At 37.3% G+C, this 68,877-nt stretch overlaps 2 protein-coding genes across 2 annotated transcripts; both read right to left on the bottom strand.

The window, feature by feature from the left end:
- Positions 1-8,388: 8,388 nt before the first annotated feature.
- On the bottom strand, positions 8,389-10,223 carry LOC149667344 (uncharacterized). Its single transcript, XM_089841415.1, has 6 exons — positions 10,085-10,223; positions 9,519-9,723; positions 9,264-9,452; positions 8,979-9,198; positions 8,815-8,886; positions 8,389-8,728 (listed from the first exon to the last, which is right to left on the bottom strand). The coding sequence occupies exons 2-6, from the start codon at positions 9,714-9,716 to the stop codon at positions 8,493-8,495; spliced, it is 915 nt and encodes a 304-aa protein (XP_089697541.1). The 5' UTR covers positions 9,717-9,723; positions 10,085-10,223; the 3' UTR covers positions 8,389-8,492.
- A 6,533-nt stretch (positions 10,224-16,756) lies between these two features.
- Positions 16,757-18,284, bottom strand: LOC149667343 (uncharacterized). The gene is made up of 2 exons (XM_089841414.1): positions 17,428-18,284; positions 16,757-17,311 (listed from the first exon to the last, which is right to left on the bottom strand). The coding sequence occupies exons 1-2, from the start codon at positions 18,212-18,214 to the stop codon at positions 17,124-17,126; spliced, it is 975 nt and encodes a 324-aa protein (XP_089697540.1). The 5' UTR covers positions 18,215-18,284; the 3' UTR covers positions 16,757-17,123.
- Positions 18,285-68,877: the final 50,593 nt, after the last annotated feature.

Genomic DNA, 68,877 nt, shown 5'->3' with positions numbered 1-68,877 from the left:
GTTCAAAGCTTAACGCAAAAGTGTGCTCCCAGTGTGTTGAGGCTTTCCGCAATTATTTGTTCAGGTTGGAACAAATATTTCTTAGGGTGTAGGTTTTTGCATTTTCCATTATTTATGTGATATTAAACGGCAAAAAAGTCTACAAACTAAAATAAATTTGTTAAAATATATTTAGTTCAAAACTAAAATTCTTTGTAATTTTGACAAAAATGTCATCGTTCGATTCGGAGATTTCTTTCCCGCAAATTTAAATCCAATATATGTCGCTACCCGCTTAGTATTATTTATTAAACTACCGAATGAAGAAACAAAGCGGTTTCCTATTCAACAGAGTAGTATCACAACCAACCATAAGCCAAAGGCAGGGAGACAAAATTACTCTATTATTGTGCCACCTAAAATGTTATTATTTTAAACAATTCAATTTTGTCTTGATTATTCCAATCTGAACAAATAATTGTTCAGATTGGAACAAATAATTGTTCAGATTGGAACAAATATTTCTTAGAGTGTGTTTTGCTGCGCCTTCAACGCTCGCTTTCTTCCGACTTATTTTCCTCCTAGATTCCCATTTATATTCAGTTTTTCCGCTAAGCGCTTCAGCATCTTTATGGAACTGATCAAATTCATCCCATTGTAAACTAACAAATTCTTCTAGTGACTTATAAACATGTACTACTGTTGAGAGTTCTACTTTTTCGCTTTGTAAAAACTTACTGCTAGCGTTAAATCGTTTTAAAATTGGATTCCACAACACAAGCATGAAGGATATTTCCAAGGAAGATAATTTTTCGTAGAGGCACTTAGCTTCATGGCAAACGGCGGCTTTTTGTGAAGCATCGTTAGAGATTTCATCCAAAGCATTTTAAATTTCATTGTATCCTTCTAAAAGAGCTGCGCATGAATCGTCTCTAGCTGACCAACTGGTTTCCGAAAGGGATTTTACGGTTTGAGAGTGGAGATTTGTTTTTAAATGAGTGGCAAGTATTTCCCATCGATTCGGTGATGCCGAAAAAAAAACTTATATGCCTTGGAGAAAAATGAAAAAATCGGTTGACACTGATGCGCAGTCAGCGGCACAATTTTTAATTAGGTTAAGAGAATGTGCTGAACATGCCACGTAATCAGCATAATGAGCCTCTCCTCGAATACGTCCCTGCAATCCTTTACATAACCCTGACATATTGGCAGCGTTGTCATAAGATTGGCCCCTACAGTTTTTAATATCTATGTCGTTTTCTTTAAATTCTGAGAGAATTCCTTGGAACATTTCAAGGCCTTAATGCCCGATTGATGACAGGAATTTAAAATACCGCTCAACTGGAGTACCATCTTGGAGAACATACCGAAAAATAAGTGTAAGCTGATCAACTTTGTTAATGTCTGGAGTAGAATCCACACTGATTGCGAAGTATTTTGCAATTTTCATCTCACGTAGAATCTCTTGACGAACACGAGTACCCATGATTTCTATAAACTCGTTACATGTCGTAGAAGACAAGTACGATACGTGTCCCTTTCCCTTATTTGCATGTTCAGCCAAATGCTTAGCCAAGAAAGGATCAAATTCGGCGATTAATTCGAGAGATCCAAGAAAATTACCGTTATGTTTAGACCCAATATTCTCGTTTTCTCCCCTTAAGGCCAGGCCTCTAGAAGCTAAAAACTTTATGATGTTGGTTGCAACCACTCTTTGCAAAACATTCCTCCAATATTGTACTTCCGATTCAAGTTGGAGACTTAAATAATTATGTACGGAAGATTTCTGGTTAGATCGTAATACTATCTGACTTTGAGAAGTCTTGTGAACAGTACTTTTTTCATGCGACAAAATCTTTTCGTTTGTTTTCTTCCAATTTGTAAATCCATCAGTCGCGAAAGCTGAATTAGAAGCCCTTTTATCAGAAAACAATAAACACGGAACACAGTACAACGCGTTTCTAGACTTCGAATATAAAAGCCAATCTCTGGACTTTTTTTCCCCGTTAACTAAGGTTCGTGTGAAAGCATCTTTAGATAAATGCCTGTAAATGTTACCAATTTTGCGCTCCGTCTTTAAAAAGTCTATATCTTCAATATTTTGAATAACAGGATTAGCTGAAACTTGGTTTCGTGTATTATCATTTAAATTCCAAAGAGCTAGATCGTTTCCCAAATTATCTAAACTATCTTTCTTTAAAGGGATAGAATCAATCTTTTGACTACTAATGAAAAGCTTTCATTTTTTAAATCAGATAGAACCTAAAATTACGTTTTCAAAAATATATAGATATTGATAGTTTTAATAACTTAACTATTTTTAATTAATTTTTAAAAGTATTAGTAAATGCATGATAAAATGTTTAAGGAAAATGGAATTGTTGTTGAAAAATCTGAGATAAGAAATTTTTTATTTCAATTAATTTATAGGAAACTAATCCATTAGCAGTAAAATCAGGAGATTGAATTAAATTCTAAAGAGTAGTAAAATACGGATTGTCTTTAAAATTCAATAGAAAAAAAATAATATCCCCGCTTCAGTCAACTGGAAAAACTTATCGTTTTGTTTTTAAGGCTTGGGCAAACCAAGTCTTTTTTATATAATATCTGTTCCTTCAGCCTTAATTTGTATTAATCTATTATAAAAATAATAATATGCTTGTCAAACGTCATTAATTCGATGTTCCAGTAAGATGTTTGTGAGCATATTGGCTCACTCCAAGTGCCGCTCATTATTTTATGGGAAAGATTAAAATTTTAAATCATTTGGCAGGGGAGTGGTGAATTAATTCACAATTGGTAGGCGGGTGGTAAATTAATTCACCATAGATAGGCGAGTGGTAACTTATTTCATGTAAAAAGGCGGTTGGTGACTCAATTAAGTTTAGTTGACCTTTTTGTATAGATTTAAAAAAAAGGTTATTTCTAAACCACGCGCCAGCACGCGCACATTTCATTGAAAGTTTGTTATTTAAGAATTTTCCCTTATATATACTAAGATTCTTCATCAAAAATAGGCAACGAGCTATCAAAGACTCGAACCTGCAATGTTTTGGCTCGAATGCAAACGCGTTATCCATTACGCCACAAGCCCGTACTTCGTAACAAAAAGATATCCAAACATTGTATTTATAGGATTATTTCATTTATGTTGAATAAAAGATCTGTAAAAATAAACACTGAGCTTGCCTGGACTCGAACCTGCAATCTTCTGCTCCATAGGCAGACGCGTTATCCTATGCGCCACAAACCCGATGGAGGCTGAACAAAATGCTATGCAAACAGTGTAATACATGTAACGGTTTTACCATGATTTATAAATTAATTAAAATAATATACTTAGACTTAATTGGTCTTAATCAAACTTCAGAAGTTCAACATTCAATAGTTGCTTGATAATTCAAAAGTGTTCCGAACCTTAACTTCGCAGTAGTTTCTGAGTTATTCGATGGAGTGGACCACCAAAAATCCCATGCTTTTTCTATGGGACGCTAAGCCTAAAATCTGTGAATTACTTCTTTAACATTACGGGAGGGAGTGGGTTCTTATCTAGAAGGGCCTACCGGCCCTCTAGAATTTCCAAACAACCAATGAATCAAGAGACATTTGCAACGTCATAGTGTGAGAAACAAGTTGGGCGTTATTTCGCGGTTAGTTTGAATTTCAAAATATCTAACGTACTTTTCTTAATTTAAACGTTTTAATTCGATTTTTTTTGGCACACATAATTTTAGGCCCATTTTTTTACCTAAAACTGCCCTCATCTTGTACTAGTCGGAAAACATCGATTCTATCCCTTTAATTCCTTTTCGAGAATTTTCTCATTTTCTTTTGATATTGAAAGTGAACTTGATTCAGCTGAAACATGTACATTGCCGTGATTTTTATCAATATCATCCGCTGCATCCTTGGATTTAGTAATAAAAGATGTCTCGACAGAGTCTTTGATGTCGGCTTACGTTTCTGATATTTCTTTTTCCGGAGTTTCCCTCGTCGAAAGTGTTGTAAAGAACGAATTAATTTTTGGTACTTTTTCGAGAAGTTCCTTTTCTCTCATAGAACTTTGAGCTTCTCTTTTTCGGCTTTGGGCTCCACTAAGCTTTCTTTTTTCTTGGTTCACTCATTGTTAACAAAATAACTACAAGAGCCCGAATTAGGTTAATTAACCTTAATTCAGTCTTCTACCCAATTTATTAATTTTAATTATATTTTAGATCCAACGTACGACTCACGAGTGTCAGTTTCACTGTGCGAGTGAAAAGCCTGCGAATCTTTGATTCACGAAATTCCGTTAGCCCTTGCTCGTTGCATTACTCTAGTCTGTAGCAACAGTAGCATGGGAACAGCATGGAAAGTTGGGAAATGGAAACTGTGGGAAAGTAGGCGAAAATAGACTAAAAGTGGATCCTAAGCAAAAGCGTGGGAATAAATTTCAAAAACTACTTCTAAACTCTTTCTTTCTCTAAGCAAGAATGTAATACGAATCACGATAGACAATCATCGAAATTAAAAACTTTTCATACTCTCACGCTATTTGAAAACGAAAAACAGTCCCGTAATGATGCAAAACTAACGTCATGTTTTTGAGTTTTTAGAAAATTTAATAAAACAATTGCTCAGATTTGGGTATCACCAGACTTCTTGGGCGCCCCTATTTGGCTGGCGTCCGGGGGCAGATGCCCCTTCTGCCCCCCCCTTAATCCGGCCCTGTCCACACAGGCTCTCAGCTCCTTTAAATGGTGGTCAATGATAACAAAAATGAAAATAATTTAAAAAATGAAATTAAGTCTATCTAATAAATTATTAAATGCATGCATATAACCCATGCAATAAATTTAATTGGCTTCGTAAATAAAGAGACTAATAAATTACAATATAAATTAACACGAATTATTAAAATTATCAAATGAATGCGATAAATCATAAAATACACTAAAATATCTATTTAATTAGTAATTAAATAGGAAGAAAAAAATCAAAGACCCTAAAGAAAAAAGTTCAGAAGAGTCGAACCCCACAGATAAAATTCAAAAGTATCCGACCCCACAGATAGAGAGGTACCCCTCCCATCCCCGACACTTTAGAGAAAAACTTAGGGATGAAAACTCGAACTTTGTTGAGTCTCCATGACACATTGGTAGAGTGTTATACTACTGCACGAGCGACCCGCGTTCGATTTACTCGACACACGAAGATATAAAATCCATGCGGTTGGAGAAATTTTCTCTCAGTTAAGAAACGGCCAGGCCCGGGTCTTGAATTAGTCATTTTTTCATTTTGTAAACGCGAAGTAATATACGCGACGTTTTCCAAGAAACAAATTGTCAAATTTTGTGAGTTCCTACGAATAAAGTACAAATACGCTATAGATATGAGCCAAAGGTATGTTTCACTTTTATTATTATTTCCGATGGGGATATGATTGACGGATAGGCTTATAACAACTGAGAATCCCTGTATCGATAATCCCCCCTGTAGAACGGCCACTTAATTAAGTTTCAAGGGGATAACCGTTGCAAAATATACCATACCATGACACGACCATGTTGACGATATCTGGTGTAAGTATACTTAGCGCGGCCCACGGAACATCCAATCGCACCTGGAGTCCTATTCTGAGTCGTTCGTTACGCCATCTACCGATGTTTTTTTTCGTTACGGTAGAAAATTGTCGTTCAACTCTATAGTTGCAATTCTGAAACTATCGGTAGGATTTTTGGTCGGCCGTATCGACAAGAAAAAGGCGGTACGCTAACACAAGGGGTACCCCTATCGTTAGACTTTCCATCTTCCAAGTTTCAACTTAAAAAATTTTAAAACAAGGCGGTCGTATTATTGCAACATGAAATATTATTGCTGGCTGCTGCTGCAGATAATTTAGCTCGAAGAGATTTAAGAAGGCAGCGCGTAATTAGAGATAGGTCGCAAGCTTTCGAGTTAGATGATTACCGTTTCTAAAGCAGTGGCGTAACTACAGGGGAGCAGAGCCCGCAACTGCGGGTGGGCCCATGGCTTTTGGGGGCCCTTTTGAAACTTTCCCTATAGACTGATTGTCCCGTATTTCGTAAATTTCACAAATCTTCCTATAAAGTCCCATATTTTTGAGGTTTCAAATTAATTATTTATAATCCCAACTGTATGACGTTTTAAACGCATAAATTACTTTGCATTCAGAGCTGCACTCCAAATAACACAATTGAATTTCGCCTCAGACCTTTCATTTAAATATCAAGCCCAAAGATTGAACTGAATTATAGCACAGAATTTTAAAATATTTTTAATTATAAAAAAGAGTTTTGAAAATCTGTCATCTCTGAAAACATTTCTTCCTACCTGACCCTTTTAAATAGCTTGATTTGGTAATTTTCGCTCACTTAGGTCTCTTTTGGCTTAGCGTTTCATTCAATTAGTAGTCACTTTTTCAAGTAAATCTAAATGTACGTCTTTGTGAGCCCTTCAGCATTTGTTTAGTTCTAGGTGCGATGTAACGCTCATTTACTAAAGAATCCTATGTTTTCAAAAAAAATAACGTAATCCTCGCTCTAAATCTAATCATTTATGAGTCCTGTATAGTCCTATAATTTGACGAAGAGAATCCTACTTTTTTGCATTAAAAATTCTCCATAATAGTTGAGGCCCTGCTTTGCAGTTTAGGGGAGTGAGCCATGTATGTGCAAGAAATCTTAGTCAAAAGCGGCAACAAGGCGCATTGCTATAAATTATGAAATTGAAAAGTAGTATTCGTGATGCTTTCATACTTTTTGAAAGCTCGACACTCAAGACGGGGCCAAAATTGTCGGGCTGCGGGCGGGCCCAACAAACGTCGTTACGCCACTGTTCTAAAGACTATTTAGGCTTAGGAAAGAAACAGTGTATAGAATTTGTGATAGGCTTGAAGACCGACTCTCAGCCAAAAATGTATTGGGTATACCACCAAATATAAAGGTATTGTATTTTCTAAATCACATTAACTGCCTATACCCGAAAATTAGGGAGATGGGGTCATTCGGCTGTTGACAATGTTAAGATCCAATTAGACTATTAACTCTTAAATGCTAAGATTATCATCTGGCGACACGAAATAAGGTGATTTTGATGACTGTAAATTGTACTAAAGCAGGGAAACAAATGCATTTTGATAGGTTTTAGTGGCACTTAGATTTTATGCTGTTGGAAGCTACCAACTTTCAATTGGACAAGATTTGTTCCTCGCTATTAGCCAGCCAACTGTGAGCCGCTGTGTTAAAAGTGTGAGCAAAGGGATCATAGATATTTTAATGCCAGAGAACATCAAATTCCCAAGAGCTCTCGAAGAGCAATTAGAAATTAAAATTGGGTAAGTTTACCTATTAGAGAGATTAAGCACCCCCTTTACGTGAACGTGTATCAACCTTCTAGAGTGCAATTGAACCAATGCTCTTTTAAGGGACATTACTTCATTTAAATGTTATTTTTTTATCTAGTTTTAGCAAGATCGCCAATTTCCCTGGAATTATTGGCGCGATAGATGGAACACAAAAAGCTATTGTGGCGCCTTCTATTAATGATGAGCAATTTAGAGAGCACTTATAGGTTAATCGCAAAAGCTTTCATTCAATAAACGTGCAAATTGTAAGATTGCCAATATTATACTACAATAAATGGCATTATTATAAAAAATGTATATTTCTAGATTTGTGACCATAAACTTCGCATCACAAATTTGAATGCAAAATTTCCAGGGTCTGCCCATGACTCTCATATTTTTCGAAAGTCTAATGTCTTAACTTACCTTGAAGAATCTTACATTAATGGCAATAAAGGTTCTTGGTTGATTGGTAAGCTTCATTTCAAGTAAATTAAATTTGTTCATACAGACTTATGAAAACTTTATAATAGGCGATAGCGGTTACCCATTGCGGCCATGGCTAATGACGCCGATAACCCAAACGATTGAAGATACTCCCGAACATAGGTTTGATGAAGCATTAACATCAACTAGACAAATTGTGGAACGAACAATTGGAGTCTGGAAACCAGTATTTCGGTGTTTATTACAACATAGGACTCTGCACTACCATCCAACTGCCGCAGGAAATATTATATATGCTTGTGGCACTTTACATAATATGAGGAGAGACGCGGCCCACCGTCCCGAAGATGATAGATTTTCGGACACAGAAAGTGAAAGTGAGACAGACGAGGAATTAAGCGATGCTAGGCGAAGAAGGGCAAGGGAAATCCGACAAAGACGTAGACAGCAAAGGAGGGATCGAAGGGCATTGGTTCTCGATGCTCCAAATTACGACCCAAGAGGAAATGAAACGTGGTTAGCTGGGGGACAGTTGGTACGTTCTCATCTTGTGCGCCGATTTCGCTAAGATGCTGTGAACCAAAATTAGTTGTGCTCCTCCATGTACAGTTTAGTCTTTAGTTATTTATCGTAATGTATCAATATTTATTTAAGTTTGGGATAACATGTGCTTAAAGAGTAAAATAAATAATTACAATATTTAAATGTTTCCACTGTGGTGTTATTTTTTAAAATAAACTTCCCCAATATTAATAAGCTTTTCTAGAGATGATGCTACCGATGAAAAAGCGGTTGCTATATCTTGGATTGAAATTGCCTTTTTATTTTCAATTTGGTTCCTCTCTTCCAAGGCTTCTTTTATTCCAATCAAAACTTTAGTTTTTTCAGATTCAATTTGCTTGAGAGTATTGGTGGCTTGCTCAAAGTTTTCCGAATTTTTTTCTATATTGCTTTTGTCTAAGAGACACGTGAAAATAGTATTTAAAAACATTCATATTTTTTGGCATTCAAATGCGAGTAGAAAGGACAATAAGTCAAACAACTTTTTATTCGTTGTTTGGCATTAGAACGTGGAGTTTCCTTATTATAATCTTGGATTTCTGGTACTACAGCATCTATTTTTTTAATTGTTTTTAAAATACACAATCCAATAGAATAACGCATATGCTACCTAACTTTGCCAATATAAAAAACGCTGAATGCATACCATCATCACAGTTCTTTGAATTATTTTGCAAATTCATCGAAGGACCTCCATCATCTTCCTCAACCTCGTCATTGACATCAAAAAACCCATTTTCATCAACAGTCACAATTGGTATGGGAGTGGCAGGTATATCTTTAGCCGCTGCACTATCACTAGTAGATAATCTAGCCCTTTTGGCAAGTATAGAATCATCTTCATTGATTGTACCTTCAAAACAAGACTGTGACGGATTGAATAATTTTAAATTTAAGGTTTACCATTAAAATTATTTTTAAGTTCAAATACTTCAAGCCCAAAACCAGCCTCTCCAATAGCATTGTTTCCCTCGACGCACATCTCCCCCATAACAGCAAGTAAACGTTGCTCTTGATCTGTCAAAACTAGTTTTGATCTCTCACCTCCACCAGTTAACGCAGCGCTTTTCTTAATAGCTACAGCTTTACTCTTTGTGTCAGATTTCCAATGTGACCATGACTAATTAAATAATTTGGAATAACATAACATGTACATAAATAAATTTCTCATAATCTTAACTTGTACCTTTTTCCACTGTTTTAAATCTTTAGTTGGTCCTGTGCCATCAGCATTCAGAATATCCGAAATTTCTCCCCATAAGCGATCATGAGTCGCTCTTGTAAAGGTGTTAGTCAATTTACCAGAAACTAGTTCCGGGTGTTTCTCCATAAATTCCAACAGCAATACCCGTTGCCTCTCTGTAACTCTTGCAGCACGAGGCATATTTTTCCTAGATTAAAACACAAACACATATGTAGTTCGCCTCTATTTAGAGTGGATAGTAAATAAAACAGTAATATTCTAAACAAGGTCGAAATAACTCAAGAAGAAATTAAAACATGAAGCCAAAAAAACATTGGTTGAATTTGCAAATAATAAAAAAGAGGCACTCATTTTAGTCATTTAATATATTTACTTAAATCTTAAGCCTTAGAACTTCAAACTTTGTTATTGTTGCTGTTCAACATCAACAATAACAATGTTTGAAGTGCCAAGGCTTAACGACATGCTAATAATAATGAATGTTATAGAAATTTTCTTTGTTAATCAAGAAACGTAGTATATTATAGTGTTCAAAATATAATACTTACAGTTAATTCTATGCAATGTTTCTCTTCTCTTAATGAAATCTCAATTTATCTAGTTGTTTTCGGCTCTCCAAAATATCTTCCTTCGGTCACGGTGAAGAAAAAGTTTCTAATGGCTCTATGATTGGCCACATTGAAGCCACGTGACCAAATACTTACCCTCTAATATCTTTTGAAATTTAAGGAAGAGAAAATGCCAAACCACTTCCGTGCGGCAAAGAGCGAACGGAACTATTCCTACCGAAAGGGGGTTAGAATACGAAAAATTCTGGCGGTAAACGTTTTTCGTTACGGCGCGTTCGTTAGTCCGTTCGATGAATTCTTATCGGTAAATTTAACGAACGACTCAGAATAGGACTCCAGCTATGGAAAGGGGCGACTGGGGTAATTATCGTTACTTGAACTTGAAAATAAAACAAACCGTTATGGAGGGGAATATAGTATTCGACGATGGTAGTGTATTCACTCTAACAAAGGCCGAGGCAGGGAAACTGAACGAGAAATTTAGTTTTATGAGATTTCACTTCAAGCTTTTAAATGATCAAGCCGAAGTTATTAAATGCATGTACGAAGCTATTGTAAAACGCATGAATGATATATATGAAAAATATTATGTAATTCGCGGTACTATGTTTCACAATGATTGCGACCGTGTAAAAAATTTCCTAGCAGCGTGTATAGTTCCTTCGAGCATTTTCGAAGATTTTTGTAACTTGGTTCGTGACAAAAACTTGACGCGTAAGCTACAATTATATAATTTATTCTACATTTGCTTAAATAACGACGCGTACATTCGCGAATTAATTGGAATTGATTGTGTTCATTAAATGTTTTCTGACTAGAAAATCTGATTCATAATAATAATAAGCTTAGAATAACCTACCATAAGCCTATCCTTTTCAGGATCTATATTAGCATAAACCTAGCATAAGCCTATCCTTACAGGTATCATCCAAGTGACGTCATCAAAAATTAGCCGTGACGTCATACCAATACACTAAAAATAAATTCAAATTTCCCGCCAACACCACCAGGTGGCGCAACAATGAACAACATGTACCACCAAGGACGCTAAAATATGCCCCCAAAAACAACCACAAGCAAGGACGCAACAATTCAAATTTCCCGCCAAAACCATCACGTGACGTCATCAATTCCCCCCCATCCCCCCAACGCAAAGGGTGACTCTATAAACCCAAAAATTTTACCCCCCGCCCCCCTAAAAGGGGGGAAGGAAGGGGGGTAAAATTTTTGGGTTTATAGGGTCACCCTTACTCTCTCCCTTCTGTCCCACCCTCAGTCGATTCCTGAACTGCTTAACGAAACCCTGTCGGCTCACCCTTAAGAAACCCTTAGAAGTCCGGAGTATTATTTTATATAGATTATTTTATTTTATTCGTTTTGATACCTTTATTTTTCATCAATTTGAATCCCTAATTTTTCGGAAGAGAATCGGAGATTTTGTTTTATTCATTTTGATACCTTATTTTTGTCAATTTGAATACTTAACTTTTCGGAAAAGAAACTCGGAGACATTTTCTTTTAACCCCTAAGTTGAAAAAGATAAGGAGCGCGAGTGAGCGAAATAAATCGAAAAAAAAAGAATAATTATTAACCCTTAAATCGCGAGAAAAGAAAAAAATCATAATTATCTCTTAACTCGAGAAAGAAGAAAAAATAACCCTTAACCCTTAAGAAGAATATGGAAAAGAGGAGCAACTTGTAAGAAATTAAAAACTTGAAACTATTTTGATAAACTGACTTGAAACTATGGTTAAAGAAATTAGATTATGATTGACGGATTGATTCATTTTTTTTAAAAAATCTTAAATTTTTGTTTTTGAACATTATTATTTTAGTGCATAACTGCACGATTTGAACCTAAAAAACCCCAAAAATTTAAATTTGAAACTTAAAGGAGACATTCCATAGAGGTTATAAATTGAAACCCCCCCTTTTGATTTTTGATTAATTTTTTATTTTGACCCTTAAAAAGTGTGTGAACATTTATGAACAAGATTGAATATTATGTTGAATATTAAAATTTGGATTAGAATCTATTTTGACTCTCAATTGACACATACCATCAAACGCGGTCACTTTTGATTCAGAAATTTTATAAGCCCCTCGTTCCCGTTAAAAGGCCTTAAATCTCCATAACTGACTGCATTCTAACATCTTGTCTAGTGTTAGCGAGGTTGAATCATAAGTGCAAAGAGGTAGGTGTTTGTCTTGCATCTTCCTAACCCCTGTAGTAAGACGTCGATTACCCCACCTTACCCCCATAAAATCTTAAAGAGCATAAAGAAAAAGCTTATAAATTGGCGCAGTCGGCAGGATCCGATCCTTCGGAATCTTATCAATATGATGGATTTTGACATGTCTTGAAGAGAGTCAAGATTGGTTCAATTATTAAATGCCCTATATTTTGAAAAATATTGAAAGTAATCGAGCAATCACCATGGGTCAAATGGACACATCAGATCTCTTAGTATACGTTTTGATTATCTTAATAATCATATTGTCTTAAGACAAAGTAATTCTACCCTTGATAAAATTATTTTATGTCTTGGTTAGTTGGATCCAAAGAAAAAAATTAGTTACCCCTAATCTTAAAGATGAAATGATATTAAAACTATTACAGCAAAATGCTGAATCACAACAAATGTTTAAAGAAACGCTAGAGACACTCAATAAGAGTTTTAGAGATTCATTAGAAACCCATAGAGGTTCCCCTCCCCAATCTTTGAGATCTAACTCAAGTTCGAGTTCGGAATCTGATACCCATCAAATTAATACGAAACATACCCATATAAATGACATACCAAAATCACCCGAAGAAAATGCTATTGATAGAGATGAAATCCTTAGAAGAGTCGAAAAGACTAGAAAAGAGGAAGAGAGGTTAGACCCCATATTTACACCTACCCTTATTACCAAAAAGAAACAGGAAAGAAAGTATCCCTCCCCTCCAATATTTACGAAGAAAAACGTTCGGAAGACCCCTATACGACACGAGTAAAAGAATTTTTCAACCCCCCTACAAACGTTACCTTGAGACCAGAGAGAGAGGAACTTTTTCCAAGAAACGAACCTATACTAAGTCAGAATACCTTCCAAGACAAGTTGAAAAGTCCTATATTTCCTGTATTCGAGAAAGAACAAGAGATATCAAATATTTCTGATATTACCTTAATTCCTAGAGGAGAAAAATTACAATATTCAACCCAGAGAAATAGAACTTTACCAATTCCTCAATTTACGGCAAGATTTAATGGAGAATCAAATCCTATAGAATTCCTATATAGCGCTTACGAGTATGGGATGATAACAGGCGTAACCCTTCAAGAATTATTGACCCATATACCCCTAGCATTCGAAGGACAAGCAAAGAAATGGTATTGGAAAAATATTAATCATTTTCATACCTGGAATGACTTTGAGAATAAGTTTAAAGAAAAATATTTGGGAGATGGTTATTCCAAAATAATCAAGAGAAAACTTCAAACAATATGGCAAAGACCCAATGAGACCCCTGAAGATTATGCTCAGGATATGATAAATATTTATGATGAATTACCCTCTATCCCCTCTGAGCAAGATCGATTAGATCATATAATTTTTGGATTAATGCCCGAATATGAAGCCCTATTAAATCTGAAAACATGTACCACATTTGATGAACTTCTAGAGGTAGTGAAGCAACTTCAACCAGTGATGGGAGTTTTACACCCTAGAAATCAAGGAACAAACGAACCCCGAAACCCCTTAATAAACAAATTTTGCAATTATTGCAAGGAATACGGACATTTTGTTTATAACTGCCCAAATAAAAGAAGTAGACCACAAGAAGTAACCTTATCCCTTGAATCGTATCTTCAATCAGCTAGGCCTAAATGCTTTGTATGCAATTCTACGGATCATATGGCTCGAGATTGTCCCCAAAAACAAAACTATCAATCAAGAGAAAGAATAAATGAAGAACAAAATACCACTCCTAAAAGAACGGTTGAGATAACTGTCCCACAACATGACAACTTAATTAACGTGATACGTAATTTCGTCCCAAGAACTGGAAGTATACCCCTACAATTACCCAATGGCAATTATGCTGCAATCCTAGACACGGGAGCATGTACATCATTTATGGTCAAAAATGTCGCTGAACAAGTCTACCCAGAAATGGATTTTGATCGTCTGAAAACAAGAGAATTCGTTTCAGCTTCCCCTAACTGTCCTCTTAAAGCTGAAGGCCCAATTAAACTTCCCATACAATTAGATGATGAAATGGGTCCCCCTATGGAAATTGAATTTTACATAATTGAGAAAGCAAACTTTTCGATTATATTGGGATCCGATTGGATGAGAGATGTAAGAGCAAAGCTGAACTACGAGGATCAAAATATCACTTGCACAGTAAATGGACAATACTGGGTGTTTCCATTTATTCAAAACCCTAGAGTAACCCCTACTACTACGATTCTGACAAATGAAATAAGTATGACAGAAGATATAGAAGCAGAGAAAAACAAGAATTGCAAAACTTCTTTATCGAAAAGGAGAGAATGAATGAAAATTCCCTTACAGAGGATGAAACAGACGAAGACAAAGAAGAATTGAAACATAAAAGCACTGCCTTTTACCCCTACGACTGGTTTTCTAATAGAAAAAAGTTGATGAAGTCTTCAAGTACTCAAACCCCTATTACGGAACCGCAACGTGTAACCACGATTAAAGAAGAGGAGAAGAGACTACGACGTTGTCGACGCAACAGAAGACGTACTTCATTCATGGACCCTCAAATGCCTGCAAACTACTCGAACCCTCCCTCATCCTTAGATGATAATCAAACGCAAGCTTTTGAAAATATTAGACATACCCCTATCCCCCAAAAACAACGTCCATATGAGACAAAAACCAACGATAATGACTATCGTTTCTTCATTTTAAAACCTTACTACACAAACCATAAAAACCATTTAAATTACCCTCGCAATATTTATGTCACAAAAAATTCATCATCTGGATATCCTCGAAACAATGACCCTTACCATAAGGACAGAAGTTCTGCTACACCCCAGAAATATAAAGAAATGGAATTAAGAATCGACGCTGGAATATTCCCTAACCCCTCTATTAATTGTGAAACTTGTCATACCGATGGATATCGAAAAAATGAATGCCGTAAAAATATCGCCTTATCCACTAATGAGAAATCGGAAGATACCCAGGATATTGAAATAACTTTTAATATTACCAGTCCCAATTATCAAACCCCCCATAGGCGCTGGGTGAAACCTGAATTTTATGCCCTAAAAGAAAACACATCCAGTAGATATAAGAGATAAATTTCTTAACCCATTAACCCCTATATTTTAAATCATTTAACCCCTATATATATCTAAAAAAAAAAGAAAAAAAAAGGAAAAAAATATTTTCATTATGGTGATGGTAAGATCGATATGTTAAGTTCGGGGACAAATTTTTCAGAAGAGGTGGGGATATGTAACCATCTTAACGCAAAAATCAAATTAAATTTACAATTAATCATTAAATTAGTAACGAAATACCTTAAATTAACATTATAAAGATATTACTAACCCTTTAAACTTAAACCTTTCCCTTTAAAATAAACTGAAAAGAAATTCTTTCGTACAATAGATGAGGAACTAGCCCCTCAATGTTGACACAAAACTTTCTAGAACTATCCTATACCCCTATATCCATAGTGTAAAATGAAATACCTTGCAACTAAAATACTTTCCAAGAACCCAGAGAAATTTCACGCTGATTTAGACCCCAAGCAACAAGACCTTGAGTCACTATCCTGGTACCTGGCCCGAAAAACTTCTAGAACCCTTAAACTGACCAATCCCCATTTGGTCCCAGATTTAAAAGTTTTGCCTATTCGTTGATAACATGAATCCGCCCGGCTACGTCATAAATATGGTCCAATATTCGCCAAACCAAAGTCAATCAACAAACGTCATTGTCCCAGAAATCCTTGCGAGAAACTAAAAGTTATATATACGAAGTCCCTCCTGTCCCACCCTCAGTCGATTCCTGAACTGCTTAACGAGACCCTGTCGGCTCACCCTTAAAAAACCCTTAGAAGTCCGGAGTATTATTTTATATCGGAGATTTTATTTTATTCATTTTGATACCTTTATTTTTCATCAATTTGAATCCCTAATTTATCGGAAGAGAATAGGAGATTTTATTTTATTCATTTTGATACCTTTATTTTTCGTCAATTTGAATACGTATTTTTTCTGAGAAAACTCGGAGACATTTTTTTAACCCCTAAGTTGAAGAAGAGAAGGAGCGCGAGTGAGCGAAATAAATCGAAAAAAAAAGAATAATAATTAACCCTTAAATCGCGAGAAAAGAAAAAATCATAATTATCTCTTAAATCGAGAAAGAAGAAAATAAGATCCTGAATTAAAACCCTTAAATCGATAAGAAGAAAAAAGAACCCTTAACCCTTGACCCTTGAAAAGAATATGCAAGAGGAGCATCTTGTCGTAAGAAATTAAAAAACTTGAAACTATTTTGATAAACTGACTTGAAACTATGGTTAAAGAACTTACATTTTGGTTGACTGATTGATTTAATTTTAAAAAATCTTAACTTTCTATTTTTGAAAATTATCGTTTTTAGTGCATAACTGCACGATTTTAACCTTAACACCCCTAAAATTGAACTTAAAAACCTCACATAGAGGTTATAAATTGCAAACCTCCCTTAGATATAACTTTTGATTTTTTGCTTAAATTCTTATTTTGACCCTTAAAAAGTTTGTGAAAATTTATGAACAAGATTGAATATTATGTTGAACATTAAAAATTTGGATTAGAATCTATTTTGACTCTCAATTGACACATACCATCAAACGCGGTCACTTTTGATTCAGAAATTTTATGAGCCCCTCGTTCCCGTTAAAAGGCCTTAACTCTCCACAACTGACTGCATTCTAACATCTCGTCTAGCGTTAGCGAGGTTGAATCATAAGTGAAAAGAGGTAGATGTTTGTCTTGCAGCTTCACCCTTCTAGTAAGACGTCGAACACCCCACCCCACCCCCATAAACAACAACTGAAGAAGGCAGGTAAAGGCTTATACGTTCTAAGATGACTAAGTTCTAACCTAATTCTTTTATATTGTTCCAATAGATCTTCGTCACTAGCATTCTTATCTACACTTCCAATAGAAACACGTGGTTGCTCTTTAGCTAATAATAATTAGTGTTAAAGACAATTAAATCCCTCAAATATTGTCACAATAATTAAACAAACACGTTCATTGGCTTCAGATTGTTATAAATTTTTTTTTAAAAAAAAAGGATACGTAGAGGTTTTCTCTTTGCTGTACCTTCCCTATAAACTACAGGTGGTTTATGACCACTCATTCGTCTAGGATAACGTGAATTAGTACTGCGAAATGGTGTAAATGAAAAAGACCGTCCTTTAGATGCAGGAGAGTTACTATTAAACACGGGTGCTGGTTTAGGCAATTTGGCAGGATTTTTGATACGCAAAGAAGTAATTTCGTTCTTCCTATCTAGTAATTGATTATGAGGTAACGACTGAACGTTTTCAAATCGTAAATCCACATCATTCATTGATGTTTCAACATTTGGTGGCATTACCGTCACCGGAGAAAGTGCCACCAAATTATGGGTGTTACCTGTCCCCATTAATGGTGCTCTAACTAACAGTTGCATGCGCAATGGTAAAACGTTACGAATTACGGTAACATTATCACTGGGGGCGTTGTTGTTTACTGTCAAATCTGGCCTAAAAATAGGACCAAGTAATTGAAGTAATCCAACAAAATTTTGCAAACGTTCGTCTCTGTCCATAAATGGGACGAGTATGGGTATTAAACCAGAGTTTTTTTGCGGTACAAACAGACTGGCCAAATTTTCATCGTGACTGTGATTGCTATTGCTAAAACTTACACCCAAATTACCCCCGGAATACATTAAATTAGTTCCAGTTCCAGTTCCAGTTCCAATTTGTGAAAGTTGTGCAACACCATCACCAACATCTGCCTGACCAAGGCTTAATATTTCGGTTGGGCATTCCGAAGAATCTTCGTTAATTTCATCTTCTTCTAACTCTTGGGAACTCATTATTATAAATCCTACAAACAGTTCTAGTTTCAGTTAGAGTTAAAACCATGCGTGAGGAAATTTGTTTTTATGCTGTTGTTTTTATGCTTTGGTTGTCAGCCAGCGCAAAGGCAGGCCTCTATAAACGCAGCTTTGTACGTGCTGACAATAGACGAAAGAAATCTCAATGTCCACGATCTAAAATCCCGAGATTTAAACCTAGGCTTAGCTTTACGCGTGGTGACAACCGAAGCTGTAACCGAGAAACACTTAATTCTGACAATAGACCACGTGGAGCTAAGTCCTAAACCTAACTAGCTTCACTATTCGTTGTCAGAAATCTTATATAACTAAATAATTAAACATTAATTACATACCTTCAATCTTGTTATTTCTTCTCTAAGAAATGGTAGCCGAAAAAATTGGACACGACTTAACGCGTTCGGTCCAGTCATAGCCCACTCGATCACGCGCGTCACGACGCAAGCTGCTCGCGCTATAGAAGCCCGTTCAAAGAATTCGGTTTACATGTATAAGCGCGACTTTTGAAAAAAAATCGAACTCGCCGAAAAATTAACATAAGTTCTATGGGAGGAGGTCAGTTTTTTGACCATATCCTCTCTTCTATTGGTCGAATTGACCTGAAAGTTTTATGAGACGTGTGGTTCAACGAGTTTTATTACTCTAAAAAAGATTCAAGCTTCTAGAGTGGATAGTTTTCTTTAAAAAAAAATTATTTTCAAAATCAAAATGATGGGTTCAGTGCTAAGACTGAATTGATCTTCGGATCTACTGGTCCAAATGTCCTGAAATTTTAACGAGAGGTGTGTTACAATGTATTCTAATATATTAAAAAGGATTGAAGCTTTTAGAGTGGATAATTATTTTAATAAAAATTAATTTACAATGTCATAGTTGTAAATTAAGTACTTAATACACAATATCTTTGGATCTAATGGCCCAAGTGTTCTGAAACTTTAATTAACTTGCCTTTTAGGGAGTAATAGGTTATAAATCCTAGACGTCTTGAACCAATTTTCTAAGCTTTGTAAACGTGCAGAGGGGCAGATGTCACGAAAACCCTTGGAGTGATGCCCAGCTGACAATATCATTTTCGAGCCATTGGCCATTTTTAAATGTTATCCTTACTTGTTGGGTGAGGCATTTAAAAGATTAATCGATTAAAATATGGAGTCTATCCTCAAAATAAGAAATGATATGATATTCAAGAAAAGTTGAGAAATGTTAAAACATAGCTTCAAAACTAAGAAGCTACAGTACAGAATGTCATTGAACAAGAAGTGGATCGCTGTGAGGAAGTTTTTTCTTCTACATGGACGTCCCTGACAATTAATTATAATTTAAAACTATCTCTCCACTAAATCTTTGTTTTTAACCAATTGTAACTGGTATTATAATACTTTTGCCCAACCTTTTTCAGTTTCTTAATCTTGATTTATCTATGCTTAATTCTTTGTTTTTGTAAAATATGTGATACTTTCAATAAAAACAGTTTTGAACTAAAATAGTGTTTATATAAAAAATGTTTCTGATAGAAGCACAAGGGTTCTGAACTTCCCCAAAATAGGCGTGTTCTAGGATTTAGAGCCTATAATTTTGTTTAATTATAAGATTTTTAGCGTAATGTTTAAGCAATACGTTTAATCTTGGAAAGGGAGTAAAAGTACTAAATTTTTTTTGTAAAGCTAATTAATTTTGAAAAGTTTTAACCATTTTTAGATATAATCGATTATAACACACCTCTAATTAAATTTTCAGGACATTTGGGCCAGTAGATCCGAAGATGAATTCAGTCTTAGCACTGAACCCATCATTTTGATTTTGAAAATAATTTTTACAAAAAAAAAACTATCCATTCTAGAAGCTTGAATCTTTTTTAAAATAATAAAACTAGTTGAACCGCTCGTCTCATAAAAATTTCCGGTCATTTCGATCAATAGAAGAGAGGATATGGCCAAAAAACTGACCTCCTTCCATAGAACTTGATGTTAATTTTTCGGAGAGTTCAAATTTCCCGGCAAGAATCCTGAAGTTGCACTTTTTGGCCTTTTGAACGTGCTTCTATAGCGCGAGCAGCTTGCGTCGTGACGCGCGTGATCGAGTGGGCTATGGACAAGCAGAGGGAGGGAACCCAGACAGTCACATGACTATTTCAATACACAGCTGTCAGTTTTGTTTCTCTATTTACCTTCCTAACCCCTAGTCGCCCAAACCCCCATCGAGATACAGTGGAAAGTTTTTTATTTTAACCCCACTCCAAAGGCGAGAAGGAGAGAACCCCCTCTCCCAAAATATTTTTCCTCCCACTCACCTCTCACACTCACGAGAGAGAGTAAGGATGACGGTATAGAACCAAAAATTTTACCCCCCTTCCTTCCCCCCCCCCTTTCGGGGGGGGGGGGGGTAAAATTTTTGGTTCTATACCGTCATCCCGGGGGTTGGGGGGGATGGGGGGGATTGATGCCGTCACGTGATGGTGTTGGGGGGGGGATGGGGGGGATTGATGACGTCACGTGATGGTGTTGGCGGGAAATTTGAATTTATTTTTAGTGTATTGGTATGACGTCACGGCTAATTTTTTGATAACGTCACGTGGCTGGTACCTGTAGGGATAGGCTTATGCTCGGCTTATGCTATTGTAGATCCTTGTAGGCTTATCCTATGGTTGATCCTGAAAGATAGGCTTATGATAGGTTATTCTAGGCTTATTATTATTATTATGAATCGGGTTTTTAGTCAAAAACGTTTAATGAACACAATCAATTCCAATTAATTCGCGAATGTACGCGTCGTTATTTAAGCAAATGTAGAATAAATTATATAATTGTAGTTTACGCGTCAAGTTTTTGTCACGAACCAAGTTACAAAAATCTTCGAAAATGCTCGAAGGAACTATACACGCCGCTAGGAAATTTTTTACACGGTCGTAATCATTGTGAGACATAGTACCGCGACTTACATAATATTTTTGATATATATCATTCATGCGTTTTACAATAGCTTCGTACATGCATTTAATAACTTCGGCTTGATCATTTAAAAGCTTGAAGTGAAATCTCATAAAACTAAATTTCTCGTTCAGTTTCCCTGCTTCGGCCTTTGTTAGAGTGAATACACTGCCATCGTCGAATACTATACTCCCCTCCATAACGGTTATTTTTATTTTCAAGTTCAAGTAACGATAATTACCCAGGTCGCCACTTTCCAAAGCTGAATAGATCTCCGTCCACTCCTCCATAAATTCCTTCAAAACGTCTTCCGAGATTATAACAATAGTCCCGTCCTTTTTTGTAAAAAGTAAGCTTGGCTCGAATCCATTTACACCGAAAACGGCATAGCAATCAGCCCCAAGTCTAACACGGGCGTTCACGCGGTAATCTAAAACACGACCTCCTACTTTGGTGGCCATTCTTACGGCAGGTCCTTACGGTTTAAAAGCTGACGACTGAATGATTTTTATTGCGTGATTTTCTTGAGTGCGTAGTTGATAATTACCCTGAGGGTATATTGACTGATGCTTTTCTTTTTTTTTATTGCCCTTTATGGGCTACATACACGATGGTTTAGGACCTTAAAAGGGGGCGAGGGTACACCATTTGTATTGTTGTCAATGGAATCTGAGTGATTTATGACTCACACAAACGTGTTAAGACATTCCATCGGCTTTTTATTTATACGTAATATTTATACGTAACCATGGTCAGACGGGTCTATGGCCATAAAAAGGGACAGAACTTGAACAAAAGAATTTATCCCCATCCGTTTTTATTTTTACTATAAAGACGTGTCTTAATGGGTTTAGTGGCATGGTTGAACCAGTTGTATTGTTATGAATTGAATCTATTTTCGGATTTATTGCTTTGTTAGTCGGTGACTCTTCCTACCACGAAACATTTAATTGTTTCCAGGTGTTTGCCCGTAAGGCATTATCCGGACAGGTCTCAACATGTTATGTCTTTGTTGAGTTACCCGAAATTAAAGTAATATTTTTAAAATACCAAAATGCAAATTCAACTAGGAATACAGTTACGAGGATGAAAGTAACGGCCACTATTTTCCCTGGCTTTGAAAGAGCTTCGCGAATTAACATCTGCTTAGTAACAGCATCCATTACAATCTAACCTTTCATCCCCTTATTTGGGATATAAATAGCGTCTGATTTGGTCAGGACCTCATTTGATTGTTAGACACCGCCAGGATAAGATGAATCGAGAAATTACACGTCTAGAAACGTTTGGCGCATTTGCGAGTACGTTTGTAAAACCGTCAGAACTAGCCCGTCATGGGTTTTACTATTTAAGTTCGGGGACGGACGCTGTTAAATGCCATTTTTGTGACTTAACGCTACGAGGATGGGAACCTAACGACATTGTTTTCGAAGAGCATCAGAAATTCAAGGCAGACTGTCCACTACTTCAAGGATTACCAACAAATAACATACCTATATTCATCCAAAACCCATTGACTAAAGACATGCCGCCAAACAGAAAGTACAGAGATGTCCCTCAAGAAGAGTGGGAGAAAGAAAAAGTCATTCCGCCAACCCAACCCATACCAACAACACTTACTACGAATGACGATATTGTACTAAGAATTAAACGCGTTAATCTCGAGAAAGCTATAATTGAAATGTTTATTCAAGAACTTTTGCGACATGAAAGTTAGATACTATTATTGTAATATATTCCATACCTTATTACGTTTCTAAATTATAAAAGAACCAATCAAAAAAACTTGAAATGTAACTCGAAATAAATATAATTTTTTCCTTAATTTGTTCTTTGTATTGCTATTATACCTACTACAGTCTTGACAAAACCTTTTCAGTGGTTATAGTGTATGATGTTACTTAGCTTTTCTCAACACATTTCGTGTTAAAAGTAAAACGTTTTTGAACATTTACATTGCATTGTACACACACGAAACGCGTCATTTAAATTTTTTAAAATCCCATAGGAATACATGTGAAATTGAATAATCCACCGACACGAAATCATTCATGTACGTGGCAATTGACTGACACGAAAAGCGTCATTTGAAAAAAAACATTTCAAATGTTTAAAGCGTTGAAATAAATTCTAACTAAATTTATCAAAATCATTCCTATTTTCAGTCTTGAGAGTTCCTCAAAATTATTTATGGCTTTTAGGGATGGGGGGGGGGAATGACCTCGGGTCCCTGAGATGCGTGGGAATTTATTTTTCTTTGATTGGGCCACCCCACAGGTTGGTTTATGACCTTGAAAAGGGGGGCTGAACAAAAGCATCTATTCCCTTTGTCTTTCTGGGTCATTTCAAGACTTCTATGGCTTTTAAAAGGGGCTGAACTTGAACAAAAGAATTTATTTTGTCAATTCTTTAATTGGACCCCACACCAGGTGCTTTAGTACCTTAAAAGGGGGCGTGGTCGAAACAGTTGTATTGTTATCAATGGAATTTATATTTAGAGTGTTTTATGACTAGCCCAAACGTGTTAAGACATGTTTATGACATTGAGGGGATATATTTTTTTTTAATTGTATCACGAAAGTATAAAACGGCGGATCACTCTAGGCTACTCATCAGTTTACTTCTGACCGCTGTTGATGCAAGCCAAGAAATCTTCTGCTCCCAAACAAAACTTGTGAGTTATTCCGTGCCCATATCTTAGTGCTTTAGTATTTTTAACTTAGTTTTTATACGTGTTTTAGTATTTTAGCTTAGTTTTTACAAGTGTTTTAGTATTTAACTCGTAGTATTACAAGTGTTTTCAATTTAACTTAGTTTTTTTTTTTATAAGTACTCTCAATTGTTTATAAGTATTTTCATTTTTTTTTTATAAGAACTTTCAATTTTTATAAGTACTTTATTGTTTTAGTATTGGACTGTTTTTTTTATAAGTACTTTAAATTTTTTTAAAAGTACATTACTGTTTTATTGTTTTAGTATTAGTGTTTTAGTATATTTTTGTGTTTTAGTATTATTATTTAGGCCTATTCAGATTTATTATTAGTATTTTGTGGTATTTGTATTTTTAAATTATCGCAATGGCCAACTCTAATGTAGAAATTGAACTCCCTATTGAAGATGATAGTTTTTTAGGCGACTTTCCAGACTCGTTAGAAATAGCCTTTTTAAATGCCGATGACACGTTTATGGCAAACTATTCTACACCCCCGTCTCCCACCCTGTCTAGGGCAAACAATAGCCCTCTTCATCCTTTGTCCCCTCTGGAAGAGGCGTTTCAAAACGACGACGTTTCTTTCTTAGATGGTTATACTACCCCTCCTATAGCTCCATCTCAGAACGAGTCAATGGATGAAGGGGAAGGACAGGTAGGGGGTGGGGTTCTTACTCCTCCACCTCCACCCCCATCTCCGCTAGTTGCACCACCAGGTGTAAACGTACTTTCTAGCGGGGTAGTGTCCTTCCCCAATTTTAATCTTGATGGATGGGAAATGGAAGTACAGTTTAACAATAACATCGTCGAATCTGTAAGCGACTTCCTAGAATACGTTTTGGACGATTGTTTACCCGATGACATGATTGCAATTTCAATGACAAGCATTAGTAATCCAGGCATTCAAACCGCGGACTTTAGTTTTAGAAGAAGAGACCAAATAGATATTGGATTTATATTAGAAGTAGTTGCGGATAAGGCTTACAATTCTGAAGGGGGGTCAAAGTTTTTTCTCGGTCCTATAGGAATAAACATACAGCGCGTGAGGTTGCCCCAAGGCGCCTACCGTTCGAAACGGCTAGGAATTTGTAGTTTCGAGACTTTTGCCAGGGAGAAAAAATGCATTGTTCAGATCAAGAACAACGATCGCCTATGTCTCCCTTATTCTCTAGTTTTTGCTAGAATACACAGGGATCATACATTGCATCCCCTTGACAAAAGCCTCGAGGCGGATTTCAAAACACTATGTCGTCCCACTATTAGGAAAAAGGCAGGAGAGAGGCTTAGGAAGATGGCGGAGGAATTAGCCGTGGCAGCGGAAATACCATTGGACGAATGCTCGGGGGCGGGTGCTCTACCTCGATTTCAATCATACTTGGTTGAATACCAAATAATAGTATTTACAGTTAGAGCAAACGCCCCCTACCGTATTTTCGGAGAACCAAATTTCATTCCAGGTGCCGATGGTAATCCAAAGCCGCGGCTATACCTTTTTAACTATGAAAATCATTTTGACGTCATCACTAAACCTAAACCTCTCTTCAATTTTCATTATTTCTGCGAGAGGTGCCTTGTGGGATATAACAACTTAGACTTTACTCACGCTTGCAACAAGTATTGTTATTCCTGTCAGAGGGCCGAAGATTGCGAGGGGGTGGAAATAAGATGCGGGACCTGTCATCGCGATTTTAGGGGGCAAGAATGCTTTGAGGCCCATAAGGCTAGTGGAAGCAAAACCCTATCAGTCTGCCAAAGGGTTTTTAATTGCCCCCGTTGCGCAAAAACAATAGATATGGGGAAACGCAAGTCACTTCACAACTGCGGGGAAGTCTATTGCGTAATCTGCAATAAATTCAACCCACACCCCCACTATTGTTTCATGCAGGTTACCGACTCTAAAGCCCGCCCTGCGGCTAAAAAAGCTAAGACCCATCCTTCGGTTACTATCTTTTATGATCTCGAATGTGTTCAAAATACCCCAGACCCTTCAAACCCTAATGCTTTCCTACACACTCCTATCTTATGTATTTCTCAAAAAATCTGTGATCAATGCATTCTCGAGAAATCTGATCAATTTACTTGCGCCACCTGCGGCCCTCGAGAACGGGTGTTTCTCGGGAATGATCCTGTTCTGGATTTTTTAAATTATCTTCAAGAATTCCACAATTCTCCCAAAATAACCGTTATAGCACATAATGCGAAGGGTTACGATTTACAATTTCTGTACAAAGCCATGTTAGCCATCAAAGCGTGGCGCCCTCAAGTGATAATGACGGGAACGAAGATTATGCAAATTCGATATGAGAATTTGACATTTATAGATAGTTTAAATTTCATCCCATCCCCCTTATCTAGCTTTGTTTCCACTTTTGGCTTAGACCCTAGTTTAAATAAGGGATATTTCCCGCACTTGCTCTTCAACTTTGTTCCCGAACACGTGTTTGATCCAAAAGATCCTACGAGTACAAATTATGTCTTGAGGGAAAGCATGCCTCTTTTAGAATCTTACGCGCCAGACAGGCTAACCGAAAAACAACGTTCGGTTTTAATTACATGGTACAACGAGCAAGTTGAAGCCAAAAAAGGTTTCAACTATGTTGAAGAGTTGATACATTATTGCCGTTTGGACGTTAGGATTTTAAGAGAGGGGTGCTTAAAGTACAGGGAGATTTTTGAGAAGATTGCGGACGTTAACCCTTTTAACACTGCCGTGACAATTGCCGGGCTTTGCAACGCCGTTTTCAGGAAGGACCACCTAGCGCCAAATTCAATTGGAATTGTTCCACCTCACGGCTATAGAATGAAAGACCCTCAATCTAAAGTAGCCATCGAGTGGCTGAGGTGGGAAGCCCATAAGCGCGGGGTCATAATTAAGTCGGCTTTTAACGGTTCCGAACCTAAAATTTTGAACATTAAAGTCGACGGGCTTCTAGTAGACGATCTTGGCGCAGATCAAAAGGTCGTCTACCAATTCCAAGGTTGTTTTTGGCACGGGTGTAGAGCCTGTTTCCCGGTAAACAGAGACCTGGTTTTGCACGGTGACGTCACCCAAACTTTACACTCCCGCTATACTGATACTTTGAACTGTAATAAGAGGCTTAGGGAGCTGGGGTATAAGGTAATCGAAATGTGGGAATGCGAATTCCACAAATTGAGGGAGCAAAAGCCCGAAATTAACACCTTTCTATCTTCCATCCATATCCAAATCGACGCGTGGGAACCACTTAATCCCCGTAACGCATTTTTCGGGGGGCGTACTTCCGCTCTTTGTCTTCATCACAAGGTTAAGCCGGGAGAGGAGATTCGATATGTCGACGTCACTAGTCTATATCCATGGTGTAACAAATACGGTAAACTACCTTACGGCCACCCTACGATCTTGACAGACAACTTCCCACCCATTAACGAGATTGAAGGTTTTATTAAACTGGATATCCTGCCCCCTCGTAACCTCTTCCACCCCGTTTTACCCCAAAAGATCGGGGGGAAATTGTGCTTTGCCCTGTGTCAGCTGTGCGCTGAAAACAAATATCAGGGGGATTGCACACATTCCGACGAGGAAAGAGTTATTAGGGGGACGTTTGTGGCGGACGAAGTCCATTTAGCAGTTAGAAAGGGTTACGTGGTTGTTAAAATCCACGAAGCCTGGTCGTACAAAATATCTCAGTACGACCCCTTAACTAAATCAGGCGGGCTTTTTAACAATTACGTCAACTGCTTTCTGAAGCTAAAACAGGAAAGTAGCGGCTGGCCTTCTGACGTAGTAACCCAAGCGCAGAAAGATCAATACGTAGCCGAGTACTACGAAAAGGAAGGGGTAAAACTTGATCCTAGCTGTATCGAGAAGAACGCTGGCAAGCGTACCATCGCCAAACTGTGTTTGAATTCGTTTTGGGGCAAATTTGGTGAGAGGACTCGCCTTGACAGGGTAGAAGTCTTCGATGATCCACAGAAGTTCTTTAACTTGTTCTATGACCCAGCAATTGAGGTCAAGACGTTGATACCAGTTAGCGACGACATTTGCGTTGCTAAGTGGTGTTATATCAACGAGATTGACCCAATTAATAAAAATGTCAGTGTTCCGATCGCAGCCTACACCACGGCCATGGCTCGGATTAAGCTTTATTCCTACTTAGACCGCTTGGGTGAGTCTGTTTTATATACAGACACTGATTCGATACTGTACGTTTACACACCAGGGGGCGTAGAAATCGAAACTGGGAATTTCCTCGGTGAAATGACCAATGAGCTTGAAAAGTACGGACCCCAGGCCTACATCGAAGAATATGCGAGTGGTGGATGTAAGAACTACGCATACCGAGTTGTGAACCCTGATACCGGATCGACAGCCGTCGAGATGAAGGTTAAGGGGTTCCGACTTAACCATACCACCAAAGATTTGGTTAACATGGATAGGTTAATGGGGCTTATAGGCATTTACGAACCGCCGGCGGAACCAATCCAAGTACCAATCCCCAAGCAAATACGCCGAAAGGCTGATCACACTGTTATAAGTGTCGACCAGTCCAAGGTTTACAGAACTGTGGTGGATAAGGTCAGATTGATTGAAGATTTCCGCACGCTACCTTACGGTTATCGAGTTTGAGCACATTCGACAGTATCTGTTTCTGTGAGGGGTCTCTTCTTTTTTTTTATTTATTTATTTATTTATTTATTTATTTATTTATTTATTTATTTATTTATCTAGTCAGTCCCGGTGATATTTATTTATATATTTATTTATCTAGTCGGCATGTATATAAAGTCTAGCCATATTGTTTTTTTATCAATATTATCAATTAGTCATTTTCGTCTCGGTGAAATGTCCTGTGATTAACTAATTTTTTCGTCAATGCTTCCTTAAATATCCCATGTATTTTCGAAATTGCAATTGTTCATTTTCGTGTCGATCTCTTCTATATATATATATACAAACACTTTACAATCTTTATCTCATTAGTTCGTTGAAAGTCAAAGTGTAAGGTCATGTATCCTTTCTACCATCCTTTTAACATGGTTATAGCAGGCCCGTCTCAAAGCGGGAAAACTCAATTAGTTTTAAAAATATTAGAGAACAGGGAAGCCATGTTTGCCCCTAATATAAGCGAAATACATTGGTTCTACGGTGAATGGCAACCTTTTTTCGAAAGTTTGAGAAAATTTGTGGTTTTCAAACAAGGTATGCCAGATTTATCAGAATATACCGGCGGTAAGCCTTGCCTTTTAATCATCGATGACTTGATGACCGAGAACAAAGGAGAAGTTGGTTCTCTTTTTACCAAGGGAACGCATCATCGCAACTTGAGTGTAATTTATATCGTCCAAAACGTATTCCATCGATCCAAAGACTCTAGAGATGTTTCTTTGAACGCTCATTATCTTATACTTATGAAATCTCCTAGAGACAAATTGCAAAGTTCAATAATAGCTAGACAAATGTTTGCCGATAAATGGCGTTTCGCTGTTGACGCCTACCGTGACGCTACTAGTTTACCTTTCGGATATTTATTATTCGATCTACACCAAAGATGCCCCGAGAATCATAGACTTAGGACAGGAATATTTCCCGACAACCCTTGCGAAGTTTACATCCCCAAATAATTATAATAGTAGATGGGTGTTTAGCCATCTCTTCATTTAGTCACTATGCCTTATGCCGTTCGGTCACAAAGAAATTTGCTCTCCGTTATTGCCAAATCCCCTCGAAAACAACGTAGAATCATTTTACGTAACGCCAAGAAGCCCTTAATTGACGCAATCGCAGAGTGTGTTGAAAATACTTTACACGGTAACGTTAAATTAAATAAAAGTCAGAAGGCTAGATTAGCTAGGCATTCCGCAAAACTTAGAAAAATTGCTAATAAGAGAATATCTTGGAAAACAAAACGTGATATATTAGTTCAGGAAGGTGGTAGTTTCTTTTCTTTCCTTTTCCCTCTAGTTTCCTCTATTATCGGCGCTATAACAGGAGGTAGTCAGTAAAAATGCAGTACGCTCAGAAAATGCTCCTTGTCCCTAGCTCTACCTTTAAAAGCGACCCGTTCCCACACCCCCAACAACAAGTAGTTTCGGAATTGGACAATGAAATGAATGTTATTTTAGCTCGTAAAGATTTAGACGAAGCTTCAAAATGGCGCTTATACGAACAGACTGTACAGAGATATAATAATTTACATAATATCGCTAGGCAACCTATACCCACGGCCCCCCAACCAACATCCAACTATTTTAACTTGGCTTGGTTAGACGATATCCCCCTTAAATATATAGGGCATGTACAAAGTATCGTTGATCAGTTGTCCACTACCCCTGAAAAGCTTAGGTGGACAGATAGTGGGGAAGTTATAGTTAATGATTCATTAATACCCGGCTCGAATATTAGAGATATAGCTTTAGAATTTGTTAAGCCTTCCTCTAACAAAGACCCAAAACCTAGAGGTTTTTACGCATTTACAAACCTACTTTCTAGTTTTTCCCCTCTAACCTCGTATACAATACCCCAACAAATTAAAATCAAAAGAACTAGAGCTCCCAAAGTTAGTGTCAAGGTAGCAGCTAAAAAACTTAAATCTGAGAATAGTCTTGAGGCATCAGCTAAAAAACTTAAATCTGAGAAAAGTCTTAAGACAGCAGCTAAAAAACTTAAAACCGAGTCTCCGAAATGGACAGCGTACGTAAAATCTCCAAAATTTTAGAAGGTATCTACTTTAACCCTTCCCACCCTGCCAGTTTCGGGGGTGCTGAAAAATTATATTTAGCAGTGAAATTAAAGGGTATTAGTAAGAAACAGGTACTAGATTGGTTAAAGGGAAAAGACGCGTACACTCTACATAAGAGAGTTTTTAGAAATTTTAAAAGAAACAAGGTGGTTGTAACTAACATAGGAGATCAATATCAGGCGGATTTGAACGACATGCGTTCTTTGAGTCAGTACAACGACGGGTACAAATACATATTAACCGTAATAGATTGCTTTAGCAGAAAAGCCTGGGCCGTACCTTTAAAATCCAAAAGCGGTGTTGAAACGGTTGAGGCTTTTAAGTCTGTCTTTAGAGAGAGGGTTCCTAGGAAACTACAAACGGATAAGGGTACTGAATTTAGAAATTCCCAATTACAAGGATACTTGAAGGAGAAAGGGGTTATATTTTTTACAACTGAGAATGACGATATAAAAGCGTGTATGGTAGAAAGATTAAATCAAACTTTAAAGTCACGCATGTACAGGTATTTTACAGAAAAGAATACCAATAGATATATAGATGTTCTAGATGACCTGGTTAAGGCTTACAATAACTCGGTGCATTCCGCGATAAAAATGACTCCTTTGGAAGTTACTGGTACCAATGTCCTTCAGGTTTTTAAAAATGTTTACGGAAAGTACTATAGCGAAAAGAAAGTTTACGGGAAAAAATTAAAGGTGGGCGAATACGTCCGAGTAAGTAGAAATAAGATGATTTTTGAAAAAGGGTACGAGCGAACGTACACAATAGAGGTTTTTAAAATAGTGGGAAAAATATACAGACGCCCTCCGGTATTCAAACTAGAAGATTTAAACGGGGAACCAATAAAGGGGGTGTTTTACGGGATGGAACTTCAGTCGGTAGCTAGACCCGAGACGTACAAGATCGAGAAAGTAATTCGCAAGCGTACTAGTAGAGGACAAAAGGAGCTCTTTGTAAAGTGGCTAGGCTATCCCCCTTCTATGAATTCTTGGATTCCGGCTAAAGATGCAGTCTCCCTTTTACCTAACGCTCCCCAGCAACGCTAGCATGAAAATTTATGACAACAACAAGACGTCTTCGTACACTACCAAGTTGCCCCAGGCTATAGAGCTGATCGGGGATGACTGGGAGGTTGCTCTAGTAGAAGTTTTGTACCCAATGTCCTTTTTTAACATACCCAGTGAGGAAGGTCATGTGCAGGTGGTCTCGCATGAAAATAAAAAAGGTCGGGACGGAAAATCACAGCCTATTGTTAAAGCCGAGGCCTTTATAGTTCCCGGGGGTTATTACAAATCATTGGAAGCCCTACTTAAACAAATAGCTTCCGGGTTAAACGGCTTTCAATACGGTTCAAAGTTTAAATTTGATTCGTATCCCCTCTCTGATTACATTTCTTTAACTATTCAACCTAAAGGTATCTTGGCTCTTTCTCCCACTTTGAAAAGGATATTAGGATTTAAAACCCCAAAAGGCCAAAGTACGTCTTTCTCTTGCCCTTCAGATAAAACCAGCCAATCGTATAGAAGCTCTGTTCCCGCTAATTTAAATTATTATATTCCCGACCAATTGTTTATTTATTCCGATATAGTAGCTAATGAATTTATAGGCGATACGGTAGCCCCGCTACTTCGTATAGTAGGCGTAGACAGCGAAAAACCTCACGGTTCGACTATAACTAAATCATTTAACTCTCCCCATTACGTTAAAGTTGCTAAACGTTACTTTGATACTATAGACATTGATATAAGGAATAGTTTAGGCCAAGCCGCGTCATTCGAGTTTGGAACGTCGACCTGTAAACTACACTTTAGACCATGCCAAAACCCCAAACATTAGAGTCTCGTTGCGAGTATAGGAGGTATTATTTAGATCAGGTAGGGGGTGGAGGGGTGTCAAAAGTATTTGTCGGGACCCCCCACCAAAAAGGTCACGGGATTGGGAGCGCCCTGAAAGGGTTATTTAGATGGGCACGCCCCTTATTAATTAGAGGTGCAAAGTATCTGGCACCTAGAGCCATTAGTACGGGACAAAAGATTCTTGGTGACGTAATGCAAGGTCAGAATGTGAAAAGTGCCGCGAAAAAGAGATTGCAGGAAACTTATGAGAACATGACTGCTGCACAGCAAGGTTCAGGATTAAAGATAAAGAGACGCAAAGTTAAACGCCTGTCAGTTTATCACCGTCATTCAAAGCAGACGCCACGCGATATATTTAGCTCCTGAAAAAAATCATGTTTTCTCTCCAAGCTCTTAAGAGTGAATTGGACATTTTTGCCCCTGTGCCGATTCAAACTAGTGTCGAACATGCTCAAGGTGTATGGGCCAAACCCTTGGCGGCCATTGGTGATAGCTCTACCCTCGAATACCTCATCTCGGGCAATGGAGATAGCTACATCGATGTAGCCCACACCATGCATTACAACAAAGTCAAAATCACCAACGAAGATGGAAGTGATCTTCCTGATGCCGCCGTGGTAGCTTTCGTAAACAACGCTGGCCACGCATTGTGGAGAACTTGCGATGTTTTCTTGAACAATACCCGAGTTTCTTCAGCCGCTCAAAACTACGCCTTCACGTCTTTTATCGAAACTGTCTCAAATTACGGACCCGCGGCCAAAAAATCTCACCTCATGATGGCCGGATGGGAAAAGGACGAAGCCGGAAAGTTTGACGACTTTTCAAATAAAGGTTTCGTCGCCCGAATGGCTAAAACTGCTAAATCGGCCGTGATTGAATTTTTTACACCCGTGTTTAGTGACGTGTTTAATATTCCCGAATATCTCTTAAACGGGGTGGACCTTAAAGTCGTGTTTACTCGCAACAAGGACGAGTTTGCCTTAATGTGTGAAGAAACAGCCACTCTCAAAAACTGTAAAGTCAAGATACTAGACGCAGCACTAGCGGTACGTAAAGTTAAACTCAGTCCTAAAATATTGTTAGCGCATGAAGCCGCGCTTAATAACGGTACTGCCAAATATAATTTTACGCGCACCGAACTTAAAACTAAAACTATCTCTACCGGAAGTAGCACCGAGAGTTTTAACAATATATATCTAGGCCCTCAGCCTAATCGCGTCATTATTGGAATAGTTTCCAACGCGGCGTTCAAGGGCAGTTACGCTCTGAATCCCTTTAACTTTAAAACTTGGGATTTAAATTTTTTGTCTCTGTATCTCGATAACGAACAAATACCTTCGAAACCGTTGACTCCTGATTTCGCTAAAAACTTGTATATACAAGCTTATCAAACATTGTTCGCGGGCACGGGTATTCATTATAAAGACGACGGTAACGATATTACTCCCGACGAGTTTGCCAACGGCTTAACTCTGTACGCTTTTGATCTGACACCGGACCTATCGGCTAGCGAAACAAACCACTGGAACCCCGTTAAGCAAGGACAATTAAGATTGGACATGGGATTCGCTAAACCTTTGCCCGAAGCCGCAGTCTGCATTGTATACGCCGAATTTCAAAGCATGATTCAAATCGATAAAAATAGAAACGTAATTGTAGATTATTAAAAATGTCAGCAACTACCACCGTAGACTTGATTCTCGCTTTATCAGATACGCCCAACTTTTTGGGTGTTTTCGCGTCAAATAGGTTACCCAAGGTTACCAAATATCCCGCATCGTTAATTATAAATTTAGATCAGCACTATGAAAAGGGGTCTCACTGGGTATCGGTCTTTATAGACGGAGCTCGTGTAGGCTATTATTTCGATAGCTACGGTTTGCCACCATTTCTGCCTAGTATAAGAAGATTTTTATCTTTAAACTGCCGAAAATGGACTTTTGGTAAACGACATCTTCAGAGGCTAGAAAGTAGCGTATGCGGGCAGTATAGCGCCCTCTATCTTATTCATAGAAGTAAGAAGAAAAGTACGAAAGCTTTCCTAAAAGCTTTTACCGCAAATCGAAAAATTAACGATATGAAAATTGCTAAACAATTTCAAAATCATATACGGCGACTAAAAAAGTGTAAAAGGAGCTTATTAACAGACCGTGTGGTTGCCTGGTGGTAATGCGTCCAGCTCTGTGTTGTTTCAACAACATTTGAGTTTCCATTCCAGGGTTCGACTTCCTACCAACGGCGCTTTATTAGTCCGGTATAGAAAAAAAAAAAAAATCATCTGCAGATACGGCTTGAATCAAGTTTAAGGAGGAGGTTTTTTTAAATATTTAACTAATTTATTACTATTTTAACTTAATTATGTATGTTATTATCACGTTAATTAAATGTTCTTTGATTTAAAATCTGATTTTAATAATAATAATAAGATTAGAACAACCTAGCATAAGCCTATCTTTCAGAATCTACCATAACATAAGCCTACCAGGATCTACCATAGCATAAGCCTACAATAGCATAAGCCTATCCCTACAGGTACCAGCCACGTGACGTCATCAAAAATTAGCCGTGACGTCATCAAGAAAACCACCACCAGGTGGCTCAACAATTCAAATTTCCCGCCAACACCATCACGTGACGTCATCAATCCCACCCCCAATCCCATTCCCCCCCCCCGCCAACACCATCACGTGACGGCATCAATCCCCCCCCCACCCCCCCCCAACCCCCGGGATGACGGTATAGAACCAAAAATTTTACCCCCCCCCCCCCGAAAGGGGGGGGGAAGGAAGGGGGGTAAAATTTTTGGTTCTATACCGTCATCCTTACTCTCTCACGAGCCATTGTGAAACGCATAGTTTTCAAACTCACCCCCTTTTACACCGCCCGTAAAAACTCGCGCTCTTTTAATATAGGTTTATCGAGTAGGCAAAGAGGTTCACTCCAATGTTTCATGATATTACTGTGTTGCGCTCATTTTCTTGTCTATTGTTTTGTTAAAAGCCTACCACTCCCACTCACCCTCCACTCACAATAGTATAATTTCTGAGTCTCTCCTCTCAAAACGCTCATTTCACTCCATAAGGAGAGGAGAGCGCCTATGTCTGGTTAAATGATCTCTTCCAATAGCTTTAAGCCATTTTTTACATTTTTTCAGTATAGTTTTGGGCTTAGGGAAGGGATAAAAAGTAGCATCTTTCACAACAGTGGGGTGCAAGTTCCTCGAGTCATTTCGACAGCCACGGTAACGACAGTTCATAGTTCCGACCCTTTTATTATCACAGAATTCAAAATTGAAATTATAATACAAGTTCTTAAAAAAATTGTCAGAAGTCTTTACAGAAGCCCGCAAAATTTATGAAGCAAATTCTAAGAATTTTCTTAAAAAAAAAATACTACAAAAAATTCGACGCGAGTCACCCAACAAATTAGAAGAGAGAATTTCTCCTTCATGTGTCTCCACTTGCCGCAGGCTCGCTCTAAGGGCTTGAACGCATGCACGACTTTGTATGCTGTTTTGTCATTAGAGCTAGAGGTAACCATGGTAACTAGGGAACGCCACGGAACGAGGGGCTGCATGCATTTTGTCTGAATCCGAGCCTCCCTTTATACATCCTCCTTCACCGCACAAAGGACGGGATTTAAAATCATATTCCAGATAAATCGTTCGAATGAGGTTCTATCCAATGAGAGGACACTACTCTGCACGCACATTATCTCCTCATAAAAAAGCACTTCCAGAGGAAGGGATAGTCTACACCCCTGTCTATCGCTAAAGTCCATGCTGGAGAAAAACTCCCCCAGTCTCTCCTTAAGAAGATTTCAGCACCCTTTAAAATGAGAATTTTACCAGCGTTTCTACTCAACACTGTCATTAGGGCCGTACAGACTATTCGTTACTATTTGGTCAGACCAAATAATTCGGCCAAAATTGAGGTTAAGTATTCGCACCGACGAAACGAATAATTGCTCAATAAATCAGCATTGATATTTTGGCGGGAGGGTTTAGGAATTGGGTTTTCATCGAGTGGAGTCGCAACATTTTTCTCTCTCTCTCTCTGATTATCGTTATCTTATCAATATGACGAAACGCAGTACGGGTCTCCTCGGAGTGTGTATAGCGCTAATGTTTTTTTACCGTTTTTTTGCCTCAAAGGCTCAGTTAATGCTCTTATGTGTGAACGTGCTATTCCTGCGTTTCGTATTTCGGCTACGTCGCATTGTTTTGATGTCGTTACTTTCAATGGCCATCACTTTGTTAAGAGTAAACCTTTGACTATTAAGCCTCTATGCAGCCAGTGCAGTAAGTTAACTTTTGTCTCCATTATTTTGATTTTATCGGATGGTATTGAAGTGAATCCGGGACCTACTCTTAAGATTCGTTGTAAAGTCTGCCTCAAGTCTTTTCTTTAGCCTCAAAAACGTTTTCGCTGCAGTGTGTGTGATCTCGTCTTTCACTCCAAGTGTGTTTATTCGAATGTTTTAAAAATCTCTTCATCTTGAGGACTCTGGCTTCGTGTGTTTAAATTGTGGTTTACCTATTTTCAATGACTCTTTTTTCACTGAATTTACCTCTGGCGATAAAGATAAGAGGGCTGACAGAAGTACAAAGAGTTCAAGATCGCTGATATCTTTTCATGTGGCGAATGTAAGAAGTTTAAAAAATAAATTTCTTGACTTATCGGTTTTTGTGGAACGGAACTTACCCGATGTTATTGGACTTACTGAGACATGGCTTAGTGCAGATATTTCTAGTACTGAGTTCTTTACTGAAGATCATGTGGTGTTTCGTAATGATCGTGAAACTAGGGGTGGTGGAGTTCTTTTGGCTATTAGCCAAAATCTCTCGCCTGGCGAGACTGTCATTGATAATGAACTATATAAGACTGCCTCTGGCAAACGTCTCAAAGTCGTTTTTTCGTCCACTAAATACGACTCAAGATCAATTCTTTTTTGTTGCGTATATGTCCCCCTCCGGTTACCCAAGACTACATATTGAGTTTATGTTCACTACTCAGTGAGATAACAGATATTATTAACAGTCATGATATCTTTGTCTTGTTCGGTGACTTCAACATGGCATGCCTTGGTGTTAATAGACCTGTCCTTGATAGTCTTCCCTCGTTGGACTTTTATGAAAGCGTATCCAATCTCGGTTTAACGCAAGTTGTCTCTGATAGCACTAGACTTGGCAATACTCTTGACTTGGTTTATATTAATGAACGTCGCTTCATTAAGGAAGTTAAAACAATCGATAATCTTCCTGGTTGCGATCATGATGCGGTGACTGGTCTAATCGCTTGTGAACGTGCAACGCCAAGAAGCTCTTCTACGGAAGTTCTACAGTTGAGACGCGCTGATGTGAAGGGCTAGAATAGCTTGATAGAGTATGCTCCGTGACATTTAGCGTTTAGCGAGGACATTAATGAAACATGGGACTTTTGGTTACAACTGTTTTGGTCTTGTTTTAAGGACAGTGTTCCTTCAAGGAAGGTATACTCAAAGAGATTTCGGTAGCCATGGATTTCCGGTGCTATTGTTCACCTTGCTAATGTCAAAAGAACTTTATACAAACTTTTCAAATCTAAGCCAACTGAGGCTAACAGAGCTAAATACAGACGGTCCTGTAATTTGATAACTCGCTCTAAATTTAATGATTACGTGAACGACTTATCCTCTAAGATTAAGGACAAACCGGATAAGTTTTGGAAGTTTGTCGCTCGCAAAACTAGAATACCTATACCGAACTTTATGAATATTGATAATACCCCTGTCACTGACGCTTCTTCGATTGCGACAATGTTTAAATCTTTTTTTCAATCTTGCTTCAATAAGTCTGACTCAATCCCTCTTGATGTTGCTTCATTGCCTAATCCGACTAGGGACCCAGATCTCGTTTTTACTCCCGGTTCCGTTGCTGCTGCTATAGCACGCTTAAAGTCCAGTTCTTCGTCTGGGCCCAATGGGGTTTCTACTAAAATGATTAAACTGTGCGCTACGAGCATAGCTAAACCCTTGTCAGAATTTTTTAACTACTCCTTATAGATTAGGTAAACTACCTGATGCCTGGAAAAAGGTCAATGTAGTACCCCTTTATAAAGGTGGTTCTTTGATTCGTTCAGAGCTGGAATCTTATCGACCAATATAACTTTCTTCCGTCTTTTGTAAAGTAATGGAATCTATTATTTGTGAGAATCTCCTCGTGTTTTGCTCGAATAATAATGTTCTTCCCGAGCGTCAGTTTGGTTTCCGTAAAGGTTTTAGTTGTACAATTCAGCTTATACTAGCTTTCCACTCTTGGGCTCTCACCCTTGACAGCATTAATCCTCCTGACGTACAGGTAGTAATTTTTGATTGGAAGAAAGCCTTTGACTCTGTGCCCCATGATCGTCTCGTCTCTAAGTTGCAGGCTCTAGGTATCGGTGGTAATTCCTTGCTCTGGGTTTCGGATTTTTTGAGGGATAGAAAGCAGAGGGTTGTCTATCAGGGTCAATCCTCGAGTTTTCTTCCTGTTACTTCTGGGGTACCTCAGGGCTCTATTTTGGGACCAATACTTTTCAACTTATACGCTCATGATCTTCCGATGAGCATATCTGCACAAAGCACTCTCTGGCAATATGCTGATGATTTCTTTTTATCCCGTGCTATTAGGACCCTGCAGGATTCCGTTACTCTTTAGAGTGACATTGACGCAATCTTTGAATGGGGTTTTCTTAACTTGCTTAATTTAAAAGGTTAAAAAGTGTCTTTCATAATTTTTACGAGGCATCGCAATGTGCTTAATTATGATTATAAGATTAATGATATTTCTTTGCCTCATGTTTTCATGTGTAAATTGCATGTTATAATATAACAAAAAATTGAAAGATAATGAAATCGCGTCCACTAAATTAGAGATTCCGGTCGTTCTTGGTTATGAACTTATGATGAAAATGGGCCTGAAGGAATTATGGAAAATAAATAAAGCAATTATGATATATTTTACATACTTGAAAGAGAGAGATTTCGACAAAAAATCCAAAATATTAAAGTTTCTTCCGTGATATTCGAGATTCCCGTCATGCTCTCTCGAAAGTCGAAAGCATCTATGCTATGGCCATAAAATGTAATTAAAATACTTGAGAAACAATTAAACGTATCAGAAAATAAAATATTATAGGTTCTTACTTCAATGGCGGCAACTGTCAGCGTCTGATTTTCACACATTTTCGCCTTAAAAATTGTACAGGCTAGTGATATATTTTTACTATGAAGCGCAATAAGAAATAGCGCAGGATTTATCAGTAATGCGCACTATTTACCCTTCCTTGGATTCGAAAAAATCTGCATTGATGTTTTTTCGCGTCACGCCATTTCGCAAGTCTATTTCGTGTAATGAAATATTGGGGGAGTTTAACTTGGACTTTCATCCTCTTAAGGACAAGAAAATGGGTTTGACTGAAGTGCGAGAAAAATATTCAAATTTGAACAGTGTTTGAACGAAGTTGCGCAAGCTGAATCCTTTTAGATTTTTTTATCATTTACGTTATTTTAGCAGAAATATGCCTTCAAAACTTTTCCTTCAGCTTTTCAACAAGGATTAAAAATCCAGGTAATGACGACGACAATTAGCCACATCACATAAAACTAAAGTTATGGCACACCGAAGTGGAGACGTTATTTAACTTATTTTAGTCCTGGTTTTCGTTGAAAGTCCCTGCTTCAATATTATAAAATCGAGTTTTCATGAAAAACATCGAGTCCGTTGAGAAACAAAGAACACGTTTTAGGAGGTGTATGCGTCTCATCTTATTGACTATTCCATTAATTCCAGAAGTGAAGCAAACGCCACTGGGCATTATTTCCCTGGTGCCAAGAAGCATCGCTAGAGGCCTCTGCGCGAGTCGACTAGCGACGTCTGATGGCGTTAATTCTTGGTGCCAGGGATTTAAATTAAGAGGGCAGCCTCCAGTCCGTTTGTTGGCTTCTTTGCAAGTAATTAATGGAATAGCCCATTGAGCGAGAGCTTGGCTTCTAGCAAATAAATAAGAAAATTGTCACGCTTGCGAAATTTCTCGTAATTATTCAAAACATTGCCATCCCTGGCGAGTTTTTCGAAACTATAATTGCCTCGAACGATATTGAAAATTGCTAAGAAAAAAAAACATTTTTCATTTCAGTTATTTACAATCAATATATTGAGCTTTTGACGTTTAGCAACACAGGATGCTATAATTTTTTTTGCATTTCTGACACTAAAAATTGAGTGTCACATGATCGATTTGGATGGAGAGTGAGTTCAATACGTACACGTGTCACGTTTGTTGTAACCCTAAATGGATTTATACGTAACATTTGTTAATTTAATGCCACATATATGACATAAATCTATTTTTTTTAATTTCGGAGCATTTATGCCGCGTTGTTATAAAAGCGAAGCCATTTTTCCATTGGTGGTCACAAAATAGCAACGTCATTCACGTCTGCGCACAACACGTCTTACATTTTCCGATCAAAATATTCAGTAAATGAACCGTCAATAGCGGACTTAACTTCATCAGAGTGTATGCAGAGAAATCTTAAGCAGGCGCCACCTTACAATCCTTTGGAGAAGTAAGGCGCTTGAGCAGATCCATCCCGCTGCTAAAATGTAAAATAATAATTTGAGATCGTCCATTTTGATGTAATTTGTTTCGTCACTCCTTTTAATTTCCGTTTCATTTCTATTCGTCGATAAAAATCCTGAATCGTCGGATTCCCATTTTTGTATCAATCCTGAACACGATAAAATACTTAACCTAAAAACAAGGTTAGTTCAAGTAAAGGCAAAGAAAGTGAAAGTGCTATAAGATCACCCCATTTATCGATTTCATCTTTGCACGGTAACGATTTATGAAAAGCGGCGGCAATTTGGTCGACGAATAGATTCTCATTGGCAAAGTGAAAGGCTTCGGGTGGCAATCCCATGTCCAAGATGGTGGATTCCAGAGTGTCTTTCGGCATAATAAAACCGTACGATTTTTGTAAAACTAAATTCAACCCTTCCTTTGGCGTTTTTGGTAATTTGAAATCGCCTTTTTCAGACGAATTAGCGAATAAGTTAAAATAGTCTATGTCGGAAGTCTAAATTTAAAGGGTGATTTGAATTGATAACACACAAGTTTTCCTGCACTCTGCTATATCATACCATAATACTGTACTGGAGAGCGTACCTTGTGATTTGATTAATTGAGCCATTTGTTCGAAGGTGTCAATTGGTAAAGTGACGGGAGACAAACTCGTAGTCGAAGTCAAGTAAGACCCGTAAAAAGATTCCAAAGTTCCGAAAAATAAAATAGTGCTAATGAGAAGGATCAAACTCGTTGATTGCCATTGATCTTCGGTACTTTGAATTCCTTATTTTAAACAAAATGTCAGAGAAAATTTTCTTTTGTTAATCGAACGGGTGTTAAAAATAAGGAATATTTCAAATAGGAATTACGCGTTCATCTACAATAATAAAGAAGATACAAGTGATGAAGCAAGGAGGATTTACAACAGACTTGTTCTGGAAAGGGGGGATGTTAAAAAACGGGGCAGATACCGCATACAGTCACGCGCATGCCGTTGGTAAAGCCATGCGTCACGTGATTGTTGTTGGAAACGAGGGTTATTTAAAATTATAAACAAACTCAAGAGGTTAGAGCAAGGAGGTATGAACGCATGCGCCAGATCGTACACTCTCTTGCCGTGGGGGGTGGGGGTAGCGGTAACCATGGTAACCGGGGAACGGCACAGAACCGTTTTAGAAACGAGGTGCTACGTGCCTTTTGTCTGACTCAGAGTCTCCTCTCTTATACATTCTCCTTGGATAAAGTAAACCGATAAGAGTTTGCACAGTGGCACTAGACGATAATTTGAATTTTCTACCATAACACGCCAATTGCTTTGAAAATAGGCCTTACACGCAATAAAAAGTAATTGATCGAATCATTTACGCTCTTTCGAATTAAAAGTGAAACTTCTATTGAAGACTATTCTTTTTCGAATAACTTGTTACTCATGATTGATATTCTAACCTTGATGTAATGTTATTTTCACAATAATCCAGAAAACGTTATTTCCCTTGGACGACCAAGTTGCAAATTTGAGTAGCAAAATTATCGTCGCCAAGAATGAAAAAATTAATATCCAAACCTGCCAGAAAGAAAAATCTATTTATAATAAGAATTGATCCTTAACTTAATGGGATAATACTTCAGTTTTCAAAGGTTCAAATAGAAAGAACGTATTGGTCACTCTGTTAACGCTGGGTGCTTTAGTAACAAACGTCACTGCATCTTGAAAATACGGATATGAAAAATCAACAAATGGTTTGCGATTCAGCGATAAAGTTAATGTTGAAAGTGCCATTCTAGATTCCTGTGAAAGTACCAATGATTAAAGCGTTAAAATCTAAGTTAAAAATTAAATCGAAGGAAAATGAAACTTCTCAAATCGTTAAAATATCTCAAGCCATTAGCAAGTCACTATAATCTAGAACTGTAACAGCTTTACATTAATCATGGTGGTGGAATTAGAAATTTAGAGGAAGGATGTACGAAAGATAAGGCAAGATAAACTATCGAAATATCTGGCATTATAAGCTTACCCACGAGTCGAATAAAGATACTTATCTCGTTAATGCAATAATCCAACATAGGTTTTTGGGGAGTAAACCGATTAATTAACCAGTTCCTATTTGTTTACCTCTATTTAACTAAAAATATATTGTACCTTTCGTGCAACCATTCCCACAAGTCCAGTGCAATGATTAGCCCTTAGATTACACACTCCCCACTGGCCATCTTCAGGAGTTACAATTTCAAATCTACATAGAATACACAATTTATATGAACAATAACGCAATAAATATTATATAAACAGGAGAATTTCAGGTGCAAAACAAAACTGAATATGTTGAATGAAAAGTTCGAAAGGCTTTATGGGTAAAATATCCTAAACGCCAGGAAAGTGCAATTTCAAAATTCCACGTAAAAGCAATTTGGATACTTGAAAAATAGGATTTTGGACAAAATTTGTAAGATATTGAAGTCACGTCCGCTAAATTCGCGATTCCCGTCTTTCTCGGTCCGAAATCGGAAGGCTATGTGCTGTTGCCATGAAATGGATTTAAAATACATTACTAAACAAGGGAACTTTGGTTTTATGGTAAAAACCACTCTTAACCGAAACTTCTATAGCCAACGTTTATATAGGACGAGTAATGAAGATGGCGTATGAATTCGACACACTGTACACTTTTCACAGTTAATATAAGACGAGTAATTAAGACTACTCCCCTCTATTACAAATCCTGAAACTCTTTTCAAAGTTAATATAGAGCAAGTATTGATACCGTTGGTTTTTAAAAACGGAAAAGTAAATTCGATTTGCGATGATTAAATGTAAATTCAAGTGTGACTCTCTGAAATACGGTAGGGGTAGAGACGAGCCCTTTTTATTGATTTCGTTAGTTACTAAATTCAATATAGCTAAGTTAATTTTGGGATAAATGACAAGCGCAAGTTCTCGTGTAACACTATATTATGAGATATCAACAGTTTCCCCTCTAATGAGCGTAAACGGTTGGTCTTTCATAATACTGGAAATCAACCACAAAATGTATAATGCAACACAATGAAAAAGGGGTAAAGCTTATATTCCTTAGTCCACACTCCCTGATTGTTTTAACTTGTGTTTGTATTTACGTGCCTTATCTCCAAAAAGTAGCGACAGATGCCTTTTTCCATTGCCATTTTCTGTGGAGTAATGTCATAGCAAAGAGTATTATATCGGGCCCACACTACACCCCATCCCATCCAATAAGGAGACCTAACTTAGCCTTTGAAAGCGCCTAGCTACTTTCCGAGACAAATTTTATTGGTCAAAGCCAAACTTGGTCTCTGATTCGCCAAAAAATCCGTCTGCTCTGAAAGTTTTTTTTGAGGCGCTGAGCGGTTGAATTCCTTTATAATTGCGGTTCTAATGTTTTCCCGCTTTAAGACTTTTTTACTAATAGCCATCATTAACTTGAAAATTTTATACCCATCTTCTGTTAGTCTAAGCAATTTTCCCCTCGATACAGTTGTTGAATAAATTTCATGGGGCTTTATTTTAGCGCAAGGGTCCTCAACGAACTTTTTATGGATTTGTTCCTTGTTTTCAACTTTCCATGTTAGTAACTTCGCAACAACAGATCCAGCTACATGATTTAGAGCATTTTCTTCATCGTTTTCTTTATTTTTTCTTGAACAATATTTCTAGCTCTGTTATTTTGAACGTTGTTTGCTCCTGAACTGCTGCCAACGGCTTCTGTCTCGTCAATAATCTGAATTTCTGATTCGTATTTTTAGACAAAAACTTTCGAAAGGAAATGAAGAATCGACGAAGAAAACCTTGAACAATGAACTCTTGGTCTACTTGGGGAAGCTCACCAAAAATCTAAAAATGGAAAAATTATCAAAAACAAATTTCTAAACGACTTTAATGTTATTTTATCAGTTTAAATCAATTAAAAACACAAACCTGCAAGCGTCTAAAAGTTTCAATCAATTTCCTATTAACTTCTTTATCACGAGAAGTTTCTAATGTCAAGCGTTGATAATTTGGGTAGGGGTATTCTTTCACCTTCTGACATATTGAATAAAATAGATCCTGTATTTCGTCAACTAGCATATAAGTGTGATACTTTAACTTTCTTATAGTCAAAGCAGTTTGTCCTTCACTTAGTCGCTCTAAATCTTCCAGCTTTTCCGAGGGGGTAGCCATTAGCGTTTTCAACGTACACCATACTAAATATTACTCGTTACTACGAATATATTACGAAATTCTTGGTCCTACAAATAATACACGGTACTACGAACATACTTCCAGATATTTCACGATAATTCCTCATACTACGAATATATTTCCAGATATTACACGGTAATTCCTCATACTACGAATATACTTCTAAATATTACTGGATACTTCGAAAATACACAATATTTGGAATATTTTTCCAACTTCAAATATTACACTATACTACGAATATATTTACTTTTTCAACCAATTATTTCCAATATTACGCCTACTCTGAAGATACTACACATTAAAAAACTTAATTCAATGCGTTATTGTTTTCTAGAAAATTCTAAACTAGGCGTTATAAGTTCAAATAACTGATGTCGTATTCATTACACTTAATAGTTGCAATTGTACTTCCATCTTACGTACGTACTATCTTGGTAAACCTTTTCTATATTATTGTAGAATAATAATTGATAGCTTTGTTTTTGGATGTCTTAGAAAAACTGAAGGTTCGTCGATCACTTTTTTATGGAAATGTTGGCTTTTATTCTAAGGCACTCAAGGACTCATAATTATAACAATTATAATTAAGAGTTATACGACGCAAATCATTCATCTGATTAACTTAAAAAACCAACGCTTAAGCTACCCTGCTCCATATTTCATAGCTTTGGTTTAGACTGAGTTTGTGATTAGATTAGCCGTGAATATTAACCCTGATGAGGTTTAGATTAGAGCTTGCGTAATATCTGATCACAAATTCGGTGCAATGTGAATCTATGCAAACGAGAGTAAAGTTTCTCGATGAACTCATGGTTGCAATGCTACATTTTTTATCATTTATAAACCTGATTAGTCTTATTAACCGATTAAAATGAATAAAGTGATCTAGCCTCGTCACAAATAGATAAACAACGAGCAAGAACATCCCCGAAATAATAAATAACTTACCATATTAGCTTTTTCATTTGGTAAATTCAACTTACAAGTAGCGCATTTAAAAGTCAAACACGTCTCTATAGTTATGATAGTCGTCCGAAAAACTCCAAAGAACTAATGTCTTTGCTTAGTCCGTTGCCTACGTTAATCAAGGCCTGTGCGCGGTAGTTTCGAAGGGGAAGACTTTTAAGAATCGAGACTTCTTATTTTTCCCTATTTTACCGCGAGATGGCATTGATAGCTGGACCGAAACGCGCGCGAAAATGGTTATTTAAAATTCCAAGCGCGAGAAAATGAGCATTTAAAATTCCAAGCGCGAGAAAATGAGCATTTAAAATTCCAAGCGCGAGAAAATGAACATTTCAAATTCCTCAAGTCCAGCTAATAGCGCTCTCAGGTGAGAGAATTCGGCAACTTAAATTGCCAAACGGAAAATAAAAATCGGCGCCGCGCACAGGCCTTGATTAAGGTAGGCAAAGCTTAGTCAAACAACAGAGGATCGAAATAAACCGAGACTAAAATTACAAACATCAAGTGAGCTTGAGATTATAGTGATGTTAAATATCACAGGAATAAAAGTATTGTGGAATTAATGATCACGTGCGCCAGAACATAATTGGCTTAACCTCTCTCTTGCGAATATAAATCATCCCTTTACCAGTATATGTGGCGTTCAAACTGTAGGTGGAAAAGGGATGAAACTCCCCAACTGAACGTCAGGTCACAGCTTAAGCCAATCGGAAGCCTTTCCCTACCACTCTCCTACTCTCTGTAAAGCTATGTTGTATGTTTGAACTCGGTATCTACCGTGAGAAAGTTCTGTAATATAGACTAAAATCCGAGATACTCTGTTTCCCACGGTTATAATATGGGATGAGGGACCGTCCATAAACTACGTCACGAGAAAAAAAGCATTTTCTGACCCCCCCGTCCCCCCAGATCACGCTTCGTCACGCTTTTCTCAGACCCCTCCCCTAAAAACCACGTCACATTTCTTTAACCCCCCCTCCGCACAATGATTTGTCTTACTTTACAAAATTAATTTGATTAATTTCTTGAGTGATATGCCGCCCTCTCAGAAATATTTTGCTCGGCTGAAAATTCTCTTCCGTTTTAAGCTTTTTCCCTCTGATTGACCTTTAGAATTTTAATGTCTGGATGTGCTTTTTATAAGCTTCAAAAAAGTTCCATAAAGCTTAGTTAAAGGGGCACAATTTTAGGTTTCGTCACTGTCACCGAAAACAGACTAATCGAGCTTGAGATTTAGAAAATTTGCCAAAGAATCGAAACCATTTCAATCGGCAGGGAGATTTGATTCATCCTCACAAATAATAGGGGCGAATAAACAGAGACATAAGAGAGTTTACGCTGTTTATTTTAAATGCGCTATTTAAATTGGCTATATATAGATGTAAATAGTAGATAATTGCTCAAATTTTCTACTATTTAAGTGATGATGGAATAACAATTTTGGTAAATTATTGTAACGGTGGACTATGGAATGTTGTCTTTCTTCTTCTATAACATAAGAGAGCCAATCTGCCTCTTACTGACTTCGTAACAAAATCAATGCTAAATGTGACGTCACGCATCGAAGAACCCCTCCCTCCCCCTTGTCACGGACCGTCACAAATTTATAAACCCCCTCCCCCCCATTAGAGTGTGACGTAGTTTATGGACGGTCCCTGAAAACATAAAATACTGCGAGACTTCTCGATTTTATAAAATATTACACTAAGATTCTTAATATTCGTAAGGATTCGCGAAATACTTCGAATATTATCATTATACTCTTCATATTCTCAGTATATTCTTCACATTACTTATCGGTATTTTTTTCATACTGCAAATATTACGAAACCAAATGTACACCTATTTAACGTAGTGGTTACCCCCTCGCCTAAACTAGAAAGCACTGTGACCGCAAACCGTCCCCTCTATTTTACGAATCCGAACCTTACCATCCAGCATAATCTGATGTATCACGCGTACAAAGTGCACGAAAATTATCTTGTTTTCTTCACTCAAAAAGCCCGCGAAAATTAAAGTTCAACTCTTTCCTCTTTCTTATCTCCGGTCGGGACGCCCCCTCTCCCTTTTCTTCCTCTCACTTATATATATTTACAACTTTCAATCAAATTCCGTTTTAAGAAGCGCGTACTTTTTAGACAGAAAGAAATTGGTTGCAAAAATATCCTGAAAATGCCATAAAACTGTGATACAAGATGGGTTAGTAAATAATAGGGATCCAATATTTCAGAACCAGATTATACGCTGTGATCTTGGCTTCAGAGAACATAGTTGATAATGGGAAACCGGAAGACGTGGCTGAATGCAAAGGATATATAAATCAACTCAAATATTTTCCAACGTTAATTGTACTGGCGTTTTTAAATAAAGTTCTAGGTTGAAAAAATATTCTATCAATTTAATTGCAAGAATCTAAAATAGATTTAATTAAAGCTGTACAAATTTGCACCGCTACAATCAACAGTTTAGAAACATTGAGAAATGATGAAACCTTCGAAAGATTTTGGAAGAATGCTGTTATCTTGACCAATAAAATTGACTTTACAGTTCCTGATCCATATACCACAACACATGTGACAAAGATAAGAGTAAAAGGCGCAGGGAACCATAAAAAATTTAGAAGATATATAGTATGAAGGGTATCGTTCCTTTCAACCGAATTCCCAATGGACCGAAATCCCATTCGACCGAATATCCCGCAATGATTTTAGATTTCCAGCCCAATGGCTATATTCCCGATGGACCGAAATCCCAATCGTCCGAATATGCCCCTAAAAAATCAATGAATATAACTTGAAACACTGTAGCCGTCAGCTATTCGGTGGTGTAGTGGATACGATGTTTGACTGCGAAGCGATAGGTTGTTGGTTCGAATCTCCGAAAGGTATATTAATAATATTAAAAGTAAATGTTTCGAGATACTAATTAAAACGCTCACTTTCATTCCTTTCAAGGCAAGAGATATATAGAATTAATAATCAAATTGTGCTTAAAATGAAGTACAGTCTTAATGGTAGTTCCATCAATGTCTTTAAATTAAAATTTTAATATTTTGGTTCCGGGTGGGTTAGGTTAGGGTTAGGTTAGGGTTAGGTTAGGTTAGGTTAGGTTAGGTTAGGTTAGGTTAGGTTAGGTTAGGTCAGGTTAGGTTAGGTTAGGTCAGGTTAGGTTAGCTTAGGTTAGGTTAGCTTAGGTTATTTTAGGTTTGGTTTGGTTTGGTTCCAATAATTCGTTGACACCTTTTCCAAAATATGCTCCTTTTAATTAGCTACCACCTTTTCCAAAATATTCTCCCTTTAAATAGCTACCACCTTTTCCAAAACATTCTCCTATTAATTAGCTGCCACCTTTTCCAAAAGATTTTCCTATTAATTAGCTGCCACCTTTTCCAAAAGATTTTCCTATTAATTAGCTGCCACCTTTTCCAAAAGACTTTCCTATTAATTAGCTGCCACCTTTTTCAAAATATTCTCCTATTAATTAGCTGCAACCTTTTCCAAAACATTCTCCTACTAATTAGCTACCACCTTTTCCAAAACATTCTCCTATTAATTAGCTGCCACCTTTTCCAAAATATTCTCCTATTAATTAGCTGCAACCTTTTCCAAAACATTCTCCTACTAATTAGCTGCCGCATTTTCCAAAATATTCTCCTTTTAATTAGCTGCCACCTTTTCCAAAAGATTTTCCTATTAATTAGCTGCCACCTTTTCCAAAATATTCTCCTATTAATTAGCTGCAACCTTTTCCAAAATATTCTCCTTTTAATTAGCTACCACCTTTTCAAAAACATTCTCCTATTAATTAGCTGCCACCTTTTCCAAAATATTCTCCTATTAATTAGCTGCAACCTTTTCCAAAACATTCTCCTACTAATTAGCGGCCACATTTTCCAAAATATTCTCCTTTTAATTAGCTACCACCTTTTCAAAAACATTCTCCTATTAATTAGCTGCCACCTTTTCCAAAATATTCTCCTATTAATTAGCTGCAACCTTTTCCAAAACATTCTCCTTTTAATTAGCTACCACCTTTTCAAAAACATTCTCCTATTAATTAGCTGCCACCTTTTCCAAAATATTCTCCTATTAATTAGCTGCAACCTTTTCCAAAACATTCTCCTACTAATTAGCTGCCACATTTTCCAAAATATTCTCCTTTTAATTAGCTACCACCTTTTCAAAAACATTCTCCTATTAATTAGCTGCCACCTTTTCCAAAATATTCTCCTATTAATTAGCTGCAACCTTTTCCAAAACATTCTCCTACTAATTAGCTGCCACATTTTCCAAAATATTCTCCTTTTAATTAGCTACCACCTTTTCTAAAATATTCTCCTATTAATTAGCTGCCACCTTTTCCAAAAGATTTTCCTATTAATTAGCTGCCACCTTTTCCAAAATATTCTCCTATTAATTAGCTGCAACCTTTTCCAAAATATTCTCCAATTAATTATCTGACATCTTTTCCAAAATATTTCTATTATTGCTAATAAATTGTTCGTGGTAAGAGGCGGGCTTTTAATACTCATATAAATAATCTTTTTACCTCCAAACAAGGTTGGGTTAGGTTAGGTTAGGTTACGTTGGGTTAGGTTAGGTTAGGTTAGGTTAGGCTAGGGTAGGTGAGGTGAGGTGAGGTTCGCCGTAATTAAAACGTAGTTAAAATAAGTGCAGTAATACATTTTCAACTCACATTTATATTAACAATAATAAGTTGTGAAATTAAAAATATATTTAATGCAAAACCACACAGTATGTCTTCTTCCAGTTCAATAGAATTTCGGCCCAATGGGACTATAATAAAATCGCACCTTTGGCTACGTTCGGTCGAATGGGACCCCAAAAAAATCCCCCTTCTGTCGAATGGGAATTCGGTTCAATGGGACCAAAGCGTATGAAGTAGTACGGGAAATAGAGACTCTGTTGACGAACACGCTAAACCAATGAGTTTAACTCTAAAGATTAGGTCAAATTATTTTGAAGTTATATATGTTCTTTTCAGAAGAGAAACAAAGGTTTTTAGTCCGATTACAAGAGCCATTTGTTTTAGATGTGAACGTGGAAGATGGTTTTGTAGAAATATTTAGTTGACTCAATATTCCGGTCAATGCCTTAACTGGTCAGGTACCAGTTTCCAAAAATTTGTTGTCAATGCCACCGAATCCTAAAGATGAATTTATCATAAATTGCTATCAACGTCCTCTATCACTGGGAGACTTTTGCTTTCCGGATCTCGAACTAGTGCTTTGTATTCCGGTGAGTAGTGCCAGCAGCGAAAGAAGTTTTAGTTCTATGAAAAGAATAAAATCTAATCTTCGCACAACCATGAAACAGTCAAGGCTATTGAATATAACAACTCTATCAAACAACCGAGATTTTAGCAATAAGTTGATGGAGGAAACGGCAACCATTACTGATGAGTTTGGCAAGTCTTCCAATGGACAACTTTCAATTTTCGAATAAAACAATTTAAAAATAGAGTACTTAAATTTTTTTAACAATAATTAGAGGCGCATAATTGTGAAAAACATTTAGTCCACACCTAATTATATGCTGGCGCCGCCACTGTATGTAACTAAGAAAAAAGGGTACGAAAGTTCCGAAAAGAACGGGAATCGAAAGCTTAATTTGCACCTTGGCTTAAAGCTGATTCTTCTGATAGTACAAAAGCTAAATGCGCGGTATACATTGTAAGTATTGCACATTTTTATGGTATCGTAAATTCATTATTTCATTCATAGAATATGGAGATAGTATCACTTTCGGATAATCTCACTTTTACATTGAAACTGTCTCAAACGCTTCATATTTATTATAGTATGCTATAATAAATAACATGGAGCATTTCACGAGACTGACAATTCACATTGTCAAACTACTTCAAATATTAAAAGGGAAAGAGCTATTGTTGCTAACCCCACTTCAAAAAGACTCTTTTGGAGTAGATAATTCGTCAAATTCGTGAAACATCATGGCTAGCGAAAAAAGTGTGTTATTTTAAAGGGAATCTTTTTATCTTATATATTTTTTTATGTTATTCACATTTAAAGCAACATTTTTATAGAATTCCATGTGATTGAACTTAAGGATCAATTAGTAAACGAGTAAGTTTGAAATTGAAATTTTTTGTGGATGAATTATAATGAAGGATATCAAAATTAACTTTAACTTTTCAAATGTGTTTTAGAAGAGGAATCCCAGTGTACGCTTCAATCATTGAAGAAATTTAAAAATAATGACGGAAAATACAGAAGGGAAAATTAAAAGACTAAAAAACCCTGACAATCCAAAATACGAAGAAACCAAAAAATATATGTCAAACATTACTAAAAACACCTTTCAAAACAATTAGACGAGAAAATAATATTACGGATTTTGTTGAACCAAAGTTTGTTAAAGAAACTTCACAACAAAAAAATGGAACTCCGAAATGACCCCGGAAAAGGTGCGGAGCCAACATCAAATGTCGACAAAAATGACCTTTGCAAAAGTGATGACGATGATTAAGATTTTAGTTATTTCATTTAAAGTGTTTACGGATTATTGTAAGACTTACGAAAGTGACATGTTGAACTATATCTTAAGCTAGGGACGTTTTGTCGACGTGCGTGGCATGACGTCGAGCGACGTTTTGAGGGCGTTAACGTTGGAAGTTGGTCCGTGGCACCACGTCACGGGCTCTCTATTCAAATTATTAAGCTATTGGACCTTGCGTTGCAGAGTATTTCGAAAATGGATTCCGAATCAGAAAACAAAAGTTTCATTACCACTGACAGTCTGAAAATGACTACAAAAGTGTGAACTTCTAACTCAATCTACACATGTAAGACATCACTAAGAAACAAAACTAAGATGCGTCTAGGGCGTTAGTACGCGTTCATTGGTTCTTAATCAAGGCTTAGAATGCTTCTAACATGAGGCTAACACGCGAGTGTTACTTCAAAGTATGTTAGTCACAGCTTAGAACAGTTCTTAAATGGGGCTTACGCAAAATGGGTCATTTTAAGTTGCTTGCTACTCAAATTTAGCGATAGCTTCATTGTTTATAGAAAAATTACCAAACTTACCACACATGCCAAGTATTTCACTTCACGTGGAACTTTAAATTTCAAGATAAAAACTCAATTTAGTCAAAGGTCGCAGACGCTTCTTACTTCAAAAATAAGGAAAGATAAAAAATTAGAAACAAATAAGGCTTTTTCAACAGAGTTGTGTTTCAAACTAGTATGAGCTTAAATGGCAGACTATCTTTCGTTTCCATTGACAGTCTGAAAATGGCACGAGTGGTCGGAGTATCTGAAAGTGCGCTTCTTTTTAGACATAACCAACTCGATTGCGTGCTCAAGGACACAAGCAACTCGTGCAGAGAGAGTGGATCGACTTTTAGGGTAGGAAAAATATAAAGTAGGAATGTTGTGGTAAAGGTGGCAATAAACAAGCTATTTAGCAATAATAAGAATTTGGGCTAAAAACATATCCAATTTGCAGGGAGCCCACTTTTAAATTTAAATTCCTTTTAGGAAAAATAGGAATTTTTTTCCGGAATTATAAGAATTTATAGGAAAAAAATGTGTCTTTATAGGAAAATATAGGACTAAAAATGCTATAATACAATTTTGGGGCTTAAACTATGTAGAAAAATCTCAAAAAATAAAAAACAACAAATTGGAATTTACTTTGAAAACTCAGAAGAACATAATTAAAATATAATATAATATATAAAGAATCCTAAGCGAGCTCCGCAATTTCGGTGTCTATTCAAATGTGATCTCAATAAAAAAAGCTAAATTTGGATAAATTTGATGCTAAACTATACGAAAACTTCGACTAAGTCAAAAATATAGGATATTATAGGACCTTTCATGAAATTACAGGATAATATAGGACTGGTTCAAAAATATAGGAATTTATAGGAATTATAGGACCGGGGGGCTCATTTGGCAAAATAGGGAAAATTTATTCATTTGGTAAATATTGATAATAACAAAAACAGGCGCACATTTAGCTGCTAATAAAATGTCCACAATGTAAACTAAAAGGGATGGTGAAGTAGAAAATCAAGTGATTTTTATCGATTCGAGTAGCTTTTTAACTTCTTAAATACTCGACCATAAGCTCATTAGCATTTATTTTGAAAATAACCAGTTTAATGTTTAATTAATCACCAACGATCTTTTTGAACTACTAAGATCTATATCTACATAAATCAAAGTCCTGACTGACAGAATGATTGATAATCAACGGCCAGCCCAAACCGCTTGCCCTAGAAGGCTGAAAATTTGTGTGAACGTAATAAGAAAGATTTTTCCAAACCGCCACCATCTTAATAAATGGCGCCAAGAAATGTAAAAAATCTTCTCTATGCAACAAAGTCCGCGCGTTTCAACCGATTTCGCAAATATTTTGTACACTGGTTTCCTTTAACCTATAGACGGGCTGATTGGTCTTTTGGGTTCGATTTGTTGCCATCTTTTTAAATGGCGGCCAGAAAATTAAAAACCCTTCTTTATGGAATTTTGTCGGCGTGAAAAGTAATAAAAAAATGTCCCGACGGGCTGACGGGCAACGACGATTGCTTTCACTCCTTTATAACATTTTGATGGAAGTTCTAATTACACGCGAGCGACGCCGCGGGTAACAGCTAGTATTAGATAATTGAATGGCTTCGTTATAGATACTTGATACTCGATATGAAATTAGTTTTGATACTCGGACTAGGCTCGAAACCGTAAAAAAACCGGACTCGCGCACCACTGGTCACTCGACCTTACTTTGTGCCCTCTCTTCTTCAATTTTTTAAGTAAACAATAAACAACCCTTAATTTTCCACTACGGTTTACAATGTTTTCACTAATAAATTATTGCTCATCACGAGTTAAGGGGTATTCGAGTAGATACGGATGCGTCACAATCTTTTTTAATAGCATCATGAGGCTTCCTAACTTTAGATTTATTTGACTACTCACCAACACCTTGTTTTCATTTCTACGTTGCAATGGATGAAATTCTGTTATTAGTAAGACCTAGAAAGGTGCATTTCAGTTTAAAACGTTACCATTCCGGCGGAACCAGGGCCGTCGAGAGAGTTTGTGGGCCCCGGGAAATTGACTAAATCACCCCCCCCCCCAAGACCGCTCTATACTCGTCACGGGCCCTTAGAAGGTGCGAGCCCGGGGAAAGTGACCGAATTACCCCACCCTCTCGACGGCCCGGCATTCCCAAACCATTTCTGTTTACCCATCCCACCCATAGATTTAAAGGCCAACTTCCAGCGAACTGAAAACCGAGCAATGAGACTAACAATGAAGCGACCATGCCGATTTTCGAAGCCCCGCTGGGGTAAAAGTTGCAGGTGTTCTAGCTAACTTAAAGCCGTGCAATGTGGTTCTAGCGAACTGAAGATGCACAATATAAATCCTTTTAAATTTATTTCCTCCCGAATTTTTGCTTTCCTCTGAAGGAAGTTCTCTACTGTGTATTTCCAGTTCGCTAGAACCACATTGCACGGCTTTCAGTCAGCCAGACCCCTTCCATCTTTTGAACCAGCGCGGATTCGAAAATCGGCACGGTCGCTCCATTGTTAGTCTCGAATCTCTCGATGCTCGGTCTTCATTTCGCTAGAACTCTTTTCTCTGGAAGTCGACCTTTAATCAATCTCCCCATTGGTTGTTTGCAAATACCATCCATTCCCGATTAAGAAACGTTATTGAATTTCCAACCATTACCGAAATGAACAATAGCAGAAAACCATTTCCATACCATAGTGTTCGAATGAATATAACCCTTGAGCGTCTTGGTTTGGATGCCCAAAATTACCACTGCAATACCGGTTCCTCATCGGGAATATTGTTAAAAAAATATGGGGCTGATCAACTGTAGAAAAATCTGACTGGACTGAGGGTCTCTCGCTCGCCCGTCGCTCTAATATTTATTCCGAGAATTTGGCGCGAAAACTTACAATGGACTGATTGACAGCTATAATAGCCGTGAATCTCGCGTGCTAGAGTAACATGAGGATGAGCTAGAAGACGGTACTGTTAACTTAGCCAGTTAGTAACTAGGTTACAAGAAACTAAGTGAGATGAACAGCGGTAGTGGCACTTATGTTGTATTGCCAAATATAGTCTAATACAGTCAAACTCAGAGAGTTGCCATTACTCTGTGGCAAAACCCTTTTAAAGTCTTCTTGGAATTGAGTGGCACGCGCGTTTGTGACGTACAATTTGAAGCAAATTCAGAGCACGCGCGCCGAGAGAAAAAGAAAGTTTGCCTCAATTTCTAAGTCATCTGCTAGCTGCCTTGTACCCCCTTGGCCTACCCGCGCGAAACTTTAGTATCGTTCGTAAAGGAGGAAATTCTCTAAGACATTCGTTAACTTCATATAGGCTACATTTCAATCATTCAAAATTACGAAACTATGATTTCGAAATCGGTTGTTTTCGTTCAAGTCAATTCCCTAAGCTAAGCTCATACCAGTTCGATTTCAAGAGGAGCTCGATCGAAAAGATTCAAAAACCAAAGATAAAAAATTAACAATTAAGATGACCGAGTCAGGTGATCGAGAGACAAAGCCAATTGGGGTCAAACTAGGCTTAACAATTTTTATTATTTAATAGTTATGGAATATTAGACTGAATAAGTTTTTGTTCGCCTTCCAAAAAAATTTGAAAAGATCAAAAGGACCGTAATGATAACATTTCTCGCAAACAACGAACCAAGTTCGAAATGTAACAAAATTAGAATTGGTGATCGAAAAATTCGTTCGAAAACTTCGACGAAACTAAAGAAACGAGTTAGACAATTGCCTACTTAGACGCACCAAGTATCGGCCTATAATTGGAGTTGTTTGTGTCTTAAAAAAGTTTAAAAAATCATACCTTTTAACATTTTCCATAGTTTCTACGATCACGCTTTCCAATTTTTCCTCTTCATCAGAACCGTCAATTGCGCAGAATGTTTTATAGTTGATCTCTCTATGGCACGGTCTTTCAATGCTTATTCGAGCGTAGACGATAACTTCTATCGTGGGTGCGGTAATAGTTAGTATAGGGCGCTGTAGGTTAGCTGTGGCATAGGGGCTAACCACCACCCCTCTATGCATTGTAAAGGGATCCACCTGTAAATAAGCCACAGGCTTAGTGTGGTAATCCCTTCGTAGACAAAGCTTAGATTATTATTAGATTATTTATATTCACATCGGCTTTTGTTTGACGCGTTAAAAACTGCGTGAGAGTTTGCTGCAGAGTTGATATTAGAATCATTGCGCGATTTCCACTTTCTCGGGCTCCATCTCCCTTCCCGGAGGCAGCCGCGTCCAACAGAGATTCAAACCTATTTCAATGAATTTTTTAAACGTTAACGAAGACCTCTCGAAAGTTTTCGGATCTTTTTAAACATTGTCCGTCATTTATCTCGGGCAAAATTCCCATCAATTTGAAGAACTTACAGGTGGGAACCGTCAAAAATATTTGACATCAGTAATTCCAGGATTCACAACAAGTCGATGACATTGTTCGGAAGAGGTGTTCCAGTCAAGAGCAGCCTACTCTCGGATTTGTACGTTTTAAGCGATCTAAATATTTTAAACAGCACCAAGTTAGAACCTGAAATTTGACGAGATGAAAGAGACAAGTAATAATATTACTTGATGAATACAAGGTCAGGATCCTTCAAACATTATCCATCACCCACAATCATAAGTCTCCATGGAACGTGACTCGGCAAACGTTTATCACTTATAATGAAGACATAATGCGTTATGACGACGTGACTCTCCCGAATTTGTTTGATCTCAAATCTAATATCTCCTTTTACGCCCATGAAACAAAATGGTTCGAACGCTAGGAGCGAACCTTTTAAATTCGCAGAACCACTTGCTATGCGTCGATAATGGAGCAACGACCAAAAAGGGTCCATTTCCGTTTCTTTCCACTAAACGGACAATTAAGGCAATTGCTTGGACGGTTTTTCCCAAACCTATTTCTTCAGCTAGGATACCACTCATTCCCATATCGTACAACATAAGAAGCCATTCGTATCCTTCTATTTGATATTCTCTCATTTGCCCTCTAAAAGTTTCCGGTTGTTCCCCTAAGTTGGTTTTCAGCTCAATTCTTTTACATAAAATTCTATAGTAGATTTGACTGCGCTCCAAAAGCGTTCGCAAATAGTTATACCAGGTCTCGTTTTGTGGTTGCTCCATTTCTATTTCAAAGAGAGAGTAAAATAATATAAGTAATTATTCAGTTTAAGTTACGTATAATTCTAGTTTATCGGGTTCTTTTTTAACTGAAATTAAGCCAATAACGGTATTCAGCGCCCACTAATAATGTACCTTTCGCCTCGAGTTCTCGTTCCGAGCTAGTGATGATGAGCAACACAGACACGCGTTACGCGTAACCAAGCGTCGCTCCACACGTTGCCTACGTGATAATTGAGAAATTCCCGCCGAAATGCCGATGCGCCGTCCGCAACTCCCATTGGCTAGATTAGAAATGAAAGTAACCTTCCACTCGGTCTCGACAAATAGGGTAGACAGTTGCGATATTTAGTTCTCGCTAAATTTTTCGAGGCTACTTTCGGTGTTTGGTTTCCTGTTGGGCACGTGATTTGCGGTGCCTAAATCCCCCTTCTCTTCCTCTGCTTCCCCACTGTTTAGCTTTTTCACTACTCTATGATTCTGGTAGTTTTCTTTCCGTCTTAAAAGGTATTTTTACTAAAATTATTATGTTAAATTATAAAATTTTATAAGTTTTACAAACTACAATAACAATTTAGTCCATCCTACGATGCGAAAATAGTGAAGACAATGAATTCAAAGTTAAGCCTTGGCGAAAATCCTAGTAGTCTAAAAGGTTGTTAAATTTAGTATCCTATTTATTTTGTTCCCGTAAGATTCAATTCTGAAAATTCAAAAATTAAAATCGAGTTTGCTAATTTTTAGCCCATTTAAGAATTATCTTGTGTGAATCCTTGGTCCAAAATGAAGATGCGTATTCTATTTTTCAAAGAACTCAAGGAAAATGATACTTTAAATAACATCCTTCTAGAACACATTATTATAAAAATAGACGCGACTAATTTACTTCATAGTATCTCAGAAACAAATTATATACCTAAGAATTAGTTTTGATGAAAGAAATTACGACACTCTTAGATTGCTACTTGTTGAATGTTTTACATTCGCTGTCCTCGCTCCATGTTTCCAAAATTCAATCATTCAGGTGTTGTACAGAAGGTTGTTTTCTTGATGAATATTGGTCAAATTGGAATTAAAGAATTAAAAAAGAAGACGGAAGAAAAAAAGGCGAAAGAAGAGCTTTCAAATCAGAAGGTTGAAAAATACCCAAAAATTAACAACCCAAATGTTCCGAAAACTGAAGATGTTCTTCGTTATGTAGCAGGGTTTTCAGGGAGATCTTTAAAATGAAAAGGCTGTCCAAATGAAATTATGGACATCATTGAAAAAAGGGGTGACCTTTTGGGGAAAACCCACATAGATCCCCCGGGTCAGGTCAGGGGCTCACTGCAGGGTGCTCAATATCCCACGTCGTGCAGAGGGAACACGCCGAAACGTACACCATCCACCAAGTCCGATAGCAGCACACAAAAATAAAGTTCACTCGGTGAAAACAGAAGAGTTAAACGTCCGTATCAAACGCAAAGCCCGGAAAATGATGGCTTAAAATTCAAAAGTTAATCTCGGCGGTGCCTCCTGAAAACTATCGGTATCCGGTACGCGAGTACCAGAAGTTAATAACACGATGTGTAGTAATTTCACCGCGTAATAATTGACCGTAGTGTAATTTTAATTGTGGGAGAGCTAGGCGCGTTACGTTGATATCAACATTCCGGACTGAAACAGAATACTGAGTCGAATTGAAACGTACGTCCTTAACTGAATTTAAAATTGCTTGAATTGAAGCGCGATAATTTGGTTTTTACTAGTCGATAATTTTGAAATAATTGATGCGCTCTTTTAGTTTAAACTTAATAAAAAAACTAACTTTATTTCATAAAGTAACTGAATTTAACTGACTTGGTAAAGACTTAGACAATAATTGAGTCTTACCTCGTCCGAAATTGGAAATTGAGGACCGCATAAAAAATTGTATCGACTGAACGGGAATTGTAAAAATTGTAAATTGTGGTTTTTGAATTGAAAGGAGAACCTTTTATAAGTTTTTGAGAGAGGGGCACGCTCGATTTTTGAAAGCTTTGACCAATAATGTGCGAGCTTTTTGGGGTATTGCGAGCTATGACCTTTCTTGGGGTTTTTCTTGGGCATTTTTGAGCCTGCCTCTCCCTGTTGTTGACAAAATTTTAGAAGCGAGCTTCTTTACAATAGCACGTTTCTCTTCACAGTTCAAAATTTTCCATTCCTTACAGTGGAAAGGTCGATGCTTTGGTAAAAAAAAAATACTTTTGTAGGATCTGGTTTTGAGTTCTTGGGGTTTTTCTTAATTTTAGACTTTATTTTTTACTAACCTATTCTTTTTTAAGGCCTATTTTTTACTTTAACTAAATTGAGTATTTTAATTTTAATTTTTACTAGAAATTTAAACGTAATTTTAATTTTAAATTTTGAATGTTAGACGTAATTTTAATTTTAGGCTTAATTTTAATTTTTTAGATTTTAGAATTTTAGAGACGCTTTTGTGTATTATTCAACACTCCCCCTAATACCATAGGTATTATTAGGATAGACAAAGCGTTAACTGTTAATTTAATTAATTTAATTCTAAATTGTATAAATGTTGGACTGATCTACGGATCATATTGCCGTTTGGGGTTTTAATCACGCACATTCTGTTTTTTCCGTCGCGACCGTAAATCACTTCATTAATAAGTCCAATCTTCCACATATGTCTTGGTAATTTATCTTCTTGAATGAGTACCACGTCGCCAATTTTGAATTGAATGTCATTTTTACCGAATTTCACGTGATGAGCGGACCGTAATTCTAATACATAATTTTGTCGCCATCTTTTCCATGTTTGGTTTAAAAGTTCTTCGCGGTATCTTAGCCGTTTCGTTAATTGAGCGCGACATTTTGGTACATTTTCATTTTTTAATTTTAGTGGTGGTAAACAATTTAATCTTTGCCCAATAAGAAAATCAGCCGGTGATAGAGGTTTAGGTTCATTAATGTTGTTGTATACGTAAGAAATTGGTCTACTATTAATCAAAGCTTCGACTTCTAAAAGAGTCGTTTCTAATTCAGTGTACCTTACAGTTGCGTGTCCCAAGGTCTTTCTTAAGGCTGTTTTGGTGGAGCGTACAAGCCGCTCCCACCAACCGCCATACCACGCGGCGCGCTCAACAATAAATTTCCAAACTATCCCCTGATTCCCAAAATATTCCCTTAATTGATTTTCTTTTAAATTTTGAAAAATTTTGTTTATCTCGCTATTAGCCTTTTTGAATGTCAACGCGTTGTCCGTGTAAATTGTGGTAGGCAATCCCCTCCTCGAAACAATTCTCCTTAGAGCCATGATGAATTCGTCAGTACTGAGCGATGGAACCAATTCTAGATGGATTGCCCTAGTGACCGCGCAAGTTGCTAAACAAATATAAACTTTTTTGTTTCCCTTCCCATTTTTGATAAAGAGAGGTCCTGCAAAATCTATACCCATTATTGAAAAGGGTGGTGCTTCTGAGATTCTGTCGGCGGGCAAGGGTGCTGTGGGCCTGTCAGCTTGTTTAGCGATGGTTCTTTTGCATTTTACGCATTCATTGATTACTTTCCTAGCTAATTGTCTACTAGCAGGTACCCAGTACCGCTCCCTATTTTGTGTAATTGTGTCGTTAATTCCGTTATGTAAAACTTGCTCGTGACTTCTTAACATAACTAATTTCGTAAATTTGCGCCTGTTATCCATAATAATGGGGTGTTTTTCTTGAAAACTAAAATTGGAATTTCCTATTCTCCCCCCTACGCAGATCAAGCCTTCGTGCAGAATTGGGTTCAAGGATAAAATTTTCGAAGAGCGTTCAATTTTTTCCCCATTTTCAAGGGCTATTAACTCTTCCCCATACGCTTCTCGTTGCACGTGTTTAATCCAAGTTAATTCGGCGTGTGACATTTCATCTGCAGTGATAGGGCCTTTAGTTTTGTTTTTTCCCTTTGCTAAGAATCTAAACAAATACGCTGTTATGCGAAAAATTTTGCTGATTGAATTGTGTCTGTTTAAATCAATTATATATTGAATTCCTAATTTGGGTTTAATACTAACCCCAAGGGTAAGCTTGCGTTTCTCATGAGCTACCGAGTCTAAATTGGTTTCCGGTATGATTTTGGGCCAGAAACTTTCAGATTTCCCTAACCAATTTGGGCCCTTCCACCAAAGGTTGCTTTCAATTAAATTTTTTGCTTTCATACCTCTGGTTGGGCAATCTGCGGGGTTCTCTAATCCGGGGCAGTGACCCCATTGAATTTTATTTGTTAATTTTTGGATTTCTTCCACGCGATTGGAAACAAAGGGTTTCCAACTCTTCGCTACACTAGTAATCCAACCTAATGCCACGGTCGAGTCGGTCCAGTAATAAATGTTGTTTAAATTGTCCTCAAATGTTTCTTTAATGTAATTGGTTAACCTTGAGCCAATCAAACATGCCATTAATTCTAGTCTGGGGATGGTTTGTTCCTGACTTCCCTGTCCTTTAATTGGTGCAATTCTAGTTTTTGCTGCGACTAAAGCAGTGTTAATTGAATTGTTAAATGTTTGATACCTAACGTAAACTACGGCTGAGAATGCCTTTAAGCTTGCGTCACAGAAACAATGTAATTCTAGGTTCTTGATTTCCCCATTTGCTTCCGCGAAATAATTTCTAGCTAAATTGAGTGTGGCTAAAATTGGGAGCTCTGAACACCATGTTTGGAATTCTTCTGTAATATCAGCGGGGGTTTCGGAATCCCAACCTATCTTGTCCTTTTGCAACCACAAACTCTGAAAGAGCATTTTTCCTCTTACAACAAAGGGAGCAAGTAGGCCCATGGGGTCGAACACCTGCGATATTAGACTTAACATGTGTCGCTTTGTATTCTTGGCCTCCTCGCTAGTTGAGATTATAGTGCTAAGATCTATGCTAACGGTATCTGCAGTAGGGTCCCACTTAGTTCCTAGAATTTTGGTTTCTTTTTGGGAAATCCCTTTTTCGAATAGATTTTCCTCTTCACATTCGTTCCACAATTGAATCAATTCTTGAGAATTTGAGCCCCATTTTCTAAATTTCATACCAGCTGAAATAACCGTTTTTGCCGCTCCTATAGAAATTTCGTAGGCTTCCCTAACCCCATCTGCACCTGTTACAAAGTCGTCAACATAAACATCTTTGTCAAGCTTGTCCTTCACTCTATTGTCAATTTCCCTACATTGTTGGAGATGGTATTTTAGCGTGGCCGCTAACTGAAAAGGGCTACTCTTTATCCCAAATGTGACTCTGGTCATTCTCATTGTTCTAAATTGCGAGTTACTAATTGTCCCATCCTTCTCTACGACCCATAAAAATCTAGTCGAATCTCTCTCTGATTTATCTAATTGAATCTGATGAAAGGCCTTTTCTATGTCGGCCACCACTGCTATATTATTTTTTCTAAATCTCAACAAAAGTAACAAAAGGTCTGGATACAAATTTGGACCTTGAGCAAGACAATCGTTTAGTGAGGGTGCATTATGCGCGTGGGAACTAGCATCAAAAACAACTCTTAATTTTGTTGTCTGCACATTCTCTCTAATTACGCCTTGGTGGGGAATATAATAAGTTCCTGGCAAATTGATATCTAATTGTTCTTTAGGAACCTCCTCAATTATTCCACTAGTTAATTGCTCACTGATTACACCTTTATAATCGTCATAAAATTTCGCGTTTGAATCAAATTTCTTCACTAAACCTTGCATTCTCTTATGGGCAACGGCTTTGTTATCTGGCAATGTTTCCTTACTTACAATCCAAGGTAACTTAACACTATATCTACCCTCGTTAAATTTAATTTCCTCTAAAAAATTGCTCATAACTGCGTCATCTGAATTGTCTAACTGCTCCTTTTCTTGAATCCCAATGTTTTCTAGATTCCAAAACGCTTCCAACGTCTGGTTAACTTGTTTTTGGCCTAATTTTACTAACATTGTTTTAATTGGTTTTTGATTAATTGAGCTAATTCTGGCAGGTTTAAATAGAGTTTTACTCGACCCTTGGATTGTCCAGCCTAGCTTGGTTTTCTGAGCCATAAGTAAGGGTGAAAGTCTCTCAAATTGCTCTGTGGCTATATCCCAATAACTATCCGCCCCAATTAACAAATCGCATTCTGAGTTTTGGGCGCATTCTAAGTCTTCGGCTAATTGTAATCCCTTAATTGTCATTTGACTTTCAATTTCCTGCAAAGTATTTGGACTGGTAACCGACTCGTGACATATGAATGGTAATTCTATGGCAACTATTTCTGAAAATTCCATGGAGTTGTTACGGTTTTCTAATCTTAATTTTACTAATTTTGCCCTCTTTTCCTGGGGTTTTTCATTTCCACAGCTGTATATCTCTAAATTTTGTTCTCCTACAATTGGAAGTCTCAAACTTCTAGATAACCCTTCTCTTATGAAAGTGGCTTCGCTCCCCCCATCCATAAAGCATCTAACCTTTTCTATTCTTTGGGGCTGGGCGGGGTTTTTCATAATTCCTACAGCTGTTTGTAACAGAACGGTCTTTTCTCCTGAATTTATTTTTGCTGCCGCTGAATTGATCTGAATTGTCTTAACCTCGGTGTTGTCTGAATTATTAAATTTCTTGTGCGAGTTGTTGTTCTCGCAAATTGCGTAATTGTGTTTTTTGGAACACCCCTTACACCTATTGTACCTAGAATAACAATCTCTAGCCGAGTGTCCGACGCGGAAACAATTGAAGCATCGGTTAGCCTCCTCTAAAATTTGTATCTTACTCGCTAGGGTATGAATTTCGCAATCCAGGGACCTATGATCTTCGCTTTTGCAAAAAATGCAGAACCCTTTATTCTGATTTGTTTTGTTGACCTTGGTTCCAAAGGCCCTTGCCGTGGCCGTGTGTCTATGCCTATCCCTTTCCCTACTATTAGAATTAGAATTAGAATTGAAATTGTTGCGAGGTTTAAATTGTTCCTCAAATTTAGAATTGGTTTTATGATTTTTTCCACCGAGAATTGCTGCCATTTCCCTGCTCTCAATTTGATCCCTCACGAAATCCATTAATTCATTAGCATCCCAATTGAAATTGCTTCTCGAAGGTTTTCGACTAACACAGTAATCGGTTCTAATATCATCTGGTAAACATTCTAGTATACTAGGACAAACAAAGGACGCTTTCTCTTTTACGTCTACCCCCAAGATCTCGAGACTACGAAAACTGATCTCACATGAATGTAACAAATTTCGTAAAGCTTTTAAATTTTTTGAATCATGCACGGGCTGAATTTCTTTGAGCTTATTCATATTGTAATGTACATCTAAACCACCGAGCGAGAATCTATTAGTTAATAATCTTACGGCTTCATCATAAGAGGCGTCCGTCTCGGATAGGCCTTTGACGGTTTGTAACGCGTCGCCTTTTAAATATCCAATTAAATAAATATATTTTTCTACCTTAGTTAAGCGGGGATTAAAGTCCACTGTGGTACGAAATCTTGCCCAAAAATTGTTCCACTCCTCGTGGTTTCCGGTAAATAGTGGAATGGTTAGTTCTGGTAGGCGAACTTCCGGTCGTCCTTGGGCTGTGTTTGATCCAGCGTTGGATGGTGATGCGATGTTCTGGACGAGGCTGCCTGTGGTTGATCCTGATGATGCCGGTGCGATTTTTCTAATTTTCCGGGCTAAAGCTGACTTTAGGGTTCCAATTTTCTCCTTGTAGTTAATTGCGTCAGTGGTTTCTTTCTCCATCTCATCGGGGTCGATGATTAGGGCTTCGATCTTGGCGTCGATTTGCGTCAAGTCGTCCTCCTTTTGTATGATAGCGTCTAGGGCGTCTTCCAATTGTTCCACTGTTGTTGCCGGCGCGATCATCATAGCGTCAATTTGATTAATTTTAATTGTTGCCGCGGTTCGGATACTTTTCCGCGAAGCTTTCGCGAGTTTAAGTAAGTTCCGGTTTGATTGTCCGCTCCATTGTTTGAAGCAGTCTCCTCGCTTCCCGCCATTTTAAGCGCTTAATTTTAATTGAGTTTAATTGAAGTAATTGTTCTGAACTTATCAATTTATCTAAAGGTCCAAGTTACCGGGTTTCCGTGACACCATGAAAACTATCGGTATCCGGTACGCGAGTACCAGAAGTTAATAACACGATGTGTAGTAATTTCACCGCGTAATAATTGACCGTAGTGTAATTTTAATTGTGGGAGAGCTAGGCGCGTTACGTTGATATCAACATTCCGGACTGAAACAGAATACTGAGTCGAATTGAAACGTACGTCCTTAACTGAATTTAAAATTGCTTGAATTGAAGCGCGATAATTTGGTTTTTACTAGTCGATAATTTTGAAATAATTGATGCGCTCTTTTAGTTTAAACTTAATAAAAAAACTAACTTTATTTCATAAAGTAACTGAATTTAACTGACTTGGTAAAGACTTAGACAATAATTGAGTCTTACCTCGTCCGAAATTGGAAATTGAGGACCGCATAAAAAATTGTATCGACTGAACGGGAATTGTAAAAATTGTAAATTGTGGTTTTTGAATTGAAAGGAGAACCTTTTATAAGTTTTTGAGAGAGGGGCACGCTCGATTTTTGAAAGCTTTGACCAATAATGTGCGAGCTTTTTGGGGTATTGCGAGCTATGACCTTTCTTGGGGTTTTTCTTGGGCATTTTTGAGCCTGCCTCTCCCTGTTGTTGACAAAATTTTAGAAGCGAGCTTCTTTACAATAGCACGTTTCTCTTCACAGTTCAAAATTTTCCATTCCTTACAGTGGAAAGGTCGATGCTTTGGTAAAAAAAAAAATACTTTTGTAGGATCTGGTTTTGAGTTCTTGGGGTTTTTCTTAATTTTAGACTTTATTTTTTACTAACCTATTCTTTTTTAAGGCCTATTTTTTACTTTAACTAAATTGAGTATTTTAATTTTAATTTTTACTAGAAATTTAAACGTAATTTTAATTTTAAATTTTGAATGTTAGACGTAATTTTAATTTTAGGCTTAATTTTAATTTTTTAGATTTTAGAATTTTAGAGACGCTTTTGTGTATTATTCAACACCTCCAATTGTAACCGCCCGTTCTCAACCGATAAACCGAAAACACACGACTACGAAGTTAATGCAATCAAACTCATTTATTTAACATAATACTTGAATAAACTATTTTCATTGTAATTGGTTACTGAATACAACATAACTTCCATTTTAACATAAAACTCGTAATTATCATGAAGTGATCTCCAATCCGGTACTCCTCCAACTGCCCTGATTCCCGGGCTACGTTCAAATATATCCCCTCGGACCTCCGGAGATCAGCCAATCCCCGCTCTCGAGCAGACGACAGGTCTAAGGTTCAGCTTCCGTGGCTGTCTAGCGGGGATCCCAGGTATCTATTTAGGTCGCTCCACCTGGTGGTGAACCCTGGTAACGGGCTCTCCGTTACAACTTTACGACGAATGAATCCAAAAAAAAAATATTATACCCGACTACTTGTCGAAGATTCGCTTCACCACACGTCTCAACAAATTAACTTTCAGCTAGATAGCGGTTCTACCTGTAATGTCATGGGAAAAGCTTTATATGACACCTTACCCACTGCAAGTAAACGACTGTTTCCTAAGAAATCTCGTCTTAGCTGCTACAATGACTCTGTTTTGGGAAGAATTGGGAACCGCTGAAATTACTATGAAGTTAAACTAGAAAGATTATACTCGATTTTCAAGTTATAGAAAATAACAAGACACCACTTCTATCTGGGGAAACTTGTGAAAGGCATTGTCAGATAACAATTAACTCACAAGAAGAGGATACACTATTCGAAGTATCAAAACCACAGCCTACAACGCAAACTTTAAATAGTCCCTTAACGAAAGAGAAACTACTAGAAGAATACAAAGATGTTTTTACAGGATTGGGTTGTCTTCCTGGGTATTGTCACATTGTTCTTGACCCTACACAACCTCCTGTTCAACACAAGCCAAGAAAGGTTCCAGTGTCTCTTAGAGAACCTTTTCATACACGTATTCAAGAACTGGAGGCTTTAGGTGTATTAGAAAAAGTGACCGCACCTTCGGATTGGATATCTAGCATGGTATCGGTCAAGGAATATCGGGGTGGCACCCCTATATTCCGCATCTCTTTCGATCCGAAAGATCTAAATAAGGCTCTACACTGTTAAAAATAAAGGTATTTTGAAGGTACTATAAAATACCTCCGCGACCTTTTTAGTACCCATGAACGTATTTTATTAGTTGTCTCACAGTGCGGGTATTAAATGATTTCGAAAAAGGTATTTTGGAAATATAAGGTATATAATGAAACCTTTTAGAGTTTCTGCGCTTCTGCTGGTATGTTATCGTACCCTGGAAGTAGAAAAGGACTTAACAGACTCCTTTAGAGGGAGTTTTTAGTTCCGGCGTGCTGATTATAATTAACACTACTAAAGTAAAATACATGATATAATACTTCAAGCCCAAATTCTCTAACACTAACTGTTTACTTCACCAGTAGCACT

The sequence above is a fragment of the Phalangium opilio genome, unplaced genomic scaffold, assembly GCF_054372755.1.
Source record: "Phalangium opilio isolate 3A_F unplaced genomic scaffold, DU_Popi_V2 ptg000059l_1, whole genome shotgun sequence".
Taxonomy (NCBI): Eukaryota; Metazoa; Arthropoda; class Arachnida; order Opiliones; family Phalangiidae; genus Phalangium; species Phalangium opilio.
This window is presented reverse-complemented; position numbering and strand designations above follow the sequence as displayed.

Bases quoted from the DNA above. Each gene is read 5' to 3' on its own strand.
- LOC149667344 (XM_089841415.1), bottom strand. From the start codon at position 9,716: ATGCCTCGTGCTGCAAGAGTTACAGAGAGGCAACGGGTATTGCTGTTG. The intron at 9,453-9,518 runs GTACAAGTTAAG...TTATTTAATTAG, and splicing joins ATTTAAAACAGTGGAAAAAG to TCATGGTCACATTGGAAATC. The intron at 9,199-9,263 runs GTATTTGAACTT...AATCCGTCACAG, and splicing joins AGGCTGGTTTTGGGCTTGAA to TCTTGTTTTGAAGGTACAAT.
- LOC149667343 (XM_089841414.1), bottom strand. From the start codon at position 18,214: ATGAGTTCCCAAGAGTTAGAAGAAGATGAAATTAACGAAGATTCTTCG. The intron at 17,312-17,427 runs GTATCCTTTTTT...AATTATTATTAG, and splicing joins AGCAAAGAGAAAACCTCTAC to CTAAAGAGCAACCACGTGTT.